Raw genomic sequence first — 69,276 nt, forward strand, 5'->3', positions numbered from 1 at the left:
AATTCAAATGAACTTTGAAAAATAAAGAAAATGTAACTGTGACAAGGTAAACTACAACAACACACTACTGAAATATTCCAACTCTTGCCTTTCAACAAAGGAAATTCAAAATGAACTTTGAAAAATCAAGAAAATGTAATAGTGACAAGGTAAACCACAACCAAACACTACTGAAATATTCCAACTCTTGCATTTCAAGGAAAGAAATTCAAAATGAACTTTGAAAAATCAAGAAAATGTAACTGTGACAAGGTAAAACAAACACTACTTAAATATTCCAACTCTTTCATTTCAAAGAAAGAAATTAAAAATTAAAATTGAAAAATAAATAAAATTTAACTGTTACAAGGTAAACCACAACCATACACTACTGAAATATTCCAACTCTTGCATTTCAACGAAATAAATTCAAAATGAACTTTGAAAAATCAAGAAAATGTAACTGTGACAAGTTAAACCACAACCAAACACTACTGAAACATTCCAACTCTTGCATTTCAACGAAGAAATTTCAAAATGAACTTTGAAAAATCAGACCTTTGGAGGGGGGAGGGGCCGGGGGAGGGGGTCGTTCTGTGTCTCAATGCACAAAAAAAGTATAAAAAATGGGGGAGGGAAGGGGAGGGGAGTAGGGGAGGGGATGAGGAGGAGGAGGGAGGAGGAGGAGGGAGGAGGAGGAGGGGAGGAGGGGAGGAGGAAGGGAGGGGAGGGGAAGGGGAAGGGAAGGGGAGGAGGAGGGAGGAGATGGAGGGAGAGGGGCCCCTTTGGGGGGCCAAAGGGGAGAGGGGCCCTTTGGGCCCCGGGGGGGGGGTCTGGGGGAACCTTGAGGGCCGGGGGGCCCTTTGGGAGCCCAGTGGACCTTTGAGAACCGTTGGCTTCCTTCGGGGTTGGGGTAGAGGGATTGGAACCCTTTGGGGTTGGGGTAGGGGGATCGGAACCCTTTGGGTTGTGGTATAGGACCTTACGACACTGTTAAAATCGAACTTGTATATTATAACGACCACAAAGTTTTACCTCAAATTCTCTCCTAAAATCTCTTCAAAAATCTTATTTTAAAATGTCTCTAACTGTTTCGCCGAAATAATTCCATAAAATGACTAAAACGGTTTCGCCCAAATAATCCCTAAACGTAATTTCAGCGTGTTCCTTTTGTTTGGCATCCCTGTGCTTTCACTTTGTCCCGGAGACAATTCTCTTTGGGACTGCACCAAATACATTAATTAACTTGACGTCATCTGTCAGACATTCCCTGGAAACAATTTGATTAATGACTGACAGCGCAGGTGTTACCCGGAAACTCATATCATTTGGCTCGAACAACAACAAGAAGGGAGTGACAAACTTCCTGTTTTTCCATTCTCACTGACAAAGACCATAAAAACATCAAATAAATTGACCAACAAACATAACCATCCATGAAAACAGACATAAATGTGAGAAAGTTCCTGTTTTTCCAAATTCTCACTGACAAAAAACATGAAAAAATACATAAATGTGAGAAAATTCCAGTTTTTTCATTCTCACTGACGAAAACTATAAATCATCCATAACCATCCATGAAAAACATCAAATAAATCGAACAACACACATAACCATCCATGAAAACATCCATAAAAGTGAGAAAATTCATGGTTTTTCAAGTGAGAAAAATACTGTTTTTTCATTCTCAGTGAGAAAACCATAAACCACGTGGTCATCGTCGGAGTAGCACCCCCCTTTCTACTAATGAGGTTAGCAGCTGGTTTTGTATTAAATTAGGAGTTAAGCAGGGTTGTGTACTATCCCCTCTCATATGTATTATTTTGATGGATTTTGTATTAAGTAGCACAGGAAAGGCAATGGGAGACCACGGAATCAAACGGAGAGGAAAACGTCTCCTAGACTTAGATTATGCTGATTTAAGCATCCTAGATGAAAGTGTAAGCAAAATGAATGAACTTTTCGAGGTTTTGCGAGTTCAGGGTGCTAGAATAGGTTTGAAAATTAATTTTAAGAAGAACAAGTCACTAAGGCTAGGAATAAGGGAAGATGAAATGGTGACGTTGGGTAACGAAAAAATTGATCAGGTGGGCAGCTTCAAATACCTCGATAGTATTATCAGTAAAGACGGTGGGAGCAGTGACGATGTTAAAAGTAGAATATCGAAGGCTCAGGGTGTTTTTTGACAGTTAAAAAAAGCTTGAAGAATAGAAAGATAAGCCTGCAAACCAAGATTAGAATATTAGAAGCTACAGTGATGACAGTGGTCAAATATGGCTCCGAAGCATGGGCGCTCCGAAATGTAGATGAAGATTTGCTAGATATTTTCCAGAGAAATTGCCTACGGATTGTTCTGGGTACCCGGCTGGCTGACCGTATTTCAAACAGTAGGCTGTACGAAAAATGTGGTTCAATACCGCTTTCTAGGGCTATAAGAAAAAAGGTTGAGGTGGCTAGGGCATGTTGTCCGGATGAAGGATGACAGATTGCCGAAGCTTGTCCTTTTTAGCCAACCGTCTAGGGCTAGACGGAAAGTAGGTCGTCCTAGTCTGGGGGTGGGAGGACATCATAAAGAAAGATTTAAAGGAAATGAGAACTTCCTGTGAGGGTTTAAAAAGGGAGGCTTTTAATAGATAGGGATGGAGGAGGAGCGTGCGTAGCCGTGTTCACCTCAGGTGGCTTGGTGCTGCGGTGAGTTGTTAGTAGTAGTAGCAGAAGCTACAACCTATCAAAGAGCAAGCCACAGTTCATAGTAACCAAGTGGTTACTATGCGTGAAAAACGCATTTAGAAAAAAAAACTATTATCTCGGTTTTCCTTAAAAGTAAAAGTTTATTACGAAAAGAAGTTTATGGTTATTTAAAAAAAACTGAAAATCTTCAAAAATGGCGTGAGATCAAAATGAGAAGTGTATCATTGGAATCAGTATAGTCGAAAACCTTAAACAGGGAAATTACAGTCCCCCACCTTAAACAACAAGGAAAATCACTTTTTCGCCTGAGTAGCACTGATATGTCTCCCTTTTTTCTACAGGGCTAGCGGACATGGAAAATTTTAACTGCCAAGAAGCGTTGAGACACCAAATGAACTGAAAAGAAAATTATTAACGCACCATATTTCGATTTTGTTCTTACAAGACAGTATGAAACACGCATATTTAATCTATATTTTAACCATATTTGGTTCAATTGTGTACTTCAAGTCTCGCCGGTTTATTTTTCTCTATTTTCAATTTATCCCATCACCCTTAGCAATAACTCTAAAATATTCCAACCAAGATGCGGCAGATTAGGTATAATCAGGGGCGTCACGTATAGGGAGACGCCCCCCCCTTCCCAATTTTACTAGTCAGTCGTTAAAATCTTCAGTCGATTATGCAGTGATATGCTCCGGCAAACCATTAAGGGGTTGGCATCCGTGCCCGCAGAGCTTGAGAGTGGTAGGTACTGCAAAATGCCAACTCCTGCCCCAATTGGGGTCAAAACCACCTTTGCTGAAGTTAAGTATGAGGTTTTATGACCGCTCCTTATCTGATGAGGCAAAGTCTGTCTTAGGATTTCTATTGTCCGCTGCTTGGGTCAACTACCCATTTAGCCGGGATTTACCAAGTTTTCAAACGGAAAAAACAGCCTCGGACCGGATTTCCTTTCAGTAGACAACCAAATGCGCGCCCCACGACAATTCTTACAGATATGTTTACTGTTACCCCACTGCAATGTACGCGGTCTCCGATCCAAGTTGGATCACCTACAGCACGTGATGAATTAGGTCTACCCTTCTGTCATGTGTGTATCCGAGACCAACCTGAATTCTAGCGTCATTGATAGTGAGATCAGTATTCCTGGTTACAGTCTGCTCGGACTGGATCGCAAAAACCCGAGAAGCTCGGCTTTTGGTAGAGATGATGTTGCTAAGTACTTTAAAAATAACATCCCTTTTTTGGCACTTTCAATTCCTAGCAATAAGGAGGTCCTTTGGGTTAAAGTAAACCTATTAAACAAATCGTTTGTTATTAGTACAGGCTATAACCCACCAAAGATGAAAATCCCCGAACAATTGGAAGATTGCTTTGAATTTGTGAAGCAAAAGCTCCCTAAATCAGATTTAATAATCCAAGGAGATTTCAACATTCATCATGGCCACTGGCTGAAAAGTCATACGACTGATGCGGAAGGCTTAGCTTTGCTATATCGGAGTCTTGCTTAGAGCCTAGAACAATTAGTTGAATTCCACACTTACAGGCTTGATCTCTTCTTAACTATTCATTCAAATTCTTTTAGTGTTGAAAGCTATCCTTTTGCCTGCGACCATGTGGCAGTTATAGCTCGTGGAAATCTCAAAATACCTCCACCTGTAAAGCACAAGCGGATCATCAGGCAGTATTACATCACAGACTGGGATGGCCTGCAAAACTTCTTATCGGCAAAGCCGTGGAGTAAATTTGTAAAAGAAGCCCCACATAAAGCAGCGGCACTTTACAAAAAAGCGATTACAGAGGCTATTGAGCAATTTGTCCCCTCAAAAACAGTAAAAGTCTCATCTCACGATAAGCCATGGTTCAATGCTGGTTGTAGAAAGGCAATCAAGGCCAGAAAGAAGGCTCACAAATGTAGCAATAAAAGATTTGCTATTTGTGGCGATAGAAATTTCTCCAATAGCGCCGCTTATAGCGCTGGAGATTGTGTCAACTAGGCTAGCGCCGCTCTCAATTAATGGGAGAGGATCGAATATGTAGACATATAAATGTGGCCTCTTCTTTCTTGAGCTATCTGGAGATCAGATTCCTTTGGGAGCATTTACCTTGGAGACTTACGAACTAATTATCTATTATTAGACTAGACGCAGACATATAAATGAAATAAACACAGATAAAAAAAAAGACAATAGATTTATTGACTTACATATTTAGATGCACAGCAACAGGTCACTTCAAATGACAATGATGGTGACCGGAATATAAGAATTTCGTCTGAATTCTCCCCAATCTGATATACTAATCGTTTCAAATCTGACTTATGATTAAAATTAAAAAGCACATCTACCCCACTACCAAACGCAGTTCTTTCGTCCTGCGCTGTAAGGACTGCTCGCCATTGGCCCAAGAGGACCGAGGATGTAAATCTTTCATCCAATGGACTCTTTTAAATGTTTTTGATGATTCAAGCATTCACACAGCTTTTTGCAATTTAAACTTCTTAGAAATATTGCGCATATCATTTTTTGCTACTAATTAACTTAGTGAAATTCGAACGACTAGCGTCGTTGTTTGACTGAAGCTAGAATGCAATTCATATTTTTTCTGATTAAAAATCTAGACTCTTGGAAGCGGTATTTGAACTCAATTAGGGGAGGTTTATTTTCTGCCCGAATTATCTTTAGAAGGAAAGAATCCTGTATTTTAAATATATCAACTTTTACTCCTGGTACACATCACCCTTCCCAACAATTAATGACGCCCCGCCATAAGTAGCTGCTTATTAGGAGTGCTTAAAAATTTTCAATTATTTTTCTTATTTTATTCTAACTCCCTATCTAAAATTCACCTATAGGACCAAAATTACTTTTGGTTGTAGTTTAGCTAGTGTACTACGAATTTTTTTTCTATATCTAGCACTGATTACTTTTACATTTCCAACAAAGTTGAGGCTATTCTACTTTTACATTAGTTTTTTTTTTATTTTGCTGTCTATATGACGTACTACATACTATCTACACTACGTTAAATGAATAACATGATAATATTACACCTAATTCTACTTGTGGTACATACATGAATGATTTATAACATACAATATTGGGTTCTTCATATTCACTGATAAAATAAAACACTTTCACTATTGGGATTTTTGAATTGTCAAAGTTATTAGGAAGTAACACATGTAAATTCACATCTATTCATCACCTTTCGTGTCCTTACTGTACTACACCCTTCTGTTGTAAATTATTTTCCTTCACTCTTTTTGTCTTGGCAAGAATTTTGAAGCCTTTACGTTATGGTTTCTTCATGGAACAGTTCGAGTCTAGTTGTCTTTACACTGTAAGTTCTCCCTAATATTCAACTGGGAAATGACCGTTAAATATCGTTCTAATAGTCAACTGGGAAATGATTCTTCCCACTACAGGTGTTGGTGTTTTTCTTCTCAGCATATCACTTTTAGGATTTTTGAGGCACATAGAGGATGTATTCTCTCGTAAAATTGTTCATTTGTGCCTTTTGAAACGGGTTGTCGTCATACTATAGTGACTCTCTTAATATATTGTATTTAAGTTCAACTTCAAACATCTTCAAATATCGTTCAGCTTCAAATGTCGTTAAATATCGTCTATCTTGTATTGATCGATGGGGTTCTCAGAATTAAACTTCAAATTGTCTCTAACTTCAGATTCAAGTATCTTCAAATGTCTTTAAGCATCGTTCAAGTTCAAATATCGTTTATCTAGTTCTGATCGATGGTGTTCTCAAAGTTAAACTTCAAACTGTCTCTAACTTAAGTTTCAAATATCTTCAAATGTCATTAAGTATCTTTTAACTACAAATATCTTTGAATATCGTTTATCTTGTTCTGATCGATAGGGTTCTCAGAATGAAACTTCAAATTATCTTTAACTTCAGTTTCAAATATCTTCAAATGTCTTTAAGTATTATTTAACTTAAAATATCGTTGAATATCGTTTATCTTGTTCTGATCGATAGGGTTCTCAGAGTGAAAATTCAAATTATCTTTAACTTCAGCTTCAAATATCTTCAAATGTCATTAAGTATCATTTAACTTCAAATATCGTTGAATATCGTTTATCTTGTTCTGATCGATGGGGTTCTCAGCATTTATGTGATTATATAGTTCGTTAAAGCACTTGATACTGAGGTTCAAATATAGTGTTACCTGATACGTAATATGGTTCATAGTCGAAGAAACAACGATCAAGGGTAACTGCTGTTCTCGTAGACGAAGTTGGGATGAAAGTTGCCTGGAGTCTATTGTGAGTACTCTTCGTTGGTTGAGATATGATGAAAATAGATGCTACTGGGTCGTATCTGTACTGGGCAGCTCATTGTAATGCTTAATGACCAATGTGTCCATTTACTTTCCTGTAATAAAAACAACGTGGCAGAATCACACGTTCTTTGAAGTAAATACTCATACAATAATTCACGCATTAATTGGGTTATGATTGTTCCCATTGGGAAATTCAATACAAAGAAGTTTCTTATAAAATATTAATTCTTCAACTTTAAGTATGGTCTCTTATTATACTTTCTAATATATACTACTACATACACTTTATTTTAACTTCTTTCAACACTTAGTTAATTAGATTTAAAATAATCATTTAAACAGAGTTTATGTTACGTGGTTAATTTTTGAGGTCTAATTTTACAACTTATTTCATGCCTGCATTGTTCACGCAAGTCCGTGCTGTATAAGAAACGCATGTTGCAGCATCATAACCACACGGTTTTACGCAAACGGTACTACAATGAGGGAGCAAGACATAACTAGGACGACAGGAGGCCTCTCTACTCACTCGTTTTCTAATGTCTTCCCTATTTATTGGCTTAGACTTTCTCATGGGGTTCCGGGTTTAGCGGCTGAAATGCAGAGGTTCTTAGTCTCAGGATTTTTCCATAATTGCAAGTCAACATTGGTGCCTCGTATTCGCCTTTCGCATAAGGTAATTAGATGCAGGATTCCAAGCTTGCCTGCGTAGATTTCAGTTGATGCTTGGCAAAGAATATAAGCGTAATGAAGAACTGACATCAATATCTTTTTAGAAGGCTATTGTTTGAGCAAATCCTTCAGAACTAAATAAATAAATATGATATATTTATATCATATAAAATAAAATAATTATAATCTGCACTAAGATAAAATATTTCATATAATTAGACGCTTCTGTACTGATAATTTTTTGTTTTTGATAATATCTATCTTTACTAGGGTATGAGTGGATTTTTCATAAAAAATCCGAGGGAGAGCAGAGTTAGTATAGGTAAGATATAACGTGATAGACTGGCTAAAATATTCAACAAAAATCAGAACACAAGATATGTCATAGATAGAACAATGAGATTAAAAAACATTTTTGTCACAGAAATATGGAACAGTGATCTCTCTGTTATTGTATATGTCATATATATAAACAAATGAAATTAAATTTTTCGCCATAGATCAAAGGACATTAATGCCTATGTTTCTCTTTGAACGCTATGTTTAACACAGAGCAGTAGGACAGCATACGTCATAGATATAATATGATGAAATTAAAAAGTTTTTTTTTTTCGGAGCTATAAGAAAGTAAACTCTCTGTTTCTCTTTCAAAGCATTCAGATCCAAAAATGAAAACTTAGCTCACAGAAGTTTCTATTCAGCCTTCAAGTATTGTTTTGATTGGTCCTGGTTGGCGTAAAAATACTTATTTTTTACTCTTTAAGGACTAAGAAATATCATTTCTCACGATCGTTTAAACAAAAATTAAAAAAAACCATCATTTACCGTTTTGTCCTACCCCGGCGTACCCACAGGACTGGTCCAACACCATATTTATTTCTAAGTCGACCACCAGCGTCCTACTTTGGGCCTTTCTCTCTGATCACCAATGTTTTGAAATCACTTGTATTTTTTTTTTTTTTCATTAATATTTACGTTGCTAACTGTACTTTCACGATGTTAAATTTATTATCTTTGAAATTTGCAATTAAATTGGCTAGGGACATTTCCATCTGTTAGGTTTTTTGATCGTTCTACCTGACTGTGTCGTTATTTTTTCCTCGGTTTATTTCGGTTTTTTATTTTTCGGTTTGTCAAACGAAATAAGGTCAAACTTTTTGTATTATTTTTTAAAAAATTCTTGCCCTTTTAATTTCGTTTGTTTCCCGTGTGTAAGGGCTGAGGTCGGCCTTGATTTCTCGATTTCTTTAGCTACTATATGATTTGACTCACAATCAGACTCTTTGTAACTGGTTTCTGACAACTCCAGATTGAAACTTTTAGAGGTGATACTTTTTGTGGTATCTCCTGTCATTTCGTCGTAAATTTCTACTCCCCTTGAAGTAGAAGGTTTATTCCGTAAGTCCTCGTTTTGAGTCCTCAACTGGGGATATTTGAAAGATTCTTGAGAGCTTTGGGAGGAATCAATAGTTTCTGCGGGGTTCCTCCATTGTTTGAATGCCATGTCCACAGAGAGATGAAGCTTTTTTTGCACTAGGGTGTCTCTCCATGAAGTCCACTGTTTAGGTTTGGCCTTGGATACAGTTATATCATGATATTGACCTTGCTTGTCATCTTTTGGAGTTTTATTCCCGGGCAATGTATTTTGACTCGTTTTTATGGGAAAATCTATGAAATCCATCGCTTCTCGGAGGTTTCTTTTGGTTAAATCTTTGGGAGTTTTCTTTACAGTAATACCGGGGGTTTCTACAGTTCTATTTAATTCTTCCTGTAAAGACTGGGGCCTTTCTATTGGTGTTGCAGGGGAAACCATATCGTCTGGAAATCTTTTGGGGGGACATGGGGTCGAAATTCTATCGGGGAAAAATTGGGTTTTTGGAGATATTGTATAATCTAAATCTCCCGCGCTCGCCGATGAATAACTTTTTGGACTTTTTGGCGTTGTTATTCTTACTGGTATTAGGGATTTTTTCTCTGGAACAACTAGATTTACCCTAGCTAAGAATTCTTCAAAATTTTCCTGATCACTGTCATTCTCAAAATAGTCTTGCTTGAAATTAAAGGGTTTTAGCTCTGCCAGTCTTGACCTAGGGGGCTCATTTTCCGAATCTGACGAATCAGTAGAAGAGGGATGTGACGGCCATGTGTCTGGAAATTTGGCTCTTTTTATTCAGCTAACATGGGCCTTGTAAGTTCTTTCATTATAAGGGTTTTCCATTTTATAGGTATATTCATTATAATAATTTTTGACTATTCTGCACGGCCCAGAACACTCGTTGGAAAGTTTTTTTTCCTTCAGTTTTTGCCTCGTTCTTTAGGTAAACGAAGTCTCCTACTTTGAAATCTGTATTCTTCTTAACTTTTGGTTGGTTTCTTAGCTCTTGGTTTATTTTACATTTTTCCAGCTCTTGCCTAACTATTTATAAGTTTTCCTCATCATATTTATGAATTCTCGTTTATAATCTTCAGAGCTATTATAATACTGGCGAGATTCAATAATCTCATTATATGGGATTTTAAAATATCGACCAAAAAGTAAATAAAATGGATTGTCACTGGTTGTTTCGGAATATGCAGTGTTGATTACGTTAGTTAAATAAGGTAAGAATTTATCCCAGTCGCTCCTATTGTATTTTGTATAAATACTTAATACGTTCGAGAATATTTTATGCCTGTTTTCTATTTTGCCATTAGCTTGTGGATGGTACGGCACTGTCACCATTTTCTCTATATTAAGAAAACTCATTAAATCTTTTGTTACTTTCGAAACGAAATTGCTCCCGTCGTCGCTCAAAATTTTATTAGGAATGCCAAATTGCAAAAATAATTTTGCTAATACCTTACTTGTGGCATAGGCACCTTGATTTTTTAATGCTTTTGCAAAAGTAAATCCGGAAAAATGATCTATAACCGAAAGAATACAAGTATTACCTCTGCTAGAAACAGGTAAGCCTCCACTTGTCCCTTATAGGTCAAATAAGATAATATCAAAGGGGTACTTTGCTACCGGGACACTTCCCATTGGAGGATTTGGATAAGCTGGGGGGATTTTTCTCAAGTTACATGCTTCGCATGTACTTACAAATTCTTTAAGTTTTGTCAGTGCAGATTGTACGAAAAAGTATTGTTTTAATTTATGGAACGTTTTCATAACTCCTAAATGTCCACCTGTGTCCGAATGAAAATATTCAAACGCAGGCCCTATCAAGTTTTGTGGTAACACAGGTATTATCGAGGTTTGGTTTCTATTTGTCTCAGCAGTCACAATTCTACACAGTATTTCTTCATCAAGGTCGTAGTAAAAATTATCTATCTCTTTTCTAAGAGTTTTGAATTTATCCGGTAACGCCTCATCATTCAAAAAATAATCAATTAGTGCTGCACACATTTCGTCCTTTTTTGCTTTCTTTTTATATTTTCCAAAGACAAGGACAATAGTTAATCTTATTTTCTTTTACTGCGTCTTTGACTTTGTTTTTCTTACATCCATGATTGCTCTTTGCAATTATGGCGTCAACTTCATTTTTCTTCAGCTTCCGATGGAATATTTTCTGGGTATCTACTTAAAAAGTCGCAAGCTGCGTTTTGTTTTCCCTTTAAATGTTCAAATTCATAATCTAGGTCTTGGATTTTCATAATCCATCTAGCTAGAATAACCGTGGGGTTTTTAAATGTGCGCAGGTACTGCAAGCTTTTATGGTCTGATCGTAGTATAAATTTTCTACCAATTAAATAATGTCTAAATTTGTCCAAGTGGTAGATAATAGATAACAATTCTAAGTTTGTGGCGGAATAACTACTTTCGCCTTTTGATAAAGTTTTACTTGAATAGCATATAACTTTTTCTATTTGTTTGGGTGTTCCCTGTAAAGGGTTAGGTTTTTCTACTGGGATTATTTGCGAAAGAATTAGGTCAATGCCTTTTGAACTGGCATCAGTAGTAACCACATATTTTCCATTTTCGAAATCAGGGAGTGATTAAATTGGTTCGGAAGTGAGTGCCTTTTTGAGACGGTCTAGGGAAGTTTGAGATTCCTGTGACCAGGTAACATTATGGGAGTTTCCTTTGGTTGATTCCGTGAGGGGTTTCGCAATTTGGGCATAATTGCGTACGAATTTTCTAAAGTAGCCAGTAAGGCCTAAAATTCCCCTTAATTCTTTCATAGTTCTGGGGGGCTTGAGGTTTTCAACACATTTTATTTTATCAGGGTCCGGGGATATCTCTCCCTGGGTTACTACTGCTCCTAAGAATTTAATCTTAGATTGAAATAAATTTACTTTCTCAGGCCGGCATTTTAAATTGCCTCGTCTGAACCTCTCGAACACCTTAGCTAACGTTGCTAAGTGTTGTTCAGTTTTTTCCCCCACGCATATAATATCATCAACAAAATGAATTATATTCTTTAATCCTCTTAACAGGTGCAATAGGGCTCTACATAGCGCGCTTGAACTTGTTTTAAGCCCAAATGGTACCCTTAAGTATTCATCAGAACCATATTCGGATGCTGAAAATGCAGTTTTATGGACATCCTTTTCGGCTATTTTCACTTGATGTAGCCTTGGGTAAGGTCCAAAAAGTAAAAATTTTGTTTTTGCTTGAAATAGAGTCAAGAATTTCATCTATTCTTGGTAGAGGAAATTTATCGCTAACTACTTGTTTGTTGAGAGCCCTATAATCTACTACGAGTCTAAGATCTCCATTCTTTTTTGGTACTAAGATTACTGGTGCGCTATACGGACTTATACTTGGGCGTATAATTTCGTTTTTTTCTAATTCATGGATTTTATTTTTTAACCACTCTTTATGCTTATATGGCACAAGGTATGACTGTTTTGCAACATGAGTACTGGTCGTAAAAATGTAATTCTCACATAATTGAAACAGCTCTAGGTCATCATAAGATGCGAAAACAACTTATATGAATTTACAAAGTAAATTGCATAAAATTTTCTGTATTTACAAGTCCGTAAAATGATAAGTATTAAATTCTTTTAAAAATTGTAATTTAGTCAAGGGATATTCGTTGTTTGAACTTTTGATACCGTTAACTAGGTTTCTTTTAGAATTTTCCCATCTATTTAAATCATTTTCCGTTAAAACCTGGATTTGAACTAGACACGTCCCCTTTTTAATTGTAATTGTATCATTTTCATGGTTATTGGTTACCCAAATAAAGCCTTCCCCTTTGTCATATGATATAATCTGTTCCTCGCAAAACAGATTTTCGGGTAATTCAGACGGTGTTGCAAACAATGTTTCTGATTTGCTAGCCACTGGCTCGCTCATTTGTGATATTTGAACTTTTTGCATCGTTTTGGGAGGGATTTTTGTTTTCTTTATCGCAAATCCGTAATATTTCTCTTTATTTTCGTTATTTATTAGATTCATACTAGCGCGATGCTGCACCAATGCGGAATCTATCGATGCGGTGTTACGTTGGGTTTTATTTTGTTTTCCATAATTCAGCCATTTTTTGAATATCGTTTGACCTGTACTGTCGCATGTCCTCTATTTTTATTTTCGCAGGTTCACTACTTTTATTATTTAAATTTACTTCATTTCTGCAATATCTCTCAGGATAATTGAACACATATACAATTATGCCATGTCTTTTTGAGACATGAGGTTTAAAATGGTTCGACATTATACCACTAGAAATTTTGTTTACTGTTATGTTATCGTCGTAACCTCTGTTACGATTTCTTTAGGTGGAAATTTCTTCCCCTACCTTTGCTGGGTAGACAAGCTTCTCGTTGGCTACGTTTAATAGTATTCTATTAGATCTTAGAAAATTTGCACCTATAATAGCTTCATATGGGAAATTGTCACATATAATAAAATTTGTCATAAACGTTCTGTTGTCTCTTCTTAAGTCTAGCCAAATTGACCCTTTTGCATTTAATTTATGACCTGTCACGCTCGTTAAATTGGGATTATTAGGGTTCCTCTGTCGTTTAATGTGCGGAGGCAAGATATTAAATACGCCTGAGTTTATTATTTTTACAGTAGCTCCGCTGTCAACTAAGGCCGTAAAGTATACGTATACTACACAAAAATCCTTAAATATAGGTAACTTGTTATTAACATCACTACAAGAAGGTACTAATATTATCTTGGACCTATTAAATATTCCTGGCACCCTCTGGGTCCAGTTTATATTTCTGAGGGGCCCGAAAGTTTTCCCTGAGGATTTATTTCATGTGTTGGTGCCCGTAATAGATATTTAGACGTATTGGGTTCCGTAGGCATATTTAAATGATTTATGTCTGTCTGTCTTCTCCATGTATTATTATGGTAACGTGGATTTCTCGTGTCAGTGCCGTTTGCTGGCGCTGACTGCCAATACCGTTGGCTTACAAAATTTTCATTTCTCATCGGCAAATTTTCATGATTTCTATATTGCATTCTCGCATTATATTGGCCTTGGCGAGTATTTGGGTTTTCAAACCGGTAATAAATATGTCTATTGACGGAGGGGTTAAACAAAATTTGTTGGTATCCATTTTAAGGTACTGATTAGTGCAATCCCCCCTGGATATAGCCCATTGCACGACCGGTGCTAAAATGTTTTCTTCTGAACAAATGGTTACCGTAATTTTGTGTATTACCGACAGCAATTCTTGGTATAGGATTGTTGATATAATGGCACTCTCTTGCGATATGGCCAACACGATTACAATTATGGCACCTTATTATCGTAGGGTTATTTCCGTAATTAGATTGTTTAATAGGCTGAAAGCGTACTGTTTTCTGCCTAGCGGGTTCTGGCGTTTTGTTTCTTTTTGCCACTGGGGAGTTATCCCTTGAAAAGAAATTGTTGGATGCCTGATCGCCCTTGAAGATTAGGTTCGCGTTTGAGTCGCCTAGGCTATTTATTTTTGCATTACTATGATTAGCCACCATTTTATCAACTTCAATTAGTCGCTCTACCTCTTGGACTGCAAGATCCAACGTCTGAATATTTTTGGATATTACTACTCTGTATACTTTTGGGGGTAGCTCTTGCAAAAATATATTTAGTATGACTTTTTCATATAGTTGCCCAGAACCACTTTCGTATTTTTCTTCTACGGAAATCCGTATTTTATTAAGATATTCCCTTACATTCTGTGAAAAATCAAAGCTTACTAGCCCGTGGTTTAATTTATTTATTGAACTGGTTTTTATAAATTTCTCTTTGAATGCTTTTAACAAGTCGTCAACCGTATTTATTGGCAAGTTGGCGTTACTACCTATGGTATGTTCGACCTGTTTTAGAAAAGTTAAGGCCTGGCCTCTTAATCGTAGTAGGAGCATGTCTTTAACGCTCCAATGTCTGTTTTTGTTAGTTGTACAAACTGGGTCAATTGGATATTAAATTCGTCAATATCTGACTGACCATTGTACTCTGTATAGATTTTGCAATCTCTATATTTTTTGCGACTAACTTTTGCACTATTAATAACTCACTGAGTTCTTCCATTTTTTTCTTGCGTTTATATCAACTTAAAATTTTAATTAACCTATTTTGGGGTAGGCTATTATCTCCTATGAGATGTAAGGGGTTTGCTGTCGTAGCCTAGCGGTTATAGGCCTAATCAATTTTCTTATATGTCTGTATCTTTCCTACAATTAAATTCAAATTACAAAGTTTAAACAGCCTAACTAGTTCGCAGTTTTCCTCCAATTTCCGACACGCGCCATTTGTAGCAGTAAAAGATTTGCTACTCGTGGCGATAGAAATTTCTCCAATAGCGCCGCTTATAGCGCTGGAGATTGTGTCAACTAGGCTAGCGCCGCTCTCAATTAATGGGAGGGGATCGAATATGTAGACATATAAATGTGGCCTCTTCTTTCTCGAGCTATCTGGAGGTCAGATTCCTTTGGGAGCATTTACCTTGGAGACTTACAAACTAATTATCTATTATTAGACTAGACGCAGACATATAAATGAAATAAACACAGATAAAAAAAAGACAATAGATTTATTGACTTACATATTTAGATGCACAGCAACAGGTCACTTCAAATGACAATGATGGTGACCGGAATATAAGAATTTCGTCTGAATTCTCCCCAATCTGATATACTAATCGTTTCAAATCTGACTTATGATTAAAATTAAAAAGCACATCTACCCCACTACCAAACGCAGTTCTTTCGTCCTGCGCTGTAAGGACTGCTCGCCATTGGCCCAAGAGGACCAAGGATGTAAATCTTTCATCCAATGGACTCTTTTAAATGTTTTTGATGATTCAAGCATTCACACGGTTTTTTGCCATTTAAACTTCCTTTGAAATATTGTGCATAGCATTTTTTTTTTGCTACTAATTAAATTAGTGAAATTTAAACTACTAGCATCGTTGTTTGATTGAAGCTAAAACGCAGTTCATCTTTTTGCTGATTAAAAATCTATACTGTTGGAAGTGGTATTTGAACTCAATTAGGGGACGTTTAATTTCTGCCCGAATCATCTTTAGAAGGAAAGAATCTTGTATTTAAAATATATCGCCTTTTACTCCTGGTACACAAAAAATGGTGTTAAACTGAATCCGACGAGGACCGGGCTACTTTTATTAGCGCTCGAAACGAGTCTGTTAAAGCTGTACGTCAAGCTAAAGCCGATTACAAGCACAATTTTGTACACAAACTGAAGTGCCCCTGCAAAGCGGTGGTAGAGGGTCGTCAAAGAAGCCCTACCGTCATCTAAATCCACATCAATTCCATCGCTTCAGGTTGAAAAGACGATGATCCAGTCAGGCCAGAAAAAGGACGATGCTCTTGCACAGGCCTTTTCAAAGGTTTCCCAACTTGATTAGGACGGAGTCTCCCCTCCCCCCTTTCCGCCACGAATAGATGCAAAGATCATCTATCTTTGCGTTAACATAACTATTAGGAAGGTGCTCAAAACTCTAAGCCAGATGGATGTCACCAAAGCTTCAGGACCTGACGAGATTCCCAATCTCATCCTTAAGAGGCGTGCCCCTGAGCTTGCTGGCTCTCTCGCCTTTCTCTATAAAAAATGCTTCGCAGTGGGACTATTCCCGAAAGCCTGGAAAAGTGCTCATGTGGTCCCTGCTCCAAAGGCAGAGTCTCATCTTACTAATGTAGGATCATATCGTACAATAAGTCTGCTGTTCTGCGTAGGTATAGTTTATGAAAGCGTCATTAATAAGACCCTTTATCAATACCTTGAATCCCACCTTTTGTTGGCAGACACGCAATACGGTTTTCGCAGAAAACGGTCTACGTTAGACTATTTGATTGTACAGTATCAAGAGTCGATTGAGCTTTGATCGTATATAGCACGACGGACTTCTTTTAAACTGAAAGCCTATGGATGCATGGTCGACTATTTGACGTGCTTGCTGACTTTCTTCCTCAATGATCGTTGCAAGTTGTCCTCGATGGCTTCATATCAAAAGAACACCCCGTTTTATCAGGAATACAACAAGGAAGTATTCTTGGGCCAACTCTTCTTGGTGTTCATAAACGACTTAGGGAACAACCTTGTGAAAAACCTCACCACTTTGCGGATGACACAACAACAAAAACATCAATCGCAAAAGACGAAGATCTCAGTGAAACCCACAAGGAGCTTCAGGCTGACTTGGAGAAAATTAAGGCGTGGACATATGCATGGTTTGTAAGTTTTAACACATCGAAAACAAAAGAGCTCTAAATTTGTAAGGCGCGTAATATTAGGGCTCATCCTGATTTCGTCTTAAAAGGAGAGGTAATAACGCGAGTTGATACACTGCGCCTTCTTCGAGTTAATTTCTCTTCGGATCTCTCGTGAACTGAACATCTCAGTAAAATTAGATCTTTTTGCAACAAGAAGTTAGGAGTTATCTTAAGATGCAAAAGTCTTCTCCCTGATTCTATTCTGCCACTTTTCAATACGTGAATCAGACCTGTCATGGAATATGCATGTCCTCTCTTCGCTGGTGCACCAAAAAGCCGCATCGCTCCACTCCAACATATTCAAAATAGAGCAGTGTGTGCAGCAGCATCTGGCAAAACGAAAGCTAAAACCCCACAGCTGATCCAGTTCGATGTGGCGTCCGTATTGGTTTTCTACAAGTACTTATATAACCCTCCATCAGAGGAGCTATCGAAGCTCGTTCCTGATCAAGCAAAGCCCTTGCGATTAACTCGCCAAAGCAGGGTACTCCCCGCCAAGAATATCTGAAAATGAGTTTCGCCCGGCGATCGGTTGCCACATGGAATAAATTGTCGGCAGAGGTATCCCAGAAAATCCTTCCCTTGGCGCGTTCAAGAGAAGGTATAACGAGTACCTCAGTGTTAGAAAATGAGGTAACTACCAGGACTAGCGGCAAATCATCATCTGTGATGGAGCCGTGAAGCCTGTAATAAAAAAATAGTAACACGAAACGTCACTACGTTACTGGCTCAAGCTTTTTTGTGTTAGAGTAAATGGGCTGATAAAAATACATGAAGTAAAATCAATGACAGAACATTAGTCTTAGTCGATAAAAAAAAGAAGCAGTTCTAATAGTAGTATCATCCAAATCAGTCGCCTTTCAACCAAATCAACCACTTTTTATCAGATATTACTCTAGCACCAAGATTATGTTAAATTAGCAAAGATGGGATTATGACTTAGGAAGACATGAGGTAGCCCCTCACAGAAATAATCCTCTTGGTGCTTTTTATTATGATAAAAAAAAACTGAGCTTCAAAATTTCAAACAGCTAATAAGCTTTACATCCATTTGACTGGTTTTCCCACAAAATTTCAACAGTCGATTATTCAATCCGGGGTAATAATAGGGGGAACAAGATTCGGTACACGAGGATAATAGGATTAAAGAAAATGCCGGAAAATGTTCCTGAAGGGCATTATTTTTTTCAAAATGGGAAATTGCATGCAGATTGGGCAACTTGAACCTGTGTTAGTAAGTTTACAAGCCCGTAAGCACATGGGCACTGGCAAAATCTTTTACCCAGGGCCTTGAAGTTTTTGTCTTGTGTACAACAGGCCCCTGGCCATTACCTGAACTACAGGTTGGGGGACGTAGCTCAATTGCGAAAAAGATCTTCTTTTAGACTTTTTTGCCACTAATTATGCTTTTTTATATTTAAGAATTTCCTCGTGTTTATTTAATGTTCGGGAGTTGATAAACTTTACTAGTGTTGGCTCTGGTTTAATACGAGTCATTTATATATTCCTGAAAAAACATATTCCAAAGTAGCCTTTTAGTCCCACTGGGTGTTTTCACAAGATAAAAAATCAGACGGACTATCAAAATAACGATGTCTTTACTAAGCTTTTTAATTTGCAAGAAAGGGTTTTAAATAAAAAGAAACTTGAAATTAGAAGTGTGGTTTTCCGCATGTATGCAAAACATCTCCAAAGCACTATGTAATAAATACGTTCGACTACAATATTTCGATTACTCTCAAGAATCAAAAACATGTAACAGAATCAAAAGTTTGAAGATTGAGTGGCTTTAGAGGAAGTGACTTCCAGGTAAATACAAAATATCTTAAAAAATACCGGTACTTAACCAGCTTGCAGGGGCACCAATTGGTGGAAAGGGCCAATAGCCCCCTTAGATTGTTGCCCCCACCTACACTTTGAAACAAAAACATTTGCCCCCCCCCCCCACTAAAGACTATGCGATTTTGCCAGTTTGCAATATTTAGAATGTAATTGACGTAACATGACCAAATTTTGCGAGGAATATACAATTTCCTTAAAAGAAGCAAAATTAAAAGTTTACTGATTGTATAACCCATTCAAACCGGTACATAATGGGGAGGTCCCCCGATCACTCTTGAGCATCCCCCTTAACATGCCCAGAAAGTTTGAACTTAATGCTCTCGGCTGCTCCTTATATATTGCTGATACGACCTTTTGACAACCAGCACGCACTTCTTACGTGCACCAGTATCACTTAGATTTTGTCCTGACTTTTCTCCCTCCTCACCTGATTTCAGTTCATTACTGTTCTATGCAGTGTCTAACAATCTACGCAGTCTTTTGCGTTCTTGATTTGTGTATTTTCTCGATGTGTTTTGATTTTGCTCGATATTCCCCCCAGGTTTTCCTGAATTTCACATTAACACCCTAAACTTTTTAGAGACTGTTCCCAATATAAAAAAAAAATTATATGCAGATCCACTCCTAAGGGGGACAACGGGGTCAGCTGCCCAAGACGCTGCAGCTGGGGGGACACGGCTGGGGGATTGTCCACTTCAATCAAATTTTTCATTTTGATTCGGTTTTTTTCCTTATATTTGAGTCGGGAGAGAGGGAGGGAGGCTGCAGTAAAATTTTTCCCCGGGCACAAACCATAGGAACGACTCTATTTATATGTAAGCAATGGGTTAATTGCACAACTTACAGTCCTAGCCCCAGGGGCAGAGGGGGCTATTTTATCGCTTTTTTCCTTATATTTGAGTCGGTACGGGGGGGGGGGGGGGAGCTGCAATACAAATTTTCCCCGGGCACCAACCCTAGGAACGACTCTGTTTATATGTAAACAATGGGCTAATTGCATAACTTACATTTCTTGCCCCAGGGGCTGTGAGGTTTATGTTATCACCGGAGGTACTTATTTGACCTTTAAACTATTTTGAACCAAATGGCTATTTCAAAATTTTGATCAGATTCCTGGGGGGGGACTAAAAGGAAATAAGAGGGGGGCGGAATGCCCTTCAATCACTGTTGACTCATAAAATGGGCAATGCCACTTTAAATTTACAATCGAATGAGTCCCTCCAATGTTTCTACGATCATCTCTTCCATATGAAGTAACTCTGGGAAAGAAAATATATATGACCTTGAAACCTTATGGCTCTTTACTATAGGCAACACTAGAGCGTTGACTCTGATTAATAATCTCGATTTCTACACATATGATGAAAAAATAAAATAAAAAACATACAAGTTGTGATACAGTGTTTTAATTCCATAGCGAGTGTCACAGCCTGAAAACTTTCAAATTCGGCCAATACCCAGTACGTTTCTCAATGATTCAAGCTATAGTCAAACTTTCACGAAAGAGAAAATTATTTACCAAATTTCAGTTGTTCCTTAGTTGTCTTTCTACATTTCTTAGTCATTATTGAAATTACTCACTTTTACAAGGTTTTTTTTTCCAATTTAGCAGGGTCTAAAGTCCATATTTTCAATAAACAAAAGAGAAAAATTTATTCAAAATAAATCAGTGCTCTTTAAATCAATAGTTTTTTTTTTCAATTTAATATTTTTATCCACTGTTAGAAACTACAAACAAATTATTTACTTTTTACTCTCAAATGTTGACATTTTCAACATCCAAGGAATGTACCTGAAGACCATTATATAAAATTAGAACAAAATTATAAAACATATAATATTATACAAGAATTAAATAATAAAAAAAAAAATTTAAAACGAGTAGAACATGACAATTTCTAACAAAAGACAGGACAATTTTCATGAGCGCATTTTTAATCGAAAAAAATAGATCTAACTGACCAAATGGTTCAGAAACAACCTTAAAAGTCACAACATTACTAAGTGTTGGATCCAGCTCGTAGGTAATTCACATAAATAACAAAAGTGAACAGGCACTTTATTGTGCTTGCTTCTTCTTCTGCTTGATTCTGTAGTCACTCAACGCTGCTTTGATTGCATCCTCGGCAAGCACTACAAGAAATAATGAAATATTAGCACTGTTTCCTAGGTGGAGCAAGGTTTCCTTGGGTTGAATTTTCTCAGCAAATGTTCCGATAGGCGATTTCCCCTAGCGCCTTTTTATGGTAAACATAGATAGATCAAAGCCGCGTTTTCACGCTCAGCAGGTCCAAACACGGGTTATTCTCGTCTAGTGCATCAAGCGTTGTGCATCAAGCGTTGTGCATCAGTGCATCTAGTGCATCAAACACGGAGTAGAAACTTCGAACCGGCTGAAACTAGACGAAAAGCTTGAAACTAGACGAGAACAACCCGTGTTCGAACCCGCTGAGCCTGAAAACACAACTCAAATATTTGCTGAATTTGTGGTGAGGTGACAAGAAAAGTGCAGCAATGAATTTTATTCAAATACTCTGACACAGCAGTTTCAGAAGTAACACAAACATAGTTGTTTCCATATAGAAACCTTTAGTCAAATATTGAAGGATTTCGCGAGGGGATATTGACGCAACAAAAGTATGCTTTTGGCCCAAGCTCTGTGTTTTGTGGATGTGTTAGCATGTTTTTCTTTACGAGTTATGAGCCCACAGACAGACCCTGCTCTGAGAACATTTCTTGAGTTCGGCGACCCCACTAACAATTGAATATGAGTGATCATATTTTAGAGTGGGAGAATATCCCCACCCCCCCTGGGCGTAGCTTTGGCAAATAGGTATCAAAATTAAGATTAGAGATAACCGTAAACAATTACCTGTCAATGTTTCTAAAATGTAGTAGTCAATATAAGCTTGCAATAACATTTTCGATTCTTTTATACTTCCCAGGCAAGCCAAAAAATCTAAACAGTCAAACCTAGTGAAATTTTGCCGTTGAACATCCACTTCAAAAACAATTAATAAAATATAAGGACAATAGCCTAATAACACAAAAAAACAATTTTACAGCAAGCTGTGAATTAGACAGGATTGAAGGAAACACTAAAACATACTTAGTTTCGATGGTACCACCTCAACATTTATGGGAGAAAGTAGAGAACGTTAATTCATGAGGGGTCACGTTTCAAAAACAAACCAATGCTAAAATAGTACACACGTTTCTAAATTAAAGTCCAAAACACATTGAAGGGTAGGAATACAGATGAAGAAAAACTTCTTGAGAGTACTTGTCGGATTTCTATATAAATCGAATCATAATTTCCTGTGCGTCATTACTTATTTGTGAATGAACCGTGTTAATTCTTTACTGTTTTCCATTGTTCCGACAGTATCTTCTTCATAAGCGGATAGATATTCAATGCATTAGCATTGACCTTTGAAAAAACAATCGACATTGAAACAACGAGCATATATTAAGAGGCAGAGTTTCAAGATTATTCCCAGTCCAGGAAAACAAAACAAATACATGTTCAAAACGTTGTACTATTACAAGGATATGACGCTTTTCTAGCCATTTTTTTTCATCTGATCCAATCCCTTCCGTCAAAGAATCCTTGGTAGGTTCATCCTTCTCCCCCTTCTCAAGAAAGAATGCATACAGGAAGTCCTAAATAATGCTATGCTTGCCTCATTCAAAAAGGATGAACCACAGAAACGTGATTATGAATTTTCCTTCGCATCAATTCGGCTAGTTGAGGCACTAGTGGCCGGAATCCATTTCTGGTTTGTCTTAAACTGAGTCACATTTCAGATATTGGACTAAACAGATAGTCCACAGTTGATTGAATATGTTTCACCAACAGGCCTATTACCAAGAATTGATCCATCATTTGGAGCAAGAGCTTCTAAGCCGCATTTTTATTGTTAGGAATTACAATTCGTTTTTTTTTGTTTTTTTTTTAGGTTAATTCAGAAAGTCAGAGTTCTACAATAAGTATAAAAGAATTATAAAAGAATCAATTTTTTTTTTATCTTTGAACTTCATTATTCTAGAAGTGTTTAATCCCTAACGTAAACTGTTTCTTACGGGTAACTCTGATCTTGATAGGAGTCACATATTTGAAATCAAAGTAAACTGGAAAATTTTGGCATTCTTTTTTGTTATTTTAAAATAATTTTATGAGACGAGCATGAGTAAACAAAAGCGACCATCAAGCTAAGCCAGGCAATTTCTGCAACGGTGGCAGAGTTTTAGGAAGCGAAGCTTGACCCTCTATCCAAAGGTAGCAGAGGAAATCCGTCAGCGCACCTCAACGAGGTAAAGGGATGTAAACATCGCTAGGCTTCACGCCAAGCAAGGTGATGGCTAACGCACTGCAGGGTGACCTTGAGGAGTGACACCCCTTGAGGAAATTAAAGCCTAGTAAATGACGCAGCATTTGCACTGGGTTCTGACTAATGGATAATTCTTCTGGGTTTGGCCTAATTTGGTGGGCGTTTTGGGGCTGAAAAACCTTCTCCTAGCTAATTTATCTACTGTGGGTTGCCTACCCGTAGTAGCATAATATTTGTAGGCATGGATATACAATGATTCGAAGGTAGTAGGATTTCGATTCTTGTTTATAGAAGAGTCGCCAAGTGCTGAAAACCATGTTGTGACCAAGATGGGCTCAGGCTTGCAAACAGCCTCCCTTCAACTGGAGGTCCCAGGAACTTCTTGCTATCCGGTTCCGAGCCGGCTTAAGCACTTCTGTGGAGACTTGAGAAGATGTGTTAGTCCCCGTTCTGCACTGGTACTGGGACCATTGCTTTTCCTGAGGCAACAAAATTTCAATGATTTGAAAAATAGGAAAATTGCAACTTGGTATGTTACAACGTTAAAAACTAGCATCAAATCAACATTTTGACTGAGGAATTCAGATGCTTCGAGCTGTGCTTATTAGGAGTTTCAAAAATTCCTATCCAAAGGGTAGGAAATACGAACTTAGGTGCTATAGAATTTTTTTACTCAGGCAAGAAGGATGGGGTACATAGACAGGGAGTAAGGATCATGATGAATAAGGAAGCAGCTAAGTTTTGTTTAGGTTGGGAAGCGATTAGTAATGGAATGCTAGTCGCTCATTTTATGACTAAATTGTGCAAGGTATCAAGCATAGTAGTATACGCCCCTGTACAACCGACTGATGGAGATGGCAGTGACTCGGATGAATTTTACTTACAACTAGAGGAGCAAATAGGTAGAAATGCGGTGTTTTTATTAGATTTTAACGCCCAGGTCAGTAGAAATAGGGATAGATGGCATCCTAGTCTCGGTAAATTGGTGTAGGAAAAGAAAACAGTAATGACTACAGATTGCTGCAATCATATAGTTATAACAAATACATATTTGGTCATAAAGTGTCCCATAAGTTAACATAGTACTTGCATGATGGCAAGACAGCTAACCTTATTGATTATGCCTTTGGAAACCGAAGACTGGTAGGATCAATACATGACACTAGGGTATATAGGAGTGCTGTTATTGATGTTTAAGTAAAGATCACCATTTAGTAGTATCTAGGGTTAATTTGAAACTGATATCTAGGAAGGCTACCTACCTTCCGAAAAATTGTGACGATGGTAGACTCCAGGATGAAAATTTGAGAGAAACTTTCTAAGAGCAGTTGAATACTAAACTTGAGTTTAAAATTTGACAATGTAGAAGATAATTGGAATAATTTCAAGAGTAATGGAGCCACCATTAGCGACAAGGAAAGGGTTAAAGAGACATGGGTAGAATATCTTGAGAATGTGCTAAACCGGGATAGAGTTACAGGAGAATGAAAAATTTTGTGACACCTTGGATGTAAAGAGAAATCTATTTTTCGAGGAAGAATTAGTGACAGTACTAAAGAGATTTAAAAAAAAATAAGGCCCCAGGTGCAGATAGTCCGGTAAATTAGTTTCTTAAATATGGTGGTTTTGAGGTTAGAAATAAGTTAGTGAAGATTGTGAATACAATTTTTCAAAAAGGGGAAGTACCAAGCGATTTTAGGAAAACCCTAATTAAACCCCTGTATAAGAAAGATGACAAGAATGAGTGTGGTAATTGTAGAGTTTTAGACTGTTTCTGGAGGTAGCAAATTACTTAGTATGGTGATAGTTTTTATGCTTAGAAATGTTGTAGACACTCTTAAGAAAAAACCGTATGATTTTGGAGGGGTAAAGCATGTGTCTACCAAACTTTCACTCTTAGATTAATAATTGAGAAGTGACTGAGTCATTAAATACTTTTAATCCTCAATTTATAGATTATGAGAAAGCGATTAATTCAGTAACGCTTCATAAAAGCGTTATAATTCAGTAAAGCGTTATTAGACGAGCTTTAGCGAAGGTCTTATCCTTGTATGGAATACCAGACTAAAACATTAAAGTAATTAGTGTTATGTAAGAGAATAATGCTCCTGCAGTTAAGGTAAGAAATAAGGTTAGTAGCTAATTTTTTATTAAATAAGGAGTTAAGCATGATTTTTTCTCTATCCCAATTTATATGGATCCTTTTTATGGACTTTGTCTTAAGAAGCACAGGAAAGGCAAAGGGAGAACACGAAATCACATGGGGAAGTAAAACTTTCCTGAACTTGGATTATGCTGATTTAATCATCTAGATTTAAGCATCCTAGAAGTAAGTGTGAGCGAAATGAATCAATTTCTAGAAGTTTTGCGAGTTCAGGGTGCTAGAATAGGTTTTAAAATTAATGTTAAGAAAATGAAAGTCGCTGAGGCTGGTAATAAGAGAATATGAAAAGATGGCGTTGGGTAACGACAAGATCGATCAAATGGACAGCTTCACTTACCTAGGTAGTATTATTAGTAAAGACAGTGGGTGCAGTGAAGATATTAACAGTAGAATAGCCAAGACCCAGGGATTTTCTTTTTCACAGTTGAAAAAAGTTGGGAAGAACTGGAAGAACAAGTCTGCGAACCAAGATTAGAATATTGGAAGCTACAGTAATGACAGTGGTCAGGAGGAGACAAGACCCAAAAAACGAAAATTTACAAGTGTAATAAATGATACTTCGTTGGAAGAAAAAGAAATTTTGTCCCACCACCTAACAATTAACAAATCTACAACCTGGACCGTCATGTAAAACTAAACCAATAAGGGCAGCTAAAGTAACGGGCATTGGCAAATTGTCTGAAGTAATGAAAATCCAAAATGAAGAAGAAAGAAAAATGGGGTTAGAAGGTAAGCGACAGCGGAGTCAAAACATGCCAAAATTGAAAATAATGGTTATGATAATTTGGTTTGGGATTTTGACATGGATAAGATCATCAATGCTTACCATGCCCTTGTTAAAAAAATAAGTTTCGACAAGAGGAATTTCATAATGACAAAAGACAAGTCAGGGCAAAAGTCGACGTTCAACATTTTATTAAAGCTCCAAGCAATGAAATAGCTATAAATAACGACATTAGAGTTTATAAGGACGTTAGTCAACAACCTGATACTGCATCAAGTTGCATCAATGGTAAGCATCAATGCTTACCATGTCTTTCTTACAAAAATTAACCGAGAAAACGAGTACGACTGGCCACAAAAACGATCTAAATAGGTCAAACGGTCTAAATACTTTACAAAAGAATTCGTATTTTCCAGGGTGGTTGTAACAAACCCGTGGTGACTTCATGACGTCAAGAAGAGGCTCAAGTCTTCGGTTAGAAAACAAGCAATAACGAGAATCCATATATAGAAGCCTGCCACATGCAATGTGCTGGAGCGCAGATCGCCGCCGGGCTTCCGGTACTATATATAAATATATATAAGTTATGTTAGTTAAAAAAAAATCAGGTTAGTTAAAAAGCTGAATCTTATGAAGTCATTTTTAGTTAGCCAAAAATGCACTTAAACCTGAATACCAATAACTTAGATGGTATGTATATATGCATTAATAGGTATGTGTGGGATGAGATCAATCGGTATTGAGGACCCCAATCACCTCGTCATGGATTATGGTTGTTACCTGGGATACCCTGCATAGAAGCACATACCCATTTTTGACCCATTGCCCAAGCTTTTAACACAAAAAGCAATTTTTTTTTTAATTCTCAATACCAAAACAAAAAAAAGAAAAACTTACTGGAACAATGCAGCTTAACAGGAGGGAGACAAAGCTCTTTTGCAATTTCGGTGTTTTTAATAGTCAAGGCCTCATCAATCTAAAAGGGAAAAGAATTAAAATTTGTTTATTATTCAAACTTCATACAGAATTCAGAGTTGAAGGTTCTTTCTGCAACTCTCACTCCAGAAATTAAATATTAGCAGCATTATCTAGCAGCTCAAATTTCCTACTAGCCTTGTAGGGAAAGTTTATTCAGTGACGACGCCAATTTACATAGCTACAAGAATCTGTCACACGAGGCATGCAAAATTATCTGGATTCAAAGTTATGAAATGTCATTTTTCTGGAAAAACAGCACAAGGTTTTAAAGAAAATCTGAAACAAAAGACTAATCATATTATTCATTATTCTTTTTTACAGATGTACCTGCATCAGCATTGGCCAGCCTTCAGTCCGCAATCTGCATCCCAATCTTAACATATTCTCCTTTGGCCCACCATTCTACTTTTAAATTAAAATTAAGGTCAAAGAGAAAAGTGAAAAAAATAAAAGATACAAGTAGAAATTCAAAGTATGTTGTCTTCTCAGCTACCTTGATGGAAAAAAATCGTAGCAGTAGGCTACTTGTTATGCTGGAAAAAAGCAAAAAATATATAATTTATTAAAAGCTACAAGCAATCTTTACCAATATCTACAATAGGTGTCATATTACATGCTTCATCAACTGAACACAGTAAATGCAGAACATCGTCTTTTCATGCAATTTCCGGATTAATCTAAAACAATTGCAGTAGAAAATAAATAGCCTAAATCATTTCTCACTTTTTTCTTCTAAGATCCCATAACCTCTTAACAGACTTTGCAACATGAACCCTATTCTTTTGATATTGTACACTCGTTTTCTTTGATTAAACCGAATAAATGAATCACTTATAGTGACCCCAATTTTTACATAGTTGTTTTAGATATTATCTTTCAAGATACAACTTTTTTGGGGAGGTATTCCTTTTGAATCAAACATCCATACGATAGTTATAAAAAAACGAAAAAGTGAAATCAGAACACTAAATCTTGCTCATATGTCAAAGTTTTATTTGCAAAAAGTAATAATAATATGCTTCATATTCAATTTTCCAAGTATCACGCAGTTGGTCTCATACTTAAAATTTATTCAGAAAAAAACTCATGAATACTGTAGATATTTGATTTTTTTTTTTTTTTATTATTCTAGTTCGTGTCCTTAGGACTATTTTTCTCCGCCAGTCTATTATTGATTGCACAATCCCTATGGAATTGTATCCAATCATTATGTGGAGACTTAGACTAAAAAAAAATTAATATTTGGTTCTTTTTTCTGCATCACACTTTAAGAATTGACAACAAAAAAGCTACCGTTTTGCCTTTGACCCATTCTGTTGCCAGTGATGAAGATGCAATAGCAGAACCACAACCAAAAGTTTTGAACCTGGCATCAATGATCTTGCCATCTTTATCAACCTGGAATCAAAGGGAAAAGAAATATTTAGGCAATAAAGGATAGCTCAAAACTGAATGCTCTTCCTAATTTTATTCCTTACAACAAGTTCTCTATAAAAAAAAAATAATAAGTAAATTTAAGCTATTCTTGAAATCAATCTCTCAATATTACTTGAAATAGAAAATGTTCGAATTAACTATATTATGGAAAAAGACAAAAAAAAGGAAACATTCTTCTTCAGCAGAAAACTCTTGGACTTCATCCTTTGCGGTCCTTGTGGCTTCAAAGTTGGCGGATGCTCCTTCATGGCATTGATTTTTATTCTTCCACGGGGGGGGGGAAGAAAACTCATCAGAAATAAAATGTATTTTTTGAAATCATATTGCACATGATCTTTTGCTACATCAGGATTCGGACAGATCGGTTCGTTTCAAATTATAGGCTCTGTCCTATAATTTGGTAGACGGATTCGGAAGTCCTCGGGATCAGATCTGTGGTAGATGGGGTGGGATGCCTGGTCATATAAATTCGTCATTTCCCGAGTTTTTGCATTTATTTATATTTTTATTTTTGTTTCAAATACAAACTGTACAAATAGTAGAAAACAGTAAAAATCAGATACACATACTGTGCCAACGATTGACTGATACAGGTAAAATATTTGGAATCACTCTTGCTGCTTCTTGGGCATCAATTTCTATATGAAGTCATGTTTTCTCTTTGCAAGAGAATGCTCCTTTCTCGCAGATTCCACCATCTGCTCTCTTTCATTTGTTCTGGACTTCCCAGCTTCTTCGAGCAAAGGAACAGCTAGGACAATATCTATGGAACTCTTGGACTCGGCAGCCTTCTTCATTCTGTCGGTCGCTTCCTGAAGTAGAGTATCTGCTACTGTTCTCTTTTCTTGCTCTTATGCTCTAAGTTTTTTCTTTTGCTTTCCAGGTCTTCTATTTCTTTCTTTTTGTCGTGGACTTCCTGCAACTTCCGCTTACTGTCCTCTTCGAAAGCTGATTTCTCCTTCTCAGATAGCTCTTCTTTTTTCTTTTCATCCAGATATTGTTGATACCGAGACAGTGCGGAACGTGCAAGATTCAACAGCTCTTTTGTAATAACAAACCGTTCTGGTTTTCCTCCATAAAGCCTCAACGTGTCATATACCATGAGTCTTGCATCCAGAACGCGTTCAGACATCAAGGCCTCGATGTCACCGAGAATCTTACCAGAACGCGGGAACCCACGCTCAACATCTGCGCTGCCATGCGACAACGTCAGCATCGCTTTGATAAGCTTGGTAAGTTCCGGCTACTTGCTATCCCCGCGCTCATTTACCAGTCCAAAATAATGGCTCAAAAAATGATCGAACCGAGTAATGTGCTCACAGGGTCCAGTTCCCACTCGCAAAAGCAGCCACTCAGCCTGGGCGACGTCTGAGCTTACTCCAATCGCAATCTCGCGTGTCGTTATGTCTGCAATATTTCTTGAATCCTTCATGTTGATCGGACTCAAACATCGCAAAGTCTCTAGAAAACCATCCTTTTCCAGAGGACAATTGTTCAAAATCAATTAAAAAAACTTTTTCCACAAAATAAGTTTTTCAAAGAAAAGTAAAGAACTCCATTAAACAAAAAATTAGCAAAAATAAAATCAAATAATCTACCAAGCGTGAAACTACCACAAATCAGCATCGATAAATAAATGAAACCCAACACGAACAGAAATTACGACAAATAACCGAGTCAAACTCAAAACGAGCAGAAATTAACATAAGTTGGGCGCAAAACCCCTATGCCTTTCCAAGGCCAGAACAAAATTGGCACTTTACTGAGAAAAAATATAAATGTTTTTACTTTTATAACTTTAATAAATCAAATAATTTTAACATTTTGATTACTAAATATCAGTACATGTATATTAAACTGACAATGCACGTTCAGTTTTATATTTTCAGTAAATGCAAATTGTGTTCTGGCCTTGGGAAGGCATAGGGGTTTTGCGCCCAACTTATGTTAATTTCTGCTCGTTTTGAGTTTGACTCGGTTATTTATTGTAATTTCTGTTCGTTTTGGGTTTCATTTATTTATCGATGCTGATTTGTGGCTACTGTTTAATTTAGTTTCATACCTCCTCTAGTTGACCTGAAATGGAAAACCTGATACCATTCGCAAAAAAATCTGTTTATTTTCTTTGATAGTTTGGATACACTTACGCTATTTTTATTGGGTTAAATTTTAAGAGCAGAAGTAACCCCGAAACTTTGAACATAATACCCTCAGTCGTACATGGGATACTACTGAGATGTCTTATTGGGAATTAGCATTATCACAGTGCATTTTGATTTAACCTTAAGGTAACATTTAGTTTTTAAATACAATGGGCAAATGGAAGGGTGGGTGTGGGAGGGTGGGTGTGGAAGGGGCTTTATTTGCCCTCCAATCCCTTTCTACTATTAAAAGGGCATCAGCACTTTCTATTTTCAATCGAATGAGCCCCTTTCAAAGTTCCCACGACTGCTCCTTCGATACGAAGTGCCCTGGTCTAAACAACAACAACAACAAAAAATATAACTAACCACTTTCGACTACTGAAAAGGGCACTATCCCTTTAAATTTCAAATTGAAAGAGCCCTATTTCGAAGTTTTTACGACAATGCCTTCTATAAAAAACTTATATGCCCCAAGATTATAACTTAAAACCCTTGCCCTGGGGGCTATGGGGGAGTATCCTCCTCAAAAACATATTTTCTATATGTAAATCAGCTACGCTGAACAAAATGACTTTCTAGAAATTTTATTGGATGTTTTTGTGGGGAATTATGAGCGTGGGGGGGGCTAGTTGCCCTCCCCTCCAATCACTTTTGACTATTAAAAAGGGCACTAGCCCGTTGAATTTCCAATCGAATGAACCATTTCTTGAAATTTCTACGACAACGCCTTCTATAAAAACCTTGTATGACCCCAGGTCATAACTTAAAACCCTTGCCCTGAGGGTTTTGGGGGAGTGCCCTCCTCAAAAACATTTTTTCTATCTGGAAATCAACTACGCTGAAAAAAATGACTATCTCAAAATTTTGATTGGATGTCTTTGGGGGAATGATGGGCGCGGGGGGGGGCTAGTTGCCCTCCAATCACTTTCGACTATTAAAAAGGGCACTAACCATTTCGAACGAGCCCCTTTTGAAGTTTCTACGACAAAGCCTTCTATAAAAACCTTATATGCCCCCAGGGCATAACTTAAAACTTCTTGCACTGAGGGTAGTGGGGGAGTGTACCCCTCAAAAACATATTTTCTATCTGGAAATCAACTACGCTGAACAAAATAGCTATCTAAGAATGTTGATTGTACGTTTTGGGGGAATCATGGGCGTGAGGAGATTGGTTCCCGTCAAATCAATTTCAACTATTGAAAAGGGCACTAGCCCTTTGAATTTCCAATCGAATGAGCCCTTTTTGAAGTTTCTAGGACAATGCCTTATATAAAAACCTTACATGCCCCCAGGGCAAAACTTACAACCCTTGTCCTATGGGCTTGCCCTAAGGGGGACTGTCTGGACTGATCTGGAAATCAACTACGCTGAACAAAATGGCTATCTCAAAATTTTGATTGGATGTGTTTCGGGAAATGGTGGGCGTGGAAGAGGTGTTAGTATATTAGTACAACCTTATTTATATAATTTACAACCCTTGCCCTAAGGGCAGTGAGGGGGGGGGTTGTCATCCTCAAAGACCTAATTTCCAGAACTTAAAACTACGTTGAATAAAATGGCTATCTCAAAGTTTTGATTAGATGTGTTTGGGGAAAAGGTGGGCGTGAGAGGAGGGTTAGTTGCCCTCTAATCACTTTCGACTATTTAAAAGGGCACTAGCCCTTTGAATTTCCAATCGAATGAGCCTTTTATAAAGTTTCTCGACAACACCTTCTATAAAAAAAAACTTATATGCCCCCAGGGCATAACTTACAATCCTTGCCCTAAGGGGACTGTCCTCAAAAACATAATTTCTATCTGGAATTCAACTACGCTGAACAAAATGGCTATCTCAAAATTTTGATTGGATGTGTTTTGGGAAATGGTGGGCGTGGAAGGGGTTTTAGTCAACTTCCAATCACTTTCGACTATTAAAAAGGGCACAAGCCACTCCAATTTCCAATTAAATGAGCGCTTTTCGAAGTTTCTATGTCAACTTCTTCAATACGAAGTGCCCTACTCTAAAGGAAAAAATTAATAAATAATACATTGTGCAAACAAATGAGCCTGTTTTGAAGTTTCTAAGACTACGCCTTCTATAAGACCTTACATGCCCCCAGGGCATAACTTAAAACCCTTGCCCTGAGGACTGTGGGGGAGTGTCCTCCTCTTTACTTAGTCCCCGTTTCTTGTCTCGTTCTCGAGTGTCCCCGGTCTTTACTTAGGCAGCGCGATCGCGCTTTATGCAACAACTTTCTATATAAGCCTTATATACACCCACGGCATAGCTTGCAACCCTTGCACTGAGGGCTCTGAGGGGATTTTCATCATAAAAGAAAGTTGTCTTGATCTAGAGCTTGTGTGACAGTCTTGATTTAGAGCTTGTAGTGTCAAGAACTCTTTTTGGATAAAACCCGGTTTTACATTGTGAGTAATTTCCCAGTGGACACCTATTTGAAGACTTTTTGTAATCGGCTTATCTATGGCTTGGTTATTTTGACCGCTGTGATTTTCCCTGGGAACAATTATTTTAGCTCAGTGTTGCCGATTGGAAGTTGCCAATAGAAGATTTTATTACGCAAATCTTATAAGCAATATTCAACCTTTTCTTAAGGTGTGTCGACAGTACCACGTTGTTTTCGGGATATCGACGGAAATAGAGGACAAATTATTCCTAAATGCTGTGTTGAACTTCGTAAGCCGTAGCATGGAAAGAAGACAAAAACCAGAAGGAACAGTTAATGCTGGTGTTCAATTTTTCACGCCAGAGGAATTTCTAAAAGCGAAAGAATTGCTCCATAAGCTAATATAGTTTACAGCATACTGTAAAATTCACGCGAAAGATGAAGAGAATTTTACGGACATTCGCTGATTGATTGACCAAGCTCAAACCAAAAAGACCGAATTGCCGACTTTTGCAATTAATTCTCTCTGGTGAGTCTCGGCTACTATTGCAGCTACTGTATCGACTGTAGCTATTAAGGTGAAGGAATGGTCTCAGGTTATTCAGAAGTATTTTGCTATTAATGCCAACAAACCCATTGAATGGCGAAGCGCTTCAAACCAGCCTGAAAAGCCTTCTTATGTAATCGTACTGAAAAATCTGCCCTAGTCGCTTGATACCCCGAGTGCTAGGAAGAGATTAATAGATTCAGTTAGTGCGGAAAGTAGTGATATATCCGAATTACGGAGAGTAAAATCGGACTGGAAACTAGTAGTTCGCTTAAAAAACACAACTAAAATCATTATTGAGTCAATCAAGACCAACCAGCCGCAGATCTCTGCTGCATTAAAGAGCCCTAATTATATTGGTGTAGTGAAACGAGTCCCCTCTGACGTATCGGCGGATGAGCTAACTGCACTGATCTCCAGAGCTACGAAGTCTGAACATCTTGGCAGTTCCCGTACGTTCAAAGTATTTTTCAGCTGTCGATCGGATTTGGATAAATTTCTTAAGGACTCTGTGAAGATCTTTTACGCAAAACTGCCCACTGAAGAATTCCGTTTCTTACCCCGTCGTTGCTACTCATGCCACAACCAAGGTCACCTAGCTGCCGAGTGCTCCAATAGCCCACTCTGCTCCAGATGTGGCGCCTCTGACCACGTCTCCAAAAAGAACGATGCAGAAAAGTAAACTCGTGCTATGTTTAGCGTTTCCTGCAAGAAGGCGGGTCATACCTGCTATAGCGTAAAGCGTCCGAAAAACCAGCAAAAGGCAACTCATTAACATGATGAATAAAGAAATCTCTAACATTTCACTAATTTCTTGGAATATAAACGGAAATTTTTCCGAGTGGTCTCTTGTGGTTGACCAGTTTGTGAATAATTATAATGTGATATGCCTGCAAGAACATTTCATCACAGAAGCTGGCATAAGCCTACTAAATCTCTGGCCGTCCTACTCTGTGTTCTCCGTGCCTGCAAAACGTTCATCTCCGCGGGGCCGTCCGTCTGGCGGTATTGCCACGTTGGTTAGCAATCGTCTCGCGTGCGAAGTAGGGCCTATACGAAAAAGTGATAATTTTCATGCAATTAGACTAGATAACCTGCTAGTTATAAATGTGTACCTTCCAACTGATTACCGTCACGACAAATCTGATAGCGCTTTTGCTATAAGTGCTGCCAAACTAGCCCACTGCCTTAAAAAAGCCGAACGCGAGTCCCTTGAGTGCATAATAGTGGGTGACTTTGAACTGTAATTTAGAAGTTGATATTAGTGCCCAAAATAGTCGTTGTTATATTCTAATAGGGATACAAGAGAACCGTTTTACTATTCACCGGAAGAACCAGAACTTTTCGTATATCCACCAATCTGGCTCTACGTCCAATCTAGACCATATTGTTAGCTCTAGTTCATTCACTTCGGATCATTTCCCAATTCAGTGTATTATCAGTAGGCCTGCCTCGTATTCCGCTGTGAATAATTCGTCGATATTCACTCAGAGGTGGCATGACGTTCCGGTTTGGCGTAAAATTGATAAAGAAAAGTTTCAAGATTCTTGTGATCTTGTTTTGTTAAAAATCCACGTACCGTTTGACATAATTATGAAACTCTCTCATCGTGATGTAAGAGACGCATGTCTAAGTCTTAATATTTATTAAAGTAAACTGAACCAGGCTCTTCTGTTTGCCGAATGCCAAGAAATACTCAAGTCTCGTGTTAGACAAAAAACTTAAGAAAAAAGATATTCTTCTAACCCTTTCTCACAATTAGCATGGGACTAAGCTACCTTCTGGTACGGGATATGGAAAGAATGTGGTAGACCACACTCAGGAGTAGTTAAAGAGATTAGAGTTGCATCTAAGCGTAGGTTTGGGAAGGAACTTGCTCGTCACCGTGTGCAGTTCAAATCTGAGCTTTCTGAAAAAGTAATTAAAAATACTAATATGTTATGGAAAATGTTTGATAAGAAGGAGTCAGCGGGTCCCGACTCCGATATCTCATCTTTAAAATGGATAAATTATCACCTTGATGAGGTTTCAGCCCCAAAAAAGGATTTTAATATTTATGTTCAAGAAAAGCTTTCATCCCTCCTCTCATTAATTCCAGATACAGATTTCCTAGTTACCCAATCACAGGTTGCGTCCGCGATCTGACGGTCGAAAAAGAAAAAGTCGGCTGGCATTGACCGTATATCCGCCCTTCGCCTTAGCCATTGCAGCCCAACTTTCATGGGGCACCTAACTCTTCTCTTTCAGATGATCTTCACTACTGGACTCGTACCATCAGCATTCGGTACTGGGTCGCTTAGGCCAGTCCTGAAGAAAGGAAAAAGTACTTCGGATTGTGCTCCGTTCAGACCGATCACAGTAGCACCAACGCTTTGCAAAATCTTCAAACTTTTGGTCATTGATGAAATCCAGGAAAAATTCTGGACTCCCCCTTCCCAGTTTGGGCTCCAGAAGGGTCTTGGTTGCGGCCACGCCATTTCTGCTTCGGCTTCAGTCTTTATTGACGCTCATGAATCAAAAGAATCCGTTGTTATAGGTCTACATGACGTCCGCCGTGCCTATGACTCACTTGTCCCTGACCAACTCATTCTGGATATGGGAAAGAGAGGTGTACAAAAGGACATCCTACTACCCATTAAAGACATGTACGACCACCTACAGGCTGAACTCCTACTTCCTGGCCATGGTCGATCCCTCATTGAATATACACCAGACGTGATGCTGTCCTACCGAGGGAATCCAGTGGTCCCAGTAAAAAAGGGTTCTCGACAAGGATCAGTCACATCTCCTTGTGCCTTTGATAATTGTATTATTGAACCACAGTCTACTATCGAGACAACATGCATAGCTCATGGCATAGACGTTACAATGATAGCTTACGCCGATGACATTCTGAACCCCAGCCGCACAGTTGCAGGTACAGAGACCACCTTCTCCACACTACAATCAAATTACAGTCGCATTGGTCTTGAATTTAACCCACAGAAGTCGGATATTCTTCTGTTCAACTGGCGCCAAGAAGAGGTCTCGTCTCTGAGGCTGGGAAAACTGTCTTTGGCCCATGTCTTGAAAATTATTTACCTTGGTTTACCAATTGGAAAGGATCTAAAAACTACACGCTCCCTTCTTATTGATCATATCCGTAAACGCCTGACTTTTGCTTACAGTAGAGTAGTCTCATCTAAAATTCTTTTCAACCGTTTAATTCTGGCTCGCCTTTATAACGCAGTATCCCTTCCCCATTTCCTGTATATAAGCCCGTTTTGGAGAATTTTTCCCGAGCCAGAGAAAAAAATGCTCAGATCCATGTTTTTTAAGTATTCGAAGTTCTTGTTGCGGCTCCAGCCGTGGACAAGAAATTCGTGCCTCGTTAAAAATATTAAATTTGCAGACCCAACGATAGCCATAGTTGAACAAATTAAACGGTACAACAAGAAAGTCTCTTCCCACCCTTGGTGCCGTTTGCTAAGGCAGTAAATCCTTGTCCATTTAATTTTATTTCCACATCTCTTGTCATATTTAGTCTCTTTACTATCTCTCATCATATTTAGACTAATTGATTGAGTCCGTTGATTATGAATTGAAGTTATCAAGTATTTATTTTTTGTGTGTGTTTTTTTCTTTTTTAGTGATACTCCGTCTTTTGTACCTTTTTTTGACGGGTAATAAATAAATAAATAAATAAAAAGAAGACCTAATTTCAAGAACTTTCAACTACGTTGAACAAAATAGATATCTCAAAATTTTAATTCGATGTGTTTGGGAAAATGGTGGGCGTGAGAGGGGCGTTAGTCACTACCCAATCACTTTCAACTATTAAAAAAGACACTAGCCCTTTCAATTTCCAATTGAATGAGCCCTTTTGACGTTTTGACAACGCTTTCAATAAAAACTTTATATGCCCCCAAGGCATAACTTACCACCCTTGCCCTGAGGGTTGTGGGGGGAGGGGTTGTCATCCTTAAAAATCTAATGTCCAGTATTTTCAACTACGTTGAATAAAATGGCTATCTAAAAATTTTGATTGGATGTGTTTGGGGAAAAGGTGGGTGATAAAGAGGGGTTAGTTGCCCTCAAATCACTTTTGACTATTAAAAAGAGTACTAGCCCTTTGAATTTCAAATCGAATGAGCCCTTTTTCAAGTTTCTGCGACAAGAATTCAATAAAAACCTTATATACCCCCAGGGCATAACTTATAATCCTTGCCCTGAGGGTTGTGGGGGAGTTTCCTCCTCAAAAATATGTTTTCCACCTGGAAATCAACTACGCTGAACAAAATGGCTATCTCAAACTTTTTATTGGATGTGTTTGGGGGAATGATGGGTGTGGGTGGGGGTGGGGGGTGCTAGTTGCCCTCTAATCATTTTCGACTATCAAAAAGGGCACTAGCCCTTTGAATTTCCATTCGAATGAGCTTTTTTGAAGTTTCTACGACAACTCCTTCTTTAAAAACCTTATATGCCCCCAGGGCATAACTTAAAACCCTTGCCCTGAGGTCTATGGGGGAGTATCCTCCTTCAAACATATTTTCTATCTGGAAATCAACTACGCTGAACAAAATGGCTATCTCAAAATTTTAATGGGATGTGTTTGGGGGAATGATGGGCGGGGGGGGGGGATAGTTGCCCTACAATCACTTTCGACTATTAAAAGGGGCACTATCTCTTTGAACTTCCAATCAAATGAGCCTGTTTTGAAGTTTCTACGACAACGCCTTACATAAGAACCTTATATGCCCCCAGGGCATAACTTAAAACCCTTGCTCTGAGGGTTCTGGGGGAGTGTCCTCCTCAAAAACATATTTTCCAACTGGAAATCAACTACGCTGAACAAAATGGCTATCTAAAAAATTTGATTGGATGTGTTTGGGGGGATGATGGGCGTGGGGGGCTAGTTGCCCTTCAATCACTTTCGACTATTAAAAAGGGCACTAGCCACTCCAATTTCCAATCAAATGAGCCTGTTTTGAAGTTTCTACGACAACGCCTTCTATAAAAACCTTATAGGCTCTCAGGGCATAACTTAAAACCCTTGCCCTGAGGATTGTGGGCGAGTGTCCTCCTCAAAAACATATTTTCTATCTGGATATCAACTACGCTGAACAAAATGGCTATCTCAAAATTTTGATTGGATGTGTTTGGGGGAATGATGGGCGTGGGGGGAGCTAGTTGCCCACCAATCCCTTTCGACTATTAAAAAGGGCACTAGCCACTCCAACTTCCAGTAGAATGAGCCTGTTTTGAAGTTTCTACGACAACGCCTTCAATAAAAACCTTAGATGCCCCCAGTCTATAGCTTAAAACCCTTTCCTCGACGATTGGGAGGGAGTTCTCTTCTCAAAAACACATTTTCTATGTGGAATACCGCAAAGACGAACAACATAGCTTTCTTGAAATTTTGATTGGATGGGTTTGAGGGGGTAATTGGCATGGGGGGGGTCTAGTTGCCTTCCAATCACTTTCGACTATTAAAAAGGGTACTAGTCACTGCAATTTCCAATCGAATGAGCCCTTTTCGAACTTTCTACGACAACTCTTTCGATACGAAGTGCCCGGGTATGGAGAAAAACCAAAAAAAAAACACATTGTGCCCACATCGTTCTTTACTTAGGCAGCGCTCTATGATATGGCGAATACCTGCAATAAAATGTTTTCACATATTGACATAGAAAATGGCCTTGCCTTTCAGTGTTGCTTTCTCACCGAAAGCTCGTTCCACGTTTTCTGAAACTAAGGGCTTTTCTGCAAACTTTTCAGCAAGGTTCAACATTTCTGGTGAGACATTTTCAGTCTCGGTCACGAAATCTGGAGTAAAGACCCGTCCGCAAAGCGTCACGACTAGTCTTTCGATGTCTGAGTGCAGAACATGAATGAGAGGCTCTTCTTTCTGGAACAGTTGGGTGAAACTCTTGAATCGTTCTGCTGAGGCTAGAACAAACTCGATAGGCCTTCATCGTCGCACTTTTTATGTAAGCTACAGTCTTCAGAAATTTGGGAGTGGACAGAAGATTCTTCAGTTTTTTCTCTCTCGGCAAAAAGTTCAGGAAGTACTCTAAGATTGCCGGCCACTGCTGCATGATTCTAGCGGGGGCACGTCCGATCGTCAGCCAGCGGTTTGGGACATGCTTCATGAAAGCATTCTCTGGTACTCCCACTTTCTTTTGGCACTTTCGATAGTCTTCAAAACGTGCAGGCCAGCCGTCAAAAATGAATGCGCAAAATAACAAAGTTGGAACTTTCTTCTCCGAACACCTGAAGACCTTTCAAGAAAGCGTTATGAATTATATGGATGCTGCAAGTACCAATCTTCAACATTCCCTCTCCCGTCATTTTGTTTTTTTCGGCATTGAACTTGTTCCAAACACTTTTGTTGACGTTTGGTCCGTCACTTCCAAGCGTGATCAGTTTTTCAAGTGGCAGCTGATACTGCTCAGTGGCTGACATAATCTTCCCATACAGGTCCTCACTTGTCGTGTGACCCATAAAACTTGTGCATAAATCTCTGCTCTGGATTTCGTTTCCGTATGAGGACCAATATCGAACACGTATCAGTAACTCTTTCATACCAGCGTTGTTGGTTGTCTCGTCATATTCTAGTACAAAATATGACTGAATGTCCTTCACAAGCATTTGCGTACAGTAAGGATGCAGCGCATCGGTGATCAGATACGTGTGTTTCTTCGCACATAGGGACATTCCGTCGGGGATCTTACCGAGGAACATCGCATGGAAGGTTGCGACAATATGGTCTGAAGAGTTAGCAGACATGGAGCTCTGTACCGTCTGAAGTGACAATATTAACTCAGCCATATAAGCGGCATCACGCTCACAAAACATGTTTATACCAACTAATGGTTTATCCTTGGTTGTTTCATCAACTCGAGAGTTTCCGGTCAGGTGAAGCTGTAGTGGATGTAGTTGAGCAGTAACTGCAGTATTTTGTTCTGCAGATCGCACATGTTGGTTAAGCTGAGCAACCCCAGCTGTGCAAACAAGATTTTTCAAGCAGAGTTTGCAAAAGAATGAGTACTGGTCGTTCCCATTCTTACACCATTCGCCAATCTTTCTACCGCTGCAATCCGTCTTAGCAAGCCATGAACTATTGAACTTGTTAGGCCCCATACTTGATTACCCAGCATCACCTGCAAAATAGCATCCCGCGATTGAAAGGCCATGAAAAGAAAAAATTTGGATATGTCCGAAACTGGGCCTTATTCACATCAGCCTTTTATAGCGTTCAGCCAGGAAAAGTCGCAAGAAATCACTGTTTCATTAAGCAGAGACTGCTAGCCTATATACTGATCTTCGCTCATTTCGGACAGGCCCAACATGACAAAAAACAAAACATAGGCTAATAAGTCAACACAACAGCATAGCCCAAGCAGAAGCAGCTTACTAATCCCAACACAAAGCATTAGTTAAGTTCAAACAGCTCAAAGGTTGTAATTAATTGTCGATCTACACCAAAAGACACCACAGTTTACAAGCAGAGTCAAAGGCAAAGAAAAGCACATCTTGGCTTACTTAACGAGCAGTGAAAATTGCAAATCACGAGCAATGTTCTTGGTGCTCTTCAGCCGAAAATATAGGAATAATAGGATTTTAGCCAAAATATAGGCATTTTATAGGAGTGCATTAAAATATAGGAATTTAATGGAATTTATAGGCGAGTCCGAACCCAGCTACATGCAAGCATAGGGCATCAATTGTCAAAGCTTATCCTCTTGTACTGCAATGGTAGTCACTTAGAAAATCTTTATTTAAGAATAAATCTCCAGTTAGCTTATAAAATACCTTGGGTATTTTATGAGTATACCATATAAGCTTCATCTTAATCATATTAAGCAATCCATAAATAGGTTATCAGGGCAGTGTCCCACTGGAGACCATTCCAAGTAGAAGGGCAGAGTCTGACAAGAGAGTTCATTAAGTATTTACTATAGTGTCTCCTCTTGTAGATAGTCCAGGTGCTCTGTGTTCCTGTATGCAGCTGTTTCACCTAGCCAAACACTGATGCCAGTCAAGATAGCTCATCAGAGGGAGGGTGTAGAATTCACTTGTAGAAAACAGATATTGACACCATGTCAAATTTATTACTGTAATGATGAAATGGTACCCAACCGGAGTAAAAACTTGCCCCTACTACACAATTATAGATACTCTGGAATTTTGCCAAAAAGGTTTTACGTCCACATTAAAAAAAGCGGGCATTCACATTTGGCAATAATCTTAATGTAAGAATTGTATACAGATAGTTGGTCTAGATTTTCATTGGGTCTTAGGACGAAAAATCCCACCCAGCTTCCTTACACTAGAGAACAAGATTCAACAAAGGTGTGCACACCATGAGCAATATGATGATGACATATAATATGTAGAAGGTGTAGTTAGTCAACTCTCTAAACAGCTTCACATTTAAATATAAAGTCAGTATGTCAAGTTGGAGTTTTGATTAGATAAACAATTGTTTTTTTTTTCTTGGATACATTTAAATTGTCACTCCAAGCATCTCCCTTTTTCTATTCCAAAAATTTGGAATGTGAGAGAAGGGAAGCTTCAAATTGAGTCTTCTTCTGTATGGTCAACTGTACAGAACATCGCATTGTGTGCAAAATACCAATACAAATGTATACCAGGATAAGTGTGGGTCCAAGGATACTAGACTGACCAAAAAGAAGAGTATCATGGCTAAGAAAGTTCTCAAGAACCTCAAACAAACAATCAGAGGTTTGATACATGTGGAGTTCCATAAACATGCCCTTGTGACAGACTATTAAAAGTTTTTTTGTTGCCCCAGAGGCACAGTACTAACCTTTTACCATTCTGATCTAAACGACTGACTTAAAATTTTGACCCAATGGAATTTTTAATGTGTCTGCTGTGTTTATTTCTATGACATTCAAAATATCAAAACAGCAATGACAAATTAACAAATTAAGAATCAGCTCACTTGGCTATTGAAACTTAATACCAAATGAGGTACAACTAAAGTTTCATAATTTTTTCATAGAAAAATTATTTCCTTTCCCTAAGTTTGTGAAAAAAAATCTTCAACTAGTTAAAAGCTCTAAATTATTGATTGGCAGCTCAAATATTACTTTTGAAATTATAGAATCTGAGTCTTCTAACATTTAAAAGTTAACTTAGGCCTATTTTAATCCAAAATGCTAGTCCACTTTATAAAGGTTGATACAACTCACCTGTATCTGAAGTTTCATAACATCTCCACAAGCTGGAGCTCCAACTAAACCAGTGCCAACATCTATTGCATTTTTATCAAAAGTGCCAACATTTCTTGGATTTTCATAATGATCCAATACCTTAGAAATAAAAGGAATTCAATAAGAGAGGTAAAAAGTTTCTTTCATATGAATAGGATACAACTTTTCCATCAAGGCCGCCAGCAGAAAATTTTCCGGGGGGGGGCAAAATATTAGTGGTGGTTGGGTGACAGAAAATATATTTCAGGATTTTTTTCATAGGAATAAGTTTATTTATAAACAGTTTTAGGAAAAAACTCTCAAATAAAAAGAGCAATTAAATTGCATGCAAAATGAACCAAAATAACCCCCCTCCCCCCCAAAAAAAGCAAGCAATCTTGTTGAAAATACATTTACTAGATAAGTCATATTAGAGGACCCTGCCATAGATGTTTCAAACTCCAATCTTCCTAATGTGGTTTTTCACTTATTTTCAGAAGAAACATTGTTGATGGATGTTTATTTGTTTTGTTGTTTCCCAAGGGTGATTATATAAAACTGATAGTCCAAGACAATTGGGAGGGAGCTCATTCAAGCGTAAATTTAAAACTCTTTTAAGTGACCATACAGATTGGGCCAGGGAAAAATCTTTTTTTTTTGCTATTTTAGGGCACAAAACTACAACTTTACCCAAAGAGGATGAATTTGCAATCAATTGAAAATTTTGAAAAGCTAACTGATTTAAACGTATGAATATCTATATTTTAGGCTTCTCAGTTGTAAAAGAAGTAATGCCACACTGCGGCAGCACTGGATTTAACCAAGTTGATTCGCTGTATTTGTATTGAAATTAGGCTATGTTTGGCGATGTGTTATTGTGTATCAGCTATAATGAGTGAGGGATGAGTCATTGTTTTGGTGGGGGTAGGGTAGACTCCTATAAAAATACATCTTAATGGACAAACTTCTTACTCTTCACGAGGCTTCCGATAAATGTTGAAAGAGCTAGAGGGAGTAGGAATTAATTAAAATGTTTCTCTATGAAGCTAAAACTTTACATTCCGATTTCTATCGGTACAGAGGTGGAAAAGGCAAGGCAGGTCATCATCAGCCCCGCCAAGAAATTTCTTTGGGGTGGCAAATACTGCAAGGAACTTAGTTTTCAGCAATTTTAAATGGTGTTATTTTCTTTTTCTATTTATATGAAATATTTCAATGTATTAAAAGAAATGTATTTAATGTATTTATCGATAAGAAAATCCTATTGATCCTATTGCAGAGTTTGTGATGGCTTCAGTTATGTAGAAGATCAAAAGTCTCACAGAATTTCCATCCATACAAACAATAATACTATTTTTTATCCAACTGAAATTCTTTTGTAGTAATATTAACAAGGACTTTTTACCAAAATTACTATTCATTGCCAATTTTTTAAGTAATTTCCTATATAAGGGTTTCGGACAAGGCGGTTCTAATGGTCTACTTCTTGTTTTGATCTGAATCTATTTTTATGATTTATGGGTGATTATATTTCTTAACATTGGACGTGATCGTCTCTTACTAGGTTGCTAGCTACTGCTGCAACCCAGATAATTAAAATAATCATATATATATATATATATATATATATATATATATATATATATATATATATATATATATATATATATATATATATATATATATATATATATATATATATATATATATATATATATATATATATATATATAATGATTCCTTTTATTACTTCACTTACTATGGGCTACAGTCCGTTCCTTAATGTAATTGCTCCAAAAATTAAATATCTGTAAATATAGCAGTATGAAGACATCAAAAATGCAGTTTTTTGATAAAAAAAAATATTATATTTTTTAATGTTTTTGTCTTTTGATTAAAAAGGGCACTAGAACTTTTAATTTCCATTCGCATAAGCCCTCTTATGACATTTTAGGACCACTGGGTCAATACGAGCACCCATAGGCAAAAAAATTTAAATGCATCTGTGATCTTTCTTCTGGCAAAGTATGATTTTTATTAAGATTTTATCACTTTTAGGGGGTATTTCCCCCTTTTTTCAAAAATAAGGTATATTTTCTTAGGCTCGTAACTTTTGAAGGGTAAGACTAAGCGTGATTAAACTTATATATTTAAAATCAGCATAAAAATATGATTCTTTTGACGTATGGTATCTATTGGTATCAAAATTCTCTTTTTAGAGTTTCGGTTACTATTGAGACGAGTTGCTCTTACTATAGTTTGCTACCACAAACTGTTTGATATTCAAATTTTATTCAAAACTTAAATTACAAATTTAAACGTAGGATGGTACTAATGCACGTACGATTATTGATCTACACATTTTAAAAGCAATTAACCAGGGATTTAAGGGACAGGTACCTCAAATTATATCTTGGTTAGGCTTGGGAATGGTTTGGAAAACAATCAGAAATTAAATGAAAAAAGGAGCTTTTCAACTGAAGCAGGGAACATATTTGAAGCCTATTTGAACAGATCATTCTGTATAAGAAGGGGGCTGTCTCCTTCTTAGCTCCTTACTCTTTACTTTGAAGTTTGGCTTTTTTCCAATTTTTCAGAAAAATGTGCAATTGGAAAGATAAGATCTTTCAAAGCACTAAACATACTTTTGTTTAATGAGCAAGGTGTTGAGAAAGGGGCAATTCCCCTTATATACAGTGTAATTTATATTTGTTTTAAGTTTTAAACTTACTCCTAGTTGAAAACCCTATTCTATTTGTTTAACTACACTTCATGAAATTTTCAAGCTTTATGAATGCAGTACTTTTGGTAATGCAGAAAAATCTATCAATATTTCAATGATCTCAGTTTGGATTTTGATGGTTAATCAAACAGTTCATGGTAATAAACTGTAAGTACAGAGCAACCCGGCTCAACAGTAGCTAAAACTCTAGAAAACTGAATTTTGATACCAATTGATTACAAATATATAGGCTTCATTAAGTTTAGTTTTACCCATCAAAAGCTACAAGCTTGAGAAAATTAGTCTGATTCTCTAAAAAAGGGGGAAAGTCCTCCTCGAAGGCATATAATTTTAACGAAAATTATACCATCAGATTCAGCATATCCAAGAACCATACTGTAGAGCTTTCAAGCTCCTATCTACAAAAATGTGGAGTTTTGTAATTTTGCCAGAAGAAAGATCATGGATGCATGTTTATTTGTTTGTTGTTTTTACCCCAGGGGTGATCATTTCCACCCAGTGGGCCTAGACTGTTGAGATAGGGCTCAATCTATTAGTGAGGAAACGTTCTAGTGCCCTTTAGAGTGCCGAAAATAATTGGAGGGCAACTAGGCCCCGTCCCACTCCAACTTTTTCCCAAAATCGTCTGATTAAAATTTTCATATAGCTTTTTTCTTCAGAATAGTTGTAAGGCTCAATAACTGTCTTTAGAGATAAAATGACCCCCTACAGCCCCTGGGGAAAGGTTTTCAAGTTATAAAACTTACCCATTGTTTTATTTATTATTGGGAATATGCATACATTTTTTCTGCTGGGAGGATTTTACACGGAGAGAATTTTCCATGGAGAGGGAAGTTTCAGGGGGTGAACTTTTCCAGGAAAATTTTACACTTGGAGAATTTGCCAAAATTCCTATACAAAATTTCTTTATGTCTTGCTTTTTCTTAACTGATTCAATTTCAGGCATGGAGATGTTAAGGGTAATTATCTGGGGTAAATTTTCGCCAGAATTGAATTGCCCAGAGGATATTTCTGTGGGGAGGGGAGTTTTTCTATCGAGGTGAAGTCAGGTATTAAAAACAATACCTGGCGTTATTAAAAAAAACAATTACAAATTAAATAAAAAAAAACAAGTTTTTTCAATTGAAAGTAAGGAGCAACATTTAAACTTAAAACGAACAGAAATTATTTTGTATATCAGGGTTGCCCCCTCTTAAACCCCTCGTTCTTTACACTAAAGTTTAAATTTTGTGCAAATTCCATAAAAACAACTCCTGAAACACAAGGGTCGTTTAATTAGAACAATAAGTAACTTTTTTTAAATACCGAAAAACTGTAGCGTGAAGAGCGAGACATTGAGGAGGGGGCAACCCCCCTCATATACGTAATAATTTCTGTTAGTTTCAAGTTTTAATGTTGCTCCTTACTTTCAGTAAAAAAAACTTCTTTTTTTTATTTAATGAAGCTTACAACCATTTTTCTTAAGGTAATGAAAAAAGTATGTCAATTAAAGTAGCACATAAAAATCAAAAAAGTAATTAATTAAAAAAATTACACAAAACAACAGCCTTCTTACAAAAACTCCCAGCATTGATATAAACTCCCAGCATTCAGTTCTGTTGAGCAATGCTGAAGCATTGGACGGATATTTTTTAGCAATATTGACAGTTTTGAACTTGGTTATCAAACAAAAAAATATTTAATGCCTTTAGACTCAATTGTTTATAAAACGTAACACATAATCAAAGTAGTTCATTCAAAGTAAAACATTTAAAGTAAGACTAAGAAAATAAAATGAAAATTTTTAATTCACTATTTTTATTTTAATTTTGAATACCAAAAACCAATACAGTTGACACCTTTATACTTATAAAAAATTAAATATTTTTCAAAGCATCAACTACATGAATACAATCACTCCTGGAAAAATAGACAAGTGATAACCAGAGGCAATGTTATACCGTTGCATATAGTACAGGCCATAGGGCTCAAATTTATTTTTTTCCCAGAGGCACTTCATATGGAAGGGATCGTCGTATAAACTTCAAAGGGGGCTCATTCGATTGGAAATCAAGAGTTCTATTGCCCTTTTTAAGGGTCAAAAGTGATTGGAAGGCAACTGACACCCCTTCCACACCCACCATTTCCCAAAACACATACAATCAAAATTTTGAGATATCCATTTTGTTCTACATAGTTGATTTCCAGATAGAAATTATATTTTTGAGGAGGGCACTCCCCCCCCAGCCCTCAGGGCAAGGGTTGTAAGTTATGCCCTGGGGGCATATAAGATTCTCATAGAAAGTTTTGTCATAGAAACTTCAAAAAGGGCTCATTTGATTGGAAATTGAAAGGGCTAGTGCCCTTTTTAATAGCCAAATATGATTAGAGCGCAACTAGCCCCACTTTCACATCCACCATTTACCCACAGACATCCAATCAAAATTTTGAGATAACCATTTTCTTCAACATAGTTGAAAATTCTGGAAATTACGTCTTTGAGGATGACATCCCCCCCCCACCATAGCCCTCAGAGTAAGGGTTGTAAGTTATGCATTGAGGGCATGTAAAGTTTTTATGGAAAGCGTTGACATAGAAACTTCAAAAAGGGCTCATTTGATTGGAAATTTAAATGGCTAGTGCCCTTTTTAATAGTTGAAAGTGACTGGAAGGCAACTAACACCCCTTCCACACACACACCTTTCTCCAAACACATCCAATCAAAATTCTGAGATAGCCATTTTGTTCAACATAGTTAAAACTTCTGGAAATTATATCTTTGAGCAGGAAACTCCCCCCACAGTCTTCAGGGCAATGGTTATAAGTTATGCCCTCGGGTCATATATGGTTCTTATGCAAGGAATACTCATATAAACTTCAGAAAGGGCTCATTTGATTGGAAATTGAAAGTTCTAGTTCACTTTTTAAGCATCAAAAGATATTGGAGCATAACCAACCCCAACCCCCCCCCCCCCCCGCACGCCATTTTTTCCAAAATGCATCCAATAAAAATTTTATTAAAAATAGTTCAAAGATTATATAACAAAACTCCCGTGTTGACACCCCCCCAGGGTCTGGAGGCAGGCGTTGTAAGTTATGCCCTGGTGTAAGTTATACATATATGGTTCTTATGGAAGGGATACTCATATAAACTTCAAAAAAGGGCTCATTTGATTGAAAATTAAAAGTTCTTGTTCAATTTCTAATAGTCAAAAGAGATTGGAGGGTACCTAGCCCCCCCCCCCCCTTCCATGCTCTTTTTTCCTCAAACCCATCTGATAAGAACTTTGAGATAGTTTTTTTAAATAGTTCAATGACCATATAATGAAAACTCTGGGGTCAACACAACCCCCCAGGGCCTGGGGGCAGGCATTGTAAGTAATGCTCTGGGGGCATATATAAATCTTATGGAAAGGATGCTTGTATAAACTTCAGAGAGGGCTCATATGATTGGAAATTGAAAGTTCTTGTTCACTTTTTAAGAGTCAAAAGAGATCAGAGGACAACTAACCCCCCCTCTCCACACCCTATTTTCCTCAAACCCATCCAATGAGAACTTTGAGAGAGCCATTTTTTTCAAAATAGTTCAAAGATTATATAACAAAAACTCCAGGTTCAACACAAACCTTCAGGGCCTGGGGTAGAAGTTGTAGGCTATGCCTGGGGGCATTTACAGCTGTTGTGGGAGGGATGCTCATATAAACTTCAGACTCATTTGATTGGAAATTGAAAGTTCTAGTTCAGTTTTTAACAGTCAAAAGATATCAGAGGGCAGCTATCCCCCCGCGCCCCTTTTCCCCCACATACATCCGATAAAAAATTTTAAAATAGCAATTTTGTCAAAAATAGTTGAAAGTTCAGATAAAAAAACTCCAGTGTCAACACAACCACCCGTCCATGGCCCAGGGGCAGGCATTACAAGTTATGCCCTGGGGGCATATATGGTTCTTATGGAAGGGATGCTTGTATAAACTTCAAAGAGGGCTGATTTGATTGGAAATTGAAAGTTCTAGTTCAATTTTTAAGAGTCAAAAGAGATCAAAGGGTCCCAATCCCCCCCCCCCCCACCAAGTCCTTTTTTCTTCAAACCCATCCAATACAAATTTTGAGATAGCCATTATTTTAAATCAGTTCAGAGGTCAGATAAAAAAAAACTCCAGTGTCAATACAACCCCCCAGGGCCTGGGGGGCAGGCATTGTAAGTTCTAGTTCATTTTCTCAGAGTAAAAAAAGATTGGGGGTGGACTAGCCCCTCCCACCATCCACGCCTTTGGGTTTATCAGATGGATAAACCCATCCAACAAAAATTTGAGGTGACCATTTTATAAAGTTCAAACATCAGATATTAGAAACTCTGGGGTCAACACAACCCCCAGGGACAGGTGCTGTAAATACTCTGGGGGTATATATGGTTCTTATAGAAGGGATGCTTGTATAAACTTCAGAGAGGGTTCATTTGATTCAAAGTAGAAAGTTCTAGTTCACTTTTAAAGAGTCAAAAGAGAACAAAAAGCAATTAGCCCCAACCCCCATGCCCTTTGTCCCCAAACCCATCTGATAAAGATTTTGAGATAGCCATTTTGTTAAAAATAGTTCAAACATCAGATAATAAAAACTCCAAGGTTGACACAAACCAATTTTTTCACTTTGATATTGTTACTTTGATACCAGTTTTGATACTTTGATGAACATTTGATTTTTTTAAGTTTGATTTTGACATGAGGAATTTGTAGACTTGAAACTGTTTGCAATCAAAAACAAACAAAAATTAATTAAAAAAAATTTCTGAAAAATAATTTTTTCAGAGACAAGTATGGGCCTTTTTAAACTTAAGACCTCCATATAAAAATACCTTTTAAAGCTCAAATAAAACACAACCAGAAGTTCATACGGAAGTATACATAAAATCTATAATAAGCGGAACTTCAATAAACAATCATAGCAAATAACATACACCAAGTAATAATATAAATGAATAAATAGATCTTAAAGCGAGTAATGCTTAGGTTGAACATGAAAATCAAGCTTAAAACAAAAAAAATATTTTGCTATTGAAGTATAAATGAAATTTAGAACAAACAGAAATTAAATAAACTATTACAAACATTCAATAGATATTAATGTAAATAAATAAATAAATCTTGAAACAAGTGAAACTTAAATTGAATATTCAAATCAAGCTTGAAACAAACAAAAATCACTACAAACAAGGGTTTTGGTATCGCCTCCTTCTCTCACTATAAAAGTCTAACGCCTATTGCGTCATTTGTGCTTTTCTGAAAACTATATTCGTCTTGAACAGTCTTGGAAAGTATAAACAACATCAAATTGAACATTTGAAACATAATGACATTAATCGTTGAAAGATCCATCAGTTCCAAAATGTATTTCACTATAATTTTATTTTTATTTTCAATGCTGCAAGTATAATAATATTAATTACTGAAAGCTCATCAGTTCAAAATTTTAAAATAATTTTAATGTTTATTGTCAATATTAAGGACAAAAGAAAATATTTGTAATAAAATTGGTTTTCAATAAAGCGCCATTGACACTGTAGGTTTTAGACTTTTTGTAGTGATAGAAGGATGCAATACCCAAAATCTTGTTTGTAGTGATTTTTGTTTGTTTCAAGCTTTATTTGCATATTCAATTTAAGTTTCACCCGTTTTAAGATTTATTTGTCCATTTACATTAATATCTATTGTATGTTTGTTTGCAATGATTGTTTATTTAATTTCTGTGACAGGCAGTCAACAATAGGGCAATACACATTTCTCCATGGTTTTTCCTTATTCTGCCTTTTTTTCTTTTGGTTTCCTTATAATTACTTTATTGTCTCAAATTTCCAGGGGGAAGGCAAGCCCCCCCCCCTGCCAGCCCCCGTGTTCTCCATTGAAGTAAAGACCAAATTTAAAACTTAGCACAAAGAAAAATTGATATGAATGAACAAAAATTGAAAATGTAGAGAAATGAAACTGAACAATTAAGCCAAACATTAAAGGAGGATAAATTGGTACATATAAAATTTATGTTACCATCCCCTTAAACACTAAAAGCATCATTTACTTTTTGTTAGAAACAAAAAATATTACTCAAATTGAAAGTTTTGTTAAGTCAAGCATATAATTTTTTCGTAGCTTTAAAGAAGTTGATTCCAAAGAAAAAATTATTAACAACTATACTGATGTAGGATGTTAACAAATTTAAACCTAAAGGAATTGTGTAATTTGAGATTCTTTCAATGATCATTTTACTTTACAAAGGGTTGTTACTCGGATTTTTTTTTTGGGGGGGGGGGTGCTCAAATATGTTTCAGGGGGGTTACCCCCCGAGGTACAGCCTTGATCCAAATATATCTATGAATCCTCAGCTTCAGAGAGACTATCTGCACTGTTTGAGGCCTTTGTCCCTAGGATTGTACTTACAAAGTAACCTCTCATTAAAATGGCTATTTTGGAATCTTGACACAATGGGTGATGCAAAAAAGGCAGAACATGTGACAGGAACTATTTTTTCTTAAAATTAATTTTCAAGCCTATTCTTGCACACTTTATCTCCAAACTTCAAAATATCATTCACTTTATTAACATATTTATATAGAACAACCATATCATCTGTGTAATTTATTTCAAGGAGAGTTTGTTGTCTTCCCATTTGATACTGACAAATCCCATAATTTCTGTTGTATTCCCTTGCTACCAGAGCCCATCAAACAAATCATAGGCAGTGCGATCGCACTGCCTAAGTAAAGAACAATGTTGACACAATTTTATTTTTTTTTCATACCAGGGCACTGTGTATCAAAGGAGTTGTCATAGAAACTTCGAAAAGGGCTCATTTGATTGGAAACTGGAGCGACTAATGCCATTTTTAATAGCTGACAGTGATTGGAGGGCAACTAGCCCCTCCCACTTCCATCATCCCCCCAAACACATCCAATCAAAATTTTGAGATAGCTATTTTGTTCAGCGTAGTTGATTCCAGATAGAAATATGTTTTGAGGAGGACACTCCCCCACAACCCTCAGGGCAAGGGTTTTAATTTATGCCCTGTGGGCATATAAGAACAATGTTGGCACAATGTATTCCTTATTATTTTTGTCCTTTAGAGCAGGGCACTTTGTATCAAAGAAGTTGTCATAGAAACTTCCAAAAGGGATCATTCAATTGGAAACTGGAGTGGCTTGCGCCCTTTTTAATAGTCAAAGTGATTGGAAGGCAACTAACACCCCTTCCATGCCCACCATTTCCCCAAACACATCCAATCAAAATTTTCAGATAACCATTTTGTTGAGCGTAATTGATTTTCAAATAGAAATTATGTTTTTGAGGAGGACACTCCCCCATGGCCCTCATGGCAAGGGTTGTAAGTTATGCCCAGGGGGCATATAAGTTTTTACAGAAGGCATTGTCGTAGAAACTTAAAAAAGGGCTCATTCGATTGGAAATTTAAAGGGCTAGTGCCCTTTTTAGTAGTCGAAAATTGATTGGAGGGCAACTAGCCCCCCTCTCACGCCCACCTTTTCCCCAAACACCTCTAATCAAAATGTTTTGAGATAGCCATTTTATTCAACACAGTTCCCACAGCCCTCAGGGCAAGGGTTGTAAGTTATGCCCTGGGGGCATATAAGGTTTTTTATAGCATTCGTTGTCATAGAAACTTCAAAAAGGGCTCATTCGATTGGAAATTGAAATGGCTAGTGCCCTTTTTAATAGTCAAAAGCAATTCAAAGGCAACTAAGACCCCTTCCACTCCCCCCATTTCCCCAAACACATCCAATAAAAATTTTGACATAGCCATTTTTTTCACGCAGTTCAAAGTTCAGGAAATTATATCATTGAGCAGGACACCCCACTCACAGTCCTCAGGGCAAGGGTTAAAAGTCATGCCTTGGGGGCGTATAAGTTTTTTATTTAAAGCGTTGTCGTAGAAACTTGAAAAATGGATTAGTCGATTTGAAATTCAAAGGGCTAGCGCCCTTTATAATAGTTGAAAGTGATTTGAGGGCAACTAACCCCCCTCTCAAGCCTACCTTTTCAACAAACACATCACATCAAAATCTTTAGATAGCCATTTTATTCAATGTAGTTGAAAGTATTGGAAGTTAGATCTTTAAGGATGACAACCCCCCCCCCCCCACAGTCCTCAGGACAAGGGTTGTAAGTTATGCCCTGGGGGCATATAAGGTTTTTATTGAAAGCCTTGCTGTAGAAACTTCAAAAGGGCTCATTCAATTGGAAATTGAAAGGGCTAGTGCCTTTTTTAATAGTTGTAAGTGATTGGAGAGCAACTAACATCCCTCTCATGCCCACCATTTTCCCAAACACATCCAATCAAAATTGTGAGATATCCATTTTGTTCAACATAGTTGAAAGTTCTTGAAACTAGGTCTTATTGGATGAAAACCCCCTCGGAGCCCTCAGCTAAAGGGTTGTAAGTTGTGCTCTGGGGGCATATAAGGTTTATATAGAAAGTTGTTATAGAAATTTCAAAAAGGGCTCATTTGATTGGAAATTGAAATTGCCCTTTTTAATAGTCGAAAGTGAGTGGAGAGCAGTTAACCCCCTTCTTACACCCACCATTTCCCGAAAAACATTCAATCAAAGTTTAGAGATAGCGATTTTGTTCAACACAGTAGAAAGTTTTGGAAATTATGGCTTTAAGGATGACAAACCCCCCAGAGCCCCAAGGGCAAAGGTTGTACGTTCTGCCCTGGAGGCATATAAGGTTTTTATAGATAAATGTGCTATAAAACTTCAAAAGGGTTTCATTCAATTGGAAATTGAGAGGGCTAGTGCCCTTTTTAATAGTCAAAAGTCATTGAAGGATAGCTAACACCGCTCTCACGCACACCCTTCCTCGAAACCTATCAAATCAAAAATTTCATATAGCCATTTTGTTCAACATAGTAGAAAGTCCTGGAAATTAGGTCTTTGAGAATGACACCCCCCCCCCAGCACTAAGGGCAAGGCTGTAAGTTATGCCCTGGGGGCATATAAGATTTTTATTGAGTAATGTTGTAGAAACTTCAAAAGGGTTCATTTGATTGGAAATTGAAAGGGCTAGTGCCATTTTTAATAGTTGAAAGTGGTTGGAGAGTGACAACTGCCCCTCTCACATCCACCATTTCCCCAAACACATCCAATCAAAACTTTGTGATAGCAATTTTGTTTAACATAGTTGAACGTTCTGGATATTAGGTCTTAGAGGAAGACAACCACCATAACAGCCCTTAGGGCAAGGTTTGTAATTTATGACCAGGGGGCACATAAGGTGTTTATAGAAAGTGTTGTTGTTTCTAAAAGGGCTCATTCGATTGGAAATCAAAAGGCCTAGTGCCCTTTTTCATAGTTGAAAGTGATTGGACAGCTTGACATTTTTATAGTAAAGATTGATGTGGGTATAATGTATTATTTTTTTGTTATTGTTGTTGTTTAGGCCAGGGCACTTTGTATCAAAGGAGTTGTCACAGGAACTTCAAAAAGGGCTCATTTGATTGAAAATAGAAAGGGCTGATACCCTTTTTAATAGTCAAAAGTGATTGGAGGGCAATTAATCCCCCTCCCATTTGTCCATTATATTTAAAAACTAAATGTTGCCTTAAGATTAAACCAAAATGCACTGTGTTAATGCTAGTTCCCAATAAGACATATCAGCAGTATCTCAAGAACAACTGAGGGTAGTATGTTCAAACTTTCGGGGCTACTTCTGCTCTTAAAATTTAACCAAATCAAAATAGCATAAGTGTATCCAAGCTATCAAAGAAAGTAAACAGATTTTTCTGCAAATGGTACGAAGTGTTCTATTTCAGATGATCTAGAGGAGCTGTGAAACTAAATTATGAGCTAATGTTGGGATCCAGATTTTTAAAAGAGAATGTGTTTTTAAGAATTGCTAAAAACGCTTCTCCACTATACAAATAGCAGGCCAAACTATAAAGTCTTAAAAACACAAAAAGATTTAAAGTATTATTTTCTTTTTCCCTGAAAAGACTATGTCAATATAAAACAAACAGAAATTAATTAAAAATATTTTTTCCACAAAACAAGTTTTTCAAAGAAAAGTAAAGAACTCTACTAAACAAAAAATGAGCAAAAAAAAATCAAATAATCTACCAAGCATAAAACTACCACAAATCAGCATCAATAAATAAATGAAATCCAAAACAAACAGAAATTACAATAAATAACCAAGTCAAACTCAAAACGAGCAGAAATTAACATAAGTGGCCTCAAAACCCCTATGCCTTCCCAAGGCCAGAACAAAATTTGCACTTTACTGAAAAAAAATACAAATGAATTTGCATTGTCAGTTTAATATACATATACTGATATTAAGTAATCAAAACCTTAATATTATTTGATTTATTAAAGTTATAAAAGTAAAAACATTTATATTTTTTCAGTAAAGTGCAAATTTTGTTCTGGCCTTGGGAAGGCATAGGGGTTTTGAGCCTAACTTATGTTAATTTCCTGCTCGTTTTGAGTTTGACTTGGCTGTTTATTGTAATCTCTGTTCATTTTGGGCTTCATTTATTTATTGATGCTGATTTGTGGTAGTTCCACACTTGTTAGATTTTTTATTTTATTTTTCCTCATTTTTTGTTTAATGGAATTCTTTACTTTTCTTTGAAAAATTATTTTGTGGAATTTTTTTTTAATCAATCCATATAAATGGTGACAAGACATAAACCACCTGAATTGTAGAGTCTAATAAGTGTCACCATGCTAAGCAATTTGCATTCTAGCAAAATCAAGCTAAAACCTCCTCAATTACTTCACTTATTCTTATCACCTTACTGATAAAGTGATTTAAGTTTTAAATAAATCAGTATTCTATCCATAAAATCATAATAATATTTTTAAAATGTTATTACCATGAAGCATCATTATTTTCCAATCCTTACTGCTTGAGAAGTGGTCAGTCAGTTGGGTATCTATAACAATCTGTAGGTAATTTCTCTGAAAAATATCTAGCAGAACCTTCTTTGTCTTTTGGAACACACACACTTCAGAATTATACTTGACTATTGTCATCACTGTACAAGGCTATACCCAAGATCTTTTGTTGGGGGGAGGAAGGTACTCAAAGATTTTTTTCAGGGGGATTTTACACACAAAAAAAACTCAAAAATACATACAAAATTTGAATATATCCATTTTTGTTATGTTTTTACAAGCCAGACACACATTTCATAGGGGGGTAAAACCCCCTACCCTCCCCCCTGGCTTCTAATATTTTCATTTTGGTCCACCAACTTATCTTACTATTCTTCTAAACTTTTTTCAACTGTGAAAAAAAAAACCTGGGCCTTGTCTATTCTACTTTTAACATCTTCACTGATAATACTAACTAGGTAAGTGAAGCTATCTACTTAATAAATCTTCTTGTTTTTCAACATCAGCTCTTCACCTTTACTTATTCTTGTCTTAGCAACTTAGTCTTTTTAACATTAATTTTCTAACCTATTCTTGCCTCCTGAACTCTCAAAACCTCTGAAGCCTGTTGAGAAGGAAACATGTTAAGAAAACAATTCTTAATTTAACCTATGTAGATAAACATTCATAAAATCACTTTAGTTTTCTTTAGACACCCCTCTCCCCTCACAGTGTGTGAATATACTGTCCAAATTGTACATTTCATAGCCTAATATTTTTCTATTTCTTGATTTTGTAAAAATTTATTCAATTTTGGGTATTAAATTGAAATTAAAGACAACAAACAAGATATTTTAAAATTGCTAATTTTATGCATAGGTTATTTGCAATGGTCTGACATGTGTTTTTGGCAATGCAACCTTAGATCTTTTCTAATTATCAAATACACTCTTATGCTATGAAGAAAAAACTATATTAATAATTGATAAAAACTGATTCAAAAACAGACAAAATAAGAAAAAACAAGGAAATATGATTCACTAAAAACTATAATTTTTTTAGGTTAGCTGGTTTCTTTGCATAGCCTAGGACCATATGAGACCATGGTAAATTTTTACCAAATCATATTATGGAGTTAGGAATAATGTGAATACACAATTCAATGCATTTTTTTAAGCTGATTACAAATATAATAATCATTTCTATCATAAATGAATTTCCGCGCCCCCCCCCCCCTTATATATGCCGATTCAGGGTTAGGTTAGGTTGTAGAAATATACACCCTGAATTGGCATATTATGAGGGGGGGGGGGCTGAAATTCATTTCTGACAGAAATTACTATATTCGTAATCAGCATAAAAAAAGACGGTAAAATTCTACTTTAGCTACTTTTGGCTATCTTGGAAAGGAGTTTGGTTAGGAAAATGAAATTTTCAGGGATAAATTTACAGGCTAAAGTATGTCCCAGGATGGTATTTTGAAGTACCTACCTCCACTCCTTCTCCCTCTAGAGGGTCCTGACCTTTGATGACCTTTAAGAATCTGTGTGCTATAAAAGTGAAACCTTGCAAAATAGATCTTCTGCTTAAAATGAAGTCCAACAAAATTGTTTTCAGCTTCAAAACTTTGCTCAATCCTGATTTATAAAGTTTTAAAGATATGCAAATACATTTCCGGAATTTTTAAAATTAACATTGATACGGCTTAAACTACTACTCAAATAACAGGAATTGCATTTTCAGAACTAAAGCTAGAGAAAAAGAGTCTTATAACAGAAAATTAAGGTAAAATTTGGTTTTGTCAAAATTTCAATAGGTATAGACCTGTCATGTAGGCAAATTTCAGGATCCTCTAGAGGGAGAAGGGGAGGAGATAAGTACTTCAAAATACCTTCCCAGGACGTATTTTAGCCTGTAGACCCATCCCTGAAAGTTTCATTTTCCTAACCTCACCCCTTTCCAAGATAGGTAAAAGTAACTAAAGTAGAATTTTACCAAAAAGGCATTGAGTGGTATATTCACTTTATGTGTAAGTCAATAATATGATTTGGTAAAACTTTACCAAACCAACTTACAAAAAAAATAAAAAAATCAGGAATTTTTAGTCAGTAAACTCTCACCTCAACAATTAGCGATTCAGAAATCGATAAGATCTTGGTTTTTGGCACTATTTGTAAGCAAAAAATCAAGGCAGAATGATGAAAGATAGAAGAAGTAGCCTAGCCTAGGCAGTCTAGCTGAACATCTTAGCAGTAAAAACAGACCTATTTAAGAAATAAAATATAACCTTAGAATGATAAAGTCTTGGAATCATTTGTAACGTTTTGGTTTGGCCTCTTAAAAAGTGGTTAAACATATTCATAGACATTTTCACAAAGTGCAATTAAAATTATGTAACGTGTGATTTATTTCTTCTATTGGATATTGCGCCATAGTAGTCAAATGCTGGCGTTTTGAGTGAGCAGAAATCGAGGCCCCCAAAAAGAATTTGCTCGAAAAGAGTGAGGTCAAAAACACACGACGAGGTTGCAAGACGTACGATGACTGTTATAACTCTCACTGTTCCGAGAACTCTCGTGTTATTAAGGAATTATCGTTCAACATTCTGTGGCTATTAAGATATTGCCCTTAACTTTTTTTCAAATGTACTAAAATGAAAAATAAAGAGCTCCCTACTGTCATGAAATTTTAAATATGAACTAGATAATACATGTCAATATCTTTAAAGTTAAAAGGTAACACTCTGCTGGAAATTTGCACAAGTTAAATTTTATCAGTCGTGCTTTTAACTTAACAGCAGACAGGACTACTTTTGACTTTATTGTTGTCAAATCAACTACTGTAGTTCAGGCTCTGAACGCAATCCAAGGCTCATGCCTTAGTTACTTTTTGACGACCTGTAACAAAAATTCCAAAGGAAGTAACATTTATTTTCTTACGCAACACCTGGAACGAAGCGTTAGTAGTTCAAAATAACTTCCTCTTTCTTTACAGGATTCCCTCCTTCTTTCCTTCTCAAGTAAATTTCTTTCCAATTTGCATGTACCCCGAATAGCATTATGTGCATATTCCAGGAACGTGGTTTGCCACTTGTACGACGAATGTACTGCTTGATGTACTTTAGGTACTATACTTTTTGGTCTTCAGTCTGTTTCTGACTTTGTATTCTCATGTTGTTGAGCCTGGAAAATTTGTTGTTCGGTAGTTGCACTTAAGTCCGTCAAAGCACACAAATCAAGCATTAAGTCAAACAGTTCTTCAAACACTGGTTCTTTTTTCACAAAATTTGTAGACGACCAATAACATATGGATCCTCTACAGCTTTTCCTTCTACCATCATGATAATATTTTTTTCTGAAAGCGTAGACTACTATTTTCAGTTGAACTGCGCATTTTATTACTTTCCACCTCAGTATTCTCTAAAAATTTCAGAGAATTTTGAAACAGAGGCACAAGGGTGTACACATCACATTTAAGGCAAAACTTGGGCACCAGTACTTATGATTTTTCAACATCGGGTTCTTGTGGTCTGTCTAACTGCTCACTTGTTAGCACAACTATACCTTGTTAGCTTGCCCATTGTTTTATAGACTTTTCATGTCATCAAGTGAATTTGGCGTCAACTGTGTAAAATTAAGCGCAAGAAATAAGCATGGGCTAACAGAATTTTGAACGGATCTCGTACATGAGCTATTTTCCTTGTTTTAATAAAGATTTCGAAACTGACAGGTATATCTGCCGTAAACTCTCCAAAAACCTGTATATCCTATGGAAACACTTTGTTCAGAAACATTCTTACTGTATGGCCGCACAGAAAGACAAGAATTTTTGAAGCCTAAACTTTTCCTGCTTGATCTCCAGCTGAATCTCCTTCCCCATAAAATAAAAAGGAGGAGGGGTTTACGATGCTTTGATGTTTTTCAACATTTGATTTTAGTGAAAACCATTGCCTACTTGCGATCTGCACCAAAGTATGCTTTTCCACATAAAAATCATCATATGCTTTTAGCTCATTCAGCCTCTTTAGAAATGTTTACCACATATCTAACTACATCACGTATAAGGATACCAGATCCTTCTAGAAACTATATAGCTATATATAAGCGTTGCGTGATATTAGATATCGATATATCGGACCAAATGCCGATATCGAAACCTAAATATCGATACCGAAAACAATATTATTTCCGCTTTTTCTGGTATCTACCGGTGAACGTCCAGCAAAGAAAGACCCAACAGAGAAAATTGTTTCGCAAATGGCTGAGAGAAAAAACAATATTCAATCCACTAACTCATATATGCTGATACACAGCATGTACAGCTGTATTGATAAGTTGGCATAGCCTGTTCTGAAACTACGTTTGGTGAGGATGGACTCTCAAATGTTGCTGAGAACCTCCGAAAGGCTTGGCTAGATAAAATATCTTCCAAGCTTATTCGTTTTGCTCCGGTCACATTTGTCACGATTGCCACATACCTCAATCTGCTTTTCTAGAAATTGTGTATTACCTCGAGCAATCTGCTCCAAATTGAGAGTAAAATAACAGGAGGTATGGACTGAGCCTTACTGGAATCTGTATCAACAGATGCAGGTGCCGATTCAAGTCCCTGTGATTCAGCCATTACAGAATCAAGCCATTTTAGGCGGATCATATGACGGAATTCAGCTGTCAATACAAGGCAAGCTTCGTCAGCAGCCGCATCTACCACGGCTTTCCCGATTTTCAGCAAGGAGTCTCTAGTTCCAAGAAAACGAATCCAAGAACAGCCGACTGAAGATATATAAAATTTGTTAAGTTTCATGTACCCATGAAAAGCTACAAGCCTAAAAAAAATTTGAATAAAATTCTTTTATACAGGGTGGGACCGCCACTAAAAATTCAAAGCATCTTAACAAAAACCGCACCATCAGATTCAGCATATCAGAAAATCATACTGTAAGGGTTTCTAGCTTTCGTCTGCAAAAATATGAAATTTTTGCCAGAAGAAAGATCGCGGATGCGTATTTATTAGTTCTATTTTTTTGATAGGGTGACCGTATCAAACCAATGGTCATGTAAGATCGGAAAAGGGCTTGCTCGAAAGGAAATAACAGTTATAGATCTCTACTTTGTGATCAAAATTATCGATTTTGATCAGCGTAGTTGAAAGGTCAAATAATCATGCGTCTGGGGACGACACGAACCTGCAAGTCCCTGGGGAAAGTGTTGTAAGTCTTGAAATTTTTTTTGTGCTTACATATAGTATTTATTATTGGGAAGTAAAAAGGTATTTTTTGGGGAGGGTGATTTTCTGTGGGAAAAAGTTTGTGCGGGAAGGGGAGATTTTCCAACGGGAGACTTTGCCGTAGGGAGGGAAGTTTCCGGGGATGAACTTTCAAAGAGAAACGATACTCGGGGGAATTTACCGGAATTCTTATACGAAGTTCATTTTATTTTGTCTACTTTCTTTTGCCAATTCAACATTTGAAGATATTCCGGGGAAATAGCCCAGGTAAATTTTCAAAGGAGTTCAAGTTGTCAGGCAAATATTGCCGTGATGGGGAGGGGGGATTTTCCACAGGAGAGATTCTCCATGGGGCAATCACGCGGGAGAAACCTTTCGTTGAGACATTGGGATGGTAGAACTTCCAGGTAAAATTTTCCACGGAGGGAGGATTTCCGGCATTTGAAAAACGATTAGAAATTGAAAGAAAAACGAGTCTCTTTTTTTTTCAAGCAAAAGTAGGCTATAAATAATTTTCCTGGCGAAATTGTCTGCGACAAGTTTTTTTTTTATGGGGAATTTTTAGTAGGGATAAATATGCCTGGGAGAAGGAGGATCTTACGCAGTAGAAACTTTCCAAGGAGAAATTTTCTTGGGGGAGATTGCCCATGGAGAGAAAAGGTGTATTTTCTGGCGTTATTTGAAAAATAATCCGAAAAAAAAATTTCAACCAAAAGTAATGAGCAGCATTAAAAAAACATAAATTATCCCGTATATGAGGGTGGGCCCCCCCCCCCCCCTCAGTATCTCACTCTTTGCACTAATTTTAATTTTTTGTCCCGATTATTTAAAAACTAACTCATGAAACACAAGAGCCGTTTAATTAGAGTCAGGAGATTTTTGAAATACAAAAAGAAACTTTGGCGTGAAAAGCAAGGTATTGAGGAGGGGTTTTCCCCTTATATATGGGAATATTTATGCTCTTTTAAGTTGAAATTTTTTTCTTTTTTATTTAATCACTGAAAGGCTGGACCAATTCTCAGGGGAAAATATTGACATATTGCTCATTTGAATAGCCAAAGTAGCCAGTAGCTTATTTTTACGTATTTATCCTGAGCCCGAGTAATTCCAAATCAGGGTTTTTGTTGTGTTCATTCATGTAATGGAAGTCTTTATTTTGGAATTCTTTGTCATGGAACTCTTTAAGTCAAAATTTGGATAAAAAAGGTGAAAAATAGACTTTAATTGCAAATTTCGTTAGTGAATTTGGCCAACACCCTAAAGTTAATCTTAGCAAAAACCTTATGAGAAATATGGAAATCGGTTATCGAAAGTAGAAATATCGATATATCGTTTAATCAAAATATCCCCCAACACTACTATATATTACATAACAAGATCGAAAGAATGGGCAGTACACCCTAGAACAGATATATCTGGCACATGCTCTTTCAACCGCTTGTCAAGATATTTTTGCTGTATGGAATAAGTTCTTTTTCCCTCTTCTTCTTTTTTTCTTCAAGCCCCCTCGGAGGTAGATGAAATTCATAGACCTTTCAACTGGAAACATTATACTATCTATGGGAGTTTGAATATCTCTTGAAAAGACAGCTACTGTAGAAACTGTACTTTGGTTATTATACCAAACTTTGGTACTTTGGTTTGAAAATAGCCCAGGTAAATTTTCAAAGGAGTTGAAGTTGTCAGGCAAATATTGCCGTGATGGGGAGGGGGGATTTTCCACAGGAGAGATTCTCCATGGGGCAATCACGCGGGAGAAACCTTTCGTTGAGACATTGGGATGGTAGAACTTCCAGGTAAAATTTTCCACGGAGGGAGGATTTCCGGCATTTGAAAAACGATTAGAAATTGAAAGAAAAACGAGTCTCTTTTTTTTCAAGTAAAAGTAGGCTATAAATAATTTTCCTGGCGAAATTGTCTGCGACAAGTTTTTTTTATGGGGAATTTTTAGCAGGGATAAATATGCCTGGGGGAAGGAGGATCTTACGCGGAAAAACTTTCCAAGGAGAAATTTTCTTGGGGGAGATTGCCCATGGAGAGAAAAGGTGTATTTTCTGGCGTTATTTGAAAAATAATCCGAAAAAAAAATTTCAACCAAAAGTAATGAGCAGCATTAAAAAAACATAAATTATCCCGTATATGAGGGTGGACCCCCCCCCCCCCTCAGTATCTCACTCTTTGCACTAATTTTAACTTTTTGTCCCGATTATTTAAAAACTAACTCATGAAACACAAGAGCCGTTTAATTAGAGTCAGGAGATTTTTGAAATACAAAAAGAAACTTTGGCGTGAAAAGCGAGGTATTGAGGAGGGGTTTTCCCCTTATATATGGGAATATTTATGCTCTTTTAAGTTGAAAAAATGTTTTCTTTTTATTTAATCACTGAAAGGCTGGACCAATTCTCAGGGGAAAATATTGACATATTGCTGATTTGAATAGCCAAAATAGCCAGTAGCTTATTTTTACGTATTTATCCTGAGCCCGAGTAATTCCAAATCAGGGTTTTTGTAGTGTTCATTCATGTAATGGAAGTCTTTATTTTGGAATTCTTTGTCATGGAAGTCTTTAAGTCAAAATTTGCATAAAAAAGGTGAAAAATAGACTTTAATTGCAAATTTCGTTAGTGAATTTGGCCAACACCCTAAAGTTAATCTGAGCAAAAACCTTATCAGAAATATCGAAATCGGTTATCGAAAGTAAAAATATCGATATATCGTTTAATCAAAATATCCCCCAACACTACTATATATTACATAACAAGATCGAAAGAATGGGCAGCACAGCCTAGTGTAGCGATAAAAGGTTTATTGTTTGTGGCGATAGAAATTTCTCCGATAGCGCCGCTTATAGCGATGGAGATTGTGTCAACTAGGCTAGCGCCGCTCTCAATTAATGAGAGAAAATTGAATATGTAGACATACAAATGTGGCTTCTTCTTTCTTGAGCTATCTGGAGATCAGATTCCTTTGGGAGCATTTACCTTGGAGACTTACGAACTAGTTACCTATTATTGGACTAGACGCAGACATATAAATGAAATAAACACAGATAAGAAAGACAATAGATTTATTGAACTTACATGCTTAGTTGTACAGCAATGGGTCACTTCAATGACAATAACAGTGACCAAAATAATTTCGTGCTAATCGTTTCAGGTCTGACTTCATATTAAAATTAAAAAACACATTTACCCCACTCCCAAACGCAGTTCTTTCGTCCTGCGCTATAAGGATTGCTCGCCATTGGACCAAGAGGGCCAAGGATGTAAATCTTTCGTCCAATGAATTCTTTGAGATTTTTCAGATGATTCAGGGGTTCACACGTTTTTTTTGCAGTTTCAACTTCCCTATAAATATTATGCGTAAAATTTTTCTTGCTGCTAAATATGTTAGCTAGATTCGAATGACTACGTCGTTGTTTGATTGAAGATAGAAAACAGTTTCTCTTTATGCTGATTAAGAATTTAGACTCTTGGAAGCGGTATTTGAACTCAATTAGGTTTAATCTCTGCCCGAATCATCTTTAGAAGGAAAGAATCTTATATTTTAAATATATGGTATTCTACTGCTGGTGCACTAGAACAGATATATCTGGCACATGCTCTTTCAACCGCTTGTCAAGATATTTTTGCTGTATGGAATAAGTACTTTTTCCCTCTTCTTCTTTTTATTCTTCAAGCCCCCTCGGAGGTAGATGAAATTCATAGACCTTTCAATTGTAAACATTATACTATCTATAGGAGTTTGAATATCTCTTGAAAGGACAGCTACTATAGAAACTGTACTTTGGTTTTAGCTTAGTGAAATGTATCCAGTGCATACCAATTAACAAATGAATCTATAGCCAATACCAGGCACTGGCTTACAGCAGGGTCTTTAGACCCTCCTAAATTCTCTAAGAAATGTTTAATTTCTTCGCATTGACTTAATAAAAACTTTGTTAATACTAATCTGTCGGTATGTTGTTTTTTAGATTCAAATGTGGCTAAGGCGGTTTTTCTATGATACTGTGGACCCATCCAAAACAAATTCTTGGGTATGTGCGTGGCTTATGCATTAAGTTTTGTTTTAGAATTCCATTAGTTTGAGAGTAATAAGATAGATAATCAAAAAGTTGGGTTTTGGTTGTTGCTTATGCACCACCTTCCTGTATAGGGTGGCATACTCACTTTTCCATCCCAAAAAGAATGGTTGCTTGTACATCAATGTAGGCTGCTAAGACAAATGCACCAAACTGCTTCAGATTTCTTTTACTCAATTTGATTTTTCACTTGATACTAGATCTTCTTCTTTAATGGAAAAACTGGGAAAAGTATTGGACGGCTTGGGCAAAATAATTGTCACAAAGAAAAGTACCGGTTAGAAACTGAACAAATTCCATTTTTAGATTAAAGTAATTTAGTTGATGTCTATTATTTGATAAGAATTTTTTTCATCATTCGTAAAGAGTGATTTTATCTAAACACTGGCAAATAAAAATGGTTTCTCCTGCCACTCGAGTTAAAGAGTGAAACAAGGTAAAATTTACGAAAAAAAAGAAAAAACAATAGTTGGCAAACCTGACCAGCATTCATAAGCACTGCAGTGTAGTATATAAAAAAGCTCATGGAGGCCACAGGCTGTCTCCATAGACTGACAAACCAGATTCCTAAGACCAAATTCAGAAATATCAGCCCCACTTTGAAGTTTATTAAAACGGTAAATAAAACTGGATTGTTGACCCACAAACTATAGAACACAAACAATGAGGATTTAGCATCAATAAAGAGGCGGATCCAAACTAAATGTTAGATTTTCTGATGAGGAAGAAAAGCGTGATATAAAAATTTCTGTCTATAAAGCTTATGTCTAAAAATTATATACTTTCATGAAATATGAGCAGATTAATGCACTTGAAAAGCATGAAATTTATTTTAGCAGTCTCTAAATGTATGGTGAATTCATGTAAAGGTGGATTTGTCCCCATCTTGCGGTAAATTTTGAAACTACAGTACAATCTGTTTTTCAAGTATATTGAGCACAATAATTATTTAAGGAAAAAAAGAGCATATTTTACAAAGCAACGAATTCAAAAGTAAAAAAAATTTCACTGCTTGGCCCAAAAGTTTCGTATTTAAGGGCCTTCTAGAATCGAGTTCCCTCCCCACAAACGGCATCAAATCTTGGTACTTAGGCTGTTTTAAGTGCAAAGCATACCATTAAGACTGTTTCTGAGGCAGTATAGGCAAATTAGCTAGGAAGCTATTTCTCAATATGGAGAAGTATCCAAATAAAGACGTTTCAGTTGGCACACTAACTGTAATATTTTCAATGCTGCTTCACTGGTATTCCGATGAAACTTTTAATACAGCAAGAAAAAATTGTGCTCGTTAGAGCCGATTTCAAACGTGTACTAGCTTACTAGAAACCAAGTAATATTTCTATTTGTTACAAAAGGAGGCAGATCAGGACCTCCCGAATATATTGCACCAAGCAGCTTCAAGTGGTAGATCTTAATTTTGGTACTGTGCACTTGTTCCCCCTCGGAACTCCCTCTTTTCTTTGTGAATGTCCTCTTTCCTTTGTTTTGCCGGCTGACTATTTAAATTCAATAACTAAGAATAAAATTAAAAGGGTAATAAGATGAGTAAAGAAATAAAAAGTAACGATATAAACCATCAAAATCTAAACCTATGGAAGTCTCATTCTCAGTCGGAAAATTGAGAAATCTTAGGCCTACATTACAACCAAAGTTTTTGAATAATTAAAAACATTAATAATTGCATAACTTTGCGCCGCTAATTTATGGCATTATTATTTAAATCTAATAAATTAAAGGAATGAAATCAATAAGATGATAAGATACTCAAAAGAATATGAAAAGACTGATATGACAACCATTGAAAGCTTCACCTGTCGAAATCTTGTTCTCAGCTGGTAAATACAACGATTTTACCAACTCAACTTCTAAAAAGAATATAATAAATAAGATGACATTAATGAAAATAGATCATAATACTGGCTGAATATCTACTATGATAATGTTATCTACAACAACGTTGATAAGAGGTTTAGCCAGCAGGGAACAAGGGGTAACTCCATGAAAACGATAGTAACTATTTGTCAGTAGCAACTGGCGGGAAACAAGCGAATGTAATATCAGAAGCTAGTTCAAAAATTGATTTTTAGTGCAAAAGAGCTAATTAACTTGATTAGAAATTGGATATTAGAAAGGATAAGTTAGAGAATAAATAAAACATTACGTTTATGGACAAATTAAGCACAGATAAAGTGCCGAAAAGTGATGTGAATTTTCTTATATTTTTGAATACTTTCCATTCAATGTTTTTTTTTTTTCCGAATTTCTTTTTACCAGAATATATCCCTGCCCCGCAATGAATTCATGCTCAAGTGGCCTTCAGCTCTGTCTGGTACTAAGATGATACCATTTGACAAACAACAGTAACAAACCAGAAAAAGTGCAGTAATGAGAGTTTTATAGACATATCCTTTAGTAACGGATTAGGCACACGCCTACACAGGGGACTAGATATTTTCCATGCTCTGAGAGCAAAGGGAGACTCTCATGCTTTGCATGCATGCTGCTTCCTTCGAAACCAAAAACATGAAAAGACCGAAGACGGCTGAGTTAGAAGAAGACTGTGTCATCGAAATAAGACTGTGTCATCAATACCAAAATGAATGAATATTTTCAAAGACCATCCTTTATTCTGTAGCCGACTCATTGGATGACTGGGAATCGTTCTATGTTAATAAACTCTGCGGTGTCCTCGCAATCATAGTCATGACTGTCCTGGCTGATGCAATCCACAACAACTCCTTTTTATGATACAAACATACCAAAGTTTATCAGGCAAAATTGGGCCGATTCATAAAATTACTGGAAATCGCTCTGTGTTAACGAACTCAATTGTGTCCTCAAATTGACAAGAGTGCTGGCCTGGATGATGCAACCACAACAATTCCTCCTTTCTGGACCCAGAGTTTATTGGGGGTAAATGATAATTCCTATGAAAGACTTTCCAGAGCAATAAAACTGTTTCCGTGAAAAGCAGTAGAACCTTGGAAATTATAGATCCAAATTATAATCATAGATTACTTGACACCCAAGTTCTGTAGAAATGAACAAATGGCACAATTAGTTAAAGTCAGCCAATGTTCGACAAAATTCAAGGGTTTACTATATAATACGATTAAATTGACAAAAACTGTTCAACACTGTTAAAAGCCCCCGTAACAGATAAAAAAAATAGTTGTATAAATGCTTCTTATGGTAAAACATTACAAGACGTAATACTTCTCCACGTTACTGCGTACAAAAGAAATGGGTATTATGTTGGTCATCCAAAAAATGAAAGTAGTCGATAAGATGACCACTAAGTCGG

At 36.8% G+C, this 69,276-nt stretch overlaps 1 protein-coding gene across 1 annotated transcript; it reads right to left on the reverse strand.

The window, feature by feature from the left end:
* Positions 1-21,071: 21,071 nt before the first annotated feature.
* IscU (Iron-sulfur cluster assembly enzyme) lies at positions 21,072-59,107 on the reverse strand. The gene is made up of 5 exons (XM_089101223.1): positions 58,953-59,107; positions 43,064-43,183; positions 28,645-28,749; positions 27,271-27,349; positions 21,072-21,287 (listed from the first exon to the last, which is right to left on the reverse strand). The coding sequence occupies exons 1-5, from the start codon at positions 59,031-59,033 to the stop codon at positions 21,214-21,216; spliced, it is 459 nt and encodes a 152-aa protein (XP_088957349.1). The 5' UTR covers positions 59,034-59,107; the 3' UTR covers positions 21,072-21,213.
* Positions 59,108-69,276: the final 10,169 nt, after the last annotated feature.

Source organism: Artemia sp. Qi Xiang Cuo, chromosome 2 (genome assembly GCF_049724085.1).
Source record: "Artemia sp. Qi Xiang Cuo chromosome 2, ASM4972408v1, whole genome shotgun sequence".
Lineage (NCBI taxonomy): Eukaryota > Metazoa > Arthropoda > Branchiopoda > Anostraca > Artemiidae > Artemia > Artemia sp. Qi Xiang Cuo.

Bases quoted from the DNA above. Each gene is read 5' to 3' on its own strand.
- IscU (XM_089101223.1), bottom strand. From the start codon at position 59,033: ATGTCTATGAATATGTTTAACCACTTTTTAAGAGGCCAAACCAAAACG. The intron at 43,184-58,952 runs GTTATATTTTAT...TTTATTTCTAAG, and splicing joins CAAGACTTTATCATTCTAAG to GTATTGGATCATTATGAAAA. The intron at 21,288-27,270 runs GTAAGTTTTTCT...TATTTCTTGTAG, and splicing joins TGTTAAGCTGCATTGTTCCA to TGCTTGCCGAGGATGCAATC.